At 46.5% G+C, this 70,273-nt stretch overlaps 1 protein-coding gene across 4 annotated transcripts; it reads right to left on the bottom strand.

Annotated features, from left to right (window-relative positions):
- Positions 1-19,739: 19,739 nt before the first annotated feature.
- Positions 19,740-60,768, bottom strand: LOC108939475 (carbohydrate sulfotransferase 15-like). 4 transcript variants are annotated; one of them, XM_018760844.2, is made up of 8 exons: positions 60,367-60,768; positions 34,300-34,948; positions 32,841-33,180; positions 27,055-27,198; positions 23,792-23,948; positions 22,914-23,070; positions 21,684-21,831; positions 19,740-20,512 (listed from the first exon to the last, which is right to left on the bottom strand). In XM_018760844.2, the coding sequence occupies exons 2-8, from the start codon at positions 34,762-34,764 to the stop codon at positions 20,310-20,312; spliced, it is 1,614 nt and encodes a 537-aa protein (XP_018616360.2). In that variant the 5' UTR covers positions 34,765-34,948; positions 60,367-60,768; the 3' UTR covers positions 19,740-20,309. The 4 variants fall into 4 exon arrangements, with proteins under 4 accessions (XP_018616360.2, XP_018616363.2, XP_018616362.2 ...); XM_018760847.2 differs by having other exon boundaries at positions 32,841-33,156; XM_018760846.2 differs by lacking the exon at positions 60,367-60,768 and adding an exon at positions 51,427-51,786.
- Positions 60,769-70,273: the final 9,505 nt, after the last annotated feature.

Below are 70,273 nucleotides of genomic sequence, written 5' to 3'. Positions count from 1 at the left end.
GGCTGGAGCTGGTGCCACTGGAATATGAGGAAAGTTTGTTTTCCCTGCAAGGTTTTTTTCTTTTTTTTTTTCCAAGGCATCAGACCCAATTACCATCCAGAACTGCATCATAACGGCTGTTCCTCCAGGTTCAGAAAAAAAAAAAAAAAAAATGTATATGCTGTATGTTTTCCGAAACTTTTCACCGTTGGACATCCCGCTAGATGAGCGTTAGCAGAACATTCCTCCGCGTCACTCGGAAAGCAACGTAGGTGCGGTTCCGCACAAACACCAATTCGCACGTTAAACATCTTGTCTTAAATCAGGGACTTTTCAAAAGTGTCATCTAAACCATAAAATTTGCAAGAAATGTCAGCATGTTTCATCTCTATTTGTCTCTCGTCTCTTTAATCTCAACTTTCCGCTCCTTCCGGAAAGTTCTTTATTCGCTCTAACTTTAGTCCTCAGCTTTCCCCTACAGGTAGACCTGTTTGGACATAACACTACCTTGCGGGTGAGCACATCACCGCGGTAATGCGGACCCCCATGCTGCGCTGTATCCAGGCGTGTCTGAACAGAGAGAGGGAGCCCTGACCTCACTGTCTGAACCAATCTCATCACTGGCGTCTGTGACCCGCTGCTGTTCAAACATCCCCCCGCACCCCATGACGCCGGCACACACCCGCAGACACACACAGACACAGACGCACACACCCTTACAAGCGCCTGTGTGGGTGTATGAAGCCAGCACTTCGCCACCAGCATGACATTCGATCACCACCCACCTACTTTGCAAAACTGCATTCACTTTGCACGGCGGAATCCCTCCAAACACGGAATATTCCTAACTGAACCGTTAATAGACTAATAATGCATTAATAGACCCCCCTTTTCGCTGTACATTTCGAATATTTCTACTATCCGTCATCTCCAAGATCCTCCCGGTATTTGCGTTGCGAACCTTTGGGTCCGCACACCTTGAAACGGAGCCGTGACCCAGTGCTGCATCGCAGAACATGGCAAAGGAGAGAATGTCTCCTGGCTCGTGCCAAGTCGCCGTGGCGATGACACGCGCTAATAAAACCATCACTTGACATTTAATCAGGATCTGTAGTAACCCCTCGGGGCCTAATGCCCAATATCTTACTTGACAAATGAGTAAAAGGGAGTCTGGCTTCCCCGTCTGGGGCCACATGCTCCGAGCACAATTTAAAGTTATTCGCTGCGCTCGCGAAAGGTCAGGCCAAGATTGCTCTTCCGCCCACTTGCTTCGGGCTTTGGCTGCAGGAGGAGGCGGAGGGACGATCAAAGTACAGGACTGAGCGGGCTGGCAGGGCTGTGGGTGGACAGTTGCGAGAGCGGACATCGGCATTGGGGACAGGGATGGGGACGCGCGGCACCGAATGTATCCGAGCGCCTAATCCCTCGCCGTTCTCGGGCGTCACGTTTACGTTCAGTCATTTAGCTGATGCTTTTCTCCAAAGCGACTTACAATGTTTTGCTACTTTACGACTATTTCCCCACTTATACATCTGGGTAATTTTAGTGCAGCAATTTCAGAAGTACCTCGCTCAAGGGCACTACGGCCAGAGGTGAGACTCAAACCTGCGACCTGCAGGTCCGAAGTCGGTGGCTCTAACCACTGCACTTCCAGACCGTTCCGGAACGCCTGCATCGGTTGCTTTAAGGTGGCGACTGCGATTTTGAGCGCGCCGTCGAGTCCCTTTAAAGGCTCTGATTCCAGTTTAGAACGACTTTCTTGCCTTCGAATGAACTCGCCTGCACGTACGCGGAGGCCCCCGGGAACCGAGAGGCACCGCCTGGAGGGATTCACAGTTTTACCGGGCTACAAACAGCGAGGCCATCCCCCGGAGAGTCAGAGCGCAGATTCTCATCTACTGACACCCAGCACATCCTGGTCTTCAATTATAACACTTATAGCAGCTGTGTTCAAAGCCCGCAGGGAACGTGGCGGATAAAGTGTGACACTCGGGCTGGGAAGCTGGAAGCTCTCGAAATCAACACCCACGTCTGGCAGAAGGTGTCTCCTCCGGCTCGTGTTTGTGGCCCGTTGTACCCTTGGCTACGGAGATGGATAGAGCCTCATCTCCCAAGGAGCTGAATTATTCCCCATTAAAACCAACAACAGCTCTGTTTCCACTCTGAATCAAATGTTGAGCTGAAGCTTAAATTTCATGCATGTTCCCAATTGTTCCCGCGAGGGCAATGACGGATTTTTTAAGAAACGCTCACGCAAGGCCGTCATTCGCTGGCGTGAGGGAACCACATCTGAGGACCACAACAGAGCAGCTTTCGGGAAAATGGAGACGTATGAGTCCGCTGCGTCGCCCGTGTCACTCGCGGGAAGAGTTATTTCTCTTTCCATCCGCCTGCGGAGCGATAAATAAGCCGAAGATGATCTGTTAAATCAGCACGTTTTCACAGTCGATGTGTCCCCTTTCTTGGCGCGCGGCGTGCATTTCGGTGCCTTGGCTGGGAAACACAGAGCAGCTCGCGAACGGGGTCCCGACGACGGGCCGTCTCCTCCCGGGGGAGGGTTCGCAGAGATGGAATGACCCCCCCCCCCTTGGCCGAGCAGACTTACGTTAACGTGACGTTGCCAGGTGTCTCGGCAAGTCGCGGGAAAGCGCCCCCTCAAAATTTCAGCTCATCCCTCAAGCCGCTGAGGTGCTGCGAGGAGGTTACTGGGAAGGTGGAAGTCGACACGGGCTGCTCCATGTCAAAAGGGAAGGGGGTTCACCTTCACCACCGCAGTGAAATTACGACCATTACGAAATTGCAAGATTAAAACAGAAATCCTGCAAAATGGGGAAATACGGGTGGGGGGGTCCCGTCTTAAACCCAGCTAACGTTACAATCACAGCATCTGTGTGCATGTATTTATTTATTTATTTAGGGGCCGCCTAGCGGGGCCATCAGCGACGCCTGCGCTAACTACCACCTGCAAGTGGCCGAAACGTGGTGTTTCTACGGAAATACTGTAATCCTTGGGTAATACTTGTGAACCGGCAATAATGAGGAACCGATTCGGAAACGCAGATGTTTCCAAACGTTGGGTGCCACTGTGGTTACAGCTGTCACTGCAATCAAAGGTCCAGGTTCAAATCCGTGCTACTGCTCCAGGACCCCTGAATACGGTACTTACCCTCAAGTGATCCGGTAAAAAAAAATTGCCCAGCTGTATAAATGGCTAAATCATTGTGAGTGCTTAGTATACCAACATACCGTAGCACCGAAAGTTACCTTGGACAAAGGCATCACATCAACAGTGGTTAAAACTCTACACAGCGAACCCTAACTCTAACCCCAAGGTAAAAAAAAAATACTAATAACCCCATGGATACTGTGGCTTCACAAAGCTCTCTATTGTCAAATAGCCATGTGCGTCCCTTCACTGGATATTTTTTCTCTTTTCTCTTCTCATGATGGGAAAGGGTCTCTCCTAAGACTCCAGCTGCACAAGAAAACACACATTCCCGTATTCCCGAAACGTTTTCTCCTGGCGAGGCTCGGCACAACGTTTCGTGCTTCAAAGAACTGCTTCGGCATCAAGGACGACAGCAGAGGAACAACCGCGATGCTGAGCAAAACACACAAGCACGAAAGACCGACTGTTTGCTTCACGCATTGATGTGGCTCCGCGCTGCAAAATGCTTCTTCGATTGCGGAGAACGAGCCGCGCGTTCCACCATCCCCCCCTTTTGACCGTCACGCACTGGCAGGTAGAACAGCGTGATGAGAAAGCTGGGAATTTTAAATGCAAGAACAGCGCCTTTGAGCTTTTCTCCAGCGTCTTCAGCGGGACTCTCTGGAGTTGTTGCAAACAAACGCAAAAGATGCAGATGCCATAAAACGAGAATACGCTATGCGCCGAGTGCCGGCCGCGGACGCGTTGCCAAACTCGGCGCTTTCGAAATGAAGGGGAAAGCCCTTCTCGGCGCTTTGCTTTTCTTTTCTTGGAAATAAGACGCAAATTCACAAACGCGGAACGCGTCGAGAGATCAGAGGAAATCCCATCTTTACAAGTCCCCCGCGGCTCAGCAGATGTTGCGTTTGCTCGGTTTGGAAAGGCAGATGGGCATGAAAATGTCTCCTGCCTACATTCACAATGAAGGGGCCTTGGTGTAAAAGAGCATGTCGGCTCCTGGAGCCCAACGGAGTCTCATCGTTGTTCTGGCGCTGGCCGCAAAGGACCGAGATTCAGGTTTCGACAAACTGTAAGAGTCTGAAAACCAAAATGCAGACAGCATGAAGTGTGAGTGGCGCTGAGCTTCCTCCGCACCATCTCAATACACCTAACGCCACTCGATCCTGTTCTCCCTAGTGTAAAATTATCTATCCATCTATCCATCCATCCATCCATCCATCCATCCATCAAACCTTTTGCTTTACCAGACTCTTTTATCTCTCTTTCTTTCATGTGTGCATGTATTTATATGCGTGTTGTGCATTATATGCTGCTACGGCCGAGCTGAATTTCCCTCTGGGATTGACAAAGATTAATTCGTTCATTTGTTCATTCATAGTGACTGTTTTTAGTAGAGGGGGGTGCGGTGGCGCAGTGGGTTGGACCACGGTCCTGCTGTCCGGTGGGTCTGGGGTTCGAGTCCCGCTTGGGGTGCCTTGCGACGGACTGGCGTCCCGTCCTGGGTGTGTCTCCTCCCCCTCCGGCCTTACGCCCTGTGTTACCGGGTAGGCTCCGGTTCCCCCGTGACCCCGTATGGGACAAGCGGTTCTGAAAATGTGTGTGTGTGTGTGTGTGTGTGTGTTTTTAGTAGAAAAAAGCTGATCACTGAAATTCCAGCTCACCTGCTGTTGGGCCTTTAGTGTGACATTTTTATCTGCTTCACGGACTCTTAGTCTCACGATGAAATGTTCTCGCCTACGGTTAGATAAAGTCAGAGTGCCATGAAAAGGGTCCTGTTGCAGTTTCGATCAGACTGGATTTGTCAGCTGTAAAATATGAAAATAAGTATATTGCCTTGTTGAGCCAAAAGAGCCAACAAAAAATGTTTCCATGTTTCATCTTAACAGTTTCTTTTCACCGTCCGAACTTCAGTTGCTTCCGACAGATATAAGAACATTTCTTCAAAATGCTACAGATATTTCTATATCCCTAGTGACTCTAAAATTGGCTGTAGTGAGAGACTCTGTGTGTGTGTGGCTACACTGTAATGGACTGGAACCCCATCCAGGGTGTCCACGTAAGGTGTAAATGTTCATGCGCCATAACTTTATGATCATGCTTTACGCAGCTACTCCGGTAATGTAACATAAATGTTTGTGCATCTTAAAAAAAAAATTAATTAGTACAATATAAAGGTGTCCAGGAATCGTCGATATTCGGAGTTTTATGCAGCTACTGGTGTGATGAACGTTGGTTCACGTGGTGGAAAGAAAAACTAAGCGCACTTAAGAATCACACGTCTGCATCTATGTCTCTCTTTCTCCTAATGTAACGCAGCCATTGCATTTTCTACGAGATGTACGTCGCTTTGGGAGAAAAGCATCTGCTAAATGAATAAACGCACATGTAAATGTACCCTGCCTTGCCTTGCGCCCTGTGCTTCTGGGATAGGCTCCAGACTGCTGCGACCCACACTTCTAACTATTCGCCTCTATATTGGACGCAATACACATGTTTTTACAAGAATCAGTTAAGACAATGGGAAGCAAGCTGGGTCAAATAATATAATGACAAATATTTGCAAAGGGGCAGGGGGGATGCGGTGGCGCAGTGGGTTGGACCGCAGTCCTGCTCTTCGGTGGGTCTGGGGTTCGGGTCCCGCTTGGGGTGCCTTGCGACGGACTGGCGTCCCGTCCTGGGTGTGTCCCCTTCCCCCTCCGGCCTTACGCCCTGTGTTGCCGGGTAGGCTCCGGTTTCCCGTGACCCCGTGAGGGACAAGCGGTTCTGAAAATGTGTGTGTGTGTGTGTATTTGCAAAGGGACTTAGAGCTGTTGCGTTTAGGTGCCGAGTTCATTTAAACGGTGCAGCTGGTTTCCCCCTCCTTCGGAGAGCCGTTGAGGCAGTTAGAGGGGGACCTCTTCATGTCGTGCCATATGAGGCTGGCAAGTCAGCTCCAGCAAGGAGGGATGGATGACTCACGGCCACCGGTGCCAAACAAATAACAGCAGATCTCGACAAAGTAAGAGTCATTTTTAGCTTTTTTCTTCCACTTTTTTACGGTGGTTACTGTGAACTGCATTTGGACGTCAGACAAACGGCAGGCGTAAATCAGGCCTCTGCCAAAATACGGTGAATCAGACTAGCAAGGAGGTGCTGCAGCTGAGAGGTCCTCCAGCTGCTAATAGGGCCTGATCCTCTTTATTTGGATTACATAGGAGCTAATATGAGGCTAATCTAGCTGTTGCACCTCCGACCTAACCTTCTCGCCGGGCCCTTCTACACCCGTCACAAATGGAGCAAATCATTAATACCTATAAAACCGAATGAGCTTGATAGGCCTCGGTTTGGAAAAGCAAAAACGGAACTGTGAATTAATTAAGTCCCGTGAATTTCAATAGTTGGGTTAAAAAAAAAAAAAAATTGCAGCATAACTGGAGCTGCCCGCTTAAATTTTATGAGCAAAGCTCCAAGATTTTAAAATGTTTCAGGAAGAAAGTGGACCAGCAGTTTTAAAGAGGTGAGATGAAAGGTGGCCTAGAATTTCAGCCAATTCAGCGTGGATTGCCTTTAATGAAAAAGTACCGTTGCGTATTAGCGTTTTTCAGTGCCGTAGCCTTCTGAGGGTCAAGGGTACGAACCTGATTTGTGGCAATAGCCAACAAAAGCCTTTTAGCATCCAGCGGACAATGTGCCCCAGACATATTATAAACACAGAGATTTATTGGAAAGGCCACGAAGAGCCGCACCAGGGGTACAGACAAACCTCGGTCAGAAGTCTACTTGAGGAGCAGCATCTGCAGTTCTACTCAAGTCATCGCTTTCTTATCTGCTCTTCCCATTAAGGCCATTTTCATCACATAAGGTTCAAAGAATGACATTTGTCAGCCCTTGCCATAATGCCCCAGAAATGTGCAAATATATCATATTTATAACGCAAACAAAATGTTTAATCGCGTTATGAAATCACAATGACAGCGGATGCCAGCAGTGGCAATTCCAGGTTTCTGTTATGAGTGTGCTCTCCAGTTTATAGCTCGACTTACTTTATACAGCCGGCCATATGCTCGAGTGATTCTGGTGAAATGCTTGGCTGAAGGACTCCTCCTGGGAATGGAAGCAGTCGTCTCCTGGCCTCCTGTTTACACCGGAGCCCACCCCATTACCTGCCATGCACTCTTGAGCAGAGAGATGAACGGAGAAAAAATGCTGGTAATGGCAGGTAACCTGTCCGTCGATGCGTCCCAGGTACTGTGCGTACGGTAATGCAATGTGTGAATGCAATAGTCCGTACTGAACATGTTAAGTGTGATGTTGGTGTGTGAGTGACGGAGAGAGTGTGTTCCTCTGATGTATGGATGAGTGACCCAGTGTAAGTCGTGTACCTAGCAGTTTAAGTCACGGCGGTGAATAAGGTGTGTGGGTTGATAACACTACATAGAGTTCATTGGAAGTCGCTTTGGAGAAAAGCATCTGCTAAATAAATAGATGTAAATGGAAAGATGCAAACATTTGTCCTCTTCTCAGTGAAGGACATTTACAGGAACTCATAACCCACAGGGACTTCAGAGAAAGCACTTCAGAATAACAATAATCCAAGGAAGTTTTGTCCGGAGTCTTATTTATCGAATATGGGCTCTTCTGCTTCTTGAAAATGTCTCATGTTGTACTAAGCAACATTCTTGGCATTAGTGTCGTGAAATATAGCATATTTGCGGCGTAAAATATACGAGTACATCAGTCTTGCGACGATATGCTTAATCAGCAAGGGACAGGAGGAATTACACTATGACATCACTGTTTTCCAGTTGCTCAACATCTGAGCGAAAATGAAGTCATGAGGGAGCACGCATAAATAAAGCGAATGAAGCCTGCTACCCAACAGCGCGGTAGAGAATTTGGTTGACCCAGGTGAAAATCTCTGATTGACCTGCTTTTTGAGGGTCTGCAGGGCTGCTGAAGATTGACTTCAGAAGTTCCTATTCTTAGACCGTGTGTCCAAAATGCGCAGGTCTTTCGGACAGAGGAAACAAAGGATCGAAGCACCCCAATGCTAGAAGAAGAGCAAATGAGAGAGACTGTTAATAGCCTCCGAAAAGCCTTTAAATCCATTGAAGGACTCTACGTAGCAACTGGTACAAGATGTTCTTCTGCTAGAACCTTCTCATTACTCCCATTTACCCAAGGACGTGTTTCACAATCGCTGGCTGCAGCTGAGAAGCAGAACGCAGCCGATGAGACTTGACAACAGGGTCGTTGCGAGAAGGAGGAACGGAAAGAGAGAGCAGCTGGACGAAATGGCCAAGAAAGACATCTATCGGGAGCAAAGCTCACAACTGGTTCGAACATACAGTAAAATCTTTTTCTGCTTTAAAGAATGACTGGGCTTGAAAGAACCAGGTTTTTGTATTGTGGAGAAATCAGGGAAACTGTCCATGATACCTCACTGTACCCAGAATTGTACCCATACAATCAGAAATGCATCTTCCTGGCTGTAAGGCCAGTCAACCATAGGCAGGTTTTGACTTTCCGCTAAACACTGTTTCGACCTGAAATGTTGGGTGGTATTTGACGTTTCCATTTCGATTTTTGTGTTTGAGCGTGTGTGTACGACTAAGGAAATAAAAAATGTTCCACTTATTCACGCTGGTAGCGAGTGATGTAGTGGTTACAACCGCCACTTCTGCACTTGAAGGTGACAGGTTCAAACCCTGCCTCCTGCTGCAGGGCCCTTGAGCAAGAAACTTACAATGAAATTACCCAGCTGTATAAATGTGTATATTGCTTTAAATATTTTACCTTGCTTTGGGGAAAAGCATCAGCCAAATGAACAGATTCTGCTTGCTGGCTCACATGGTACCTAAGGTACAGTGTACGGTACAGTGTACAGTGTCGAGTGCTACGGCAAATTGCTTCCGGAAGGGTACTGCTTTATTAAATAGTGTGAAATCCTAATTGCTTTGAATACGTGCATGTAGTAAGAAAACAGCAAATGCCAGAGGGGTATTTCTAAATTATCGGACCACCACATAGGTTCTTTTGAGGTAAGACGTAGAACTAACCGGGACATGACCAATATGACAACTACAAATGGAACGGAGTCTATGATCTGAGAAAGGAGGGTCATCTGACAACAAATATTCCAACATCCAAACACTCCTGACAAATTCGAATGACGGGCACAACTCCACCTGGAGTATGGAACTCATGATCAAACGTTTCACCTCCTGTGAAAACTATTCAGAATCTTTTAATGACACATGGAGGACATTTCTGAAATCCATAGTCGGTTCAGATCATAAAACAAGTCTGGACTGAGAAGAAATATTACTTATTGTAAGAAATCCATCAGGACCTCTTTCGCTGATCAAGAACAATATAAATCCCTTGAACTTCAGTCAGATTTTCCCCGCTTGAGACGCCACCTTGTAACAGACTACAGCGGCCGTTTCGACCATTTCAAATAAACGTAATTGTAAAATTAAAATCGAAAATTGTATTATCTCCTCACATCCCTGATCATTATAATCTACCAGAAGAACAAAAAAGGCAGAAAAGAGGAGCGTCTGAGCAGTGGGGATTATCCTGAGAGCTCAGGGTGCAGCTGTAAGGGAAGAGGAAACAGTAAGAGAAGAAACAACATAAAGCCATTTATCGAACACCTTGTAACAAATAATACGAGAGAAATGATTTTGTTTAGTCGATCATCTCATCCACTCCTGGGAATTTCTAAAGAAGCCTTCAAGAATATTCTATAATGAGGGCAACGTTTTGGGGACAGTAATTGAGGGGAAAGGAACCAGCTTTGACTTTTCCATTCAAAACCTCAACCACACACACAAAAAACCATTCATCATCCTGTGTTGAAAAATGGCAACAACCAATTACACCATTCATTTCATAACTTTTTTGTGTTGAACTTCCAAGATGTTACCTTCTCGCTGCAGCTAACCGCCATGTACAGTTGCGCCCACACGCACACACACATTGACCGAAACCACTTGTTCCAAGCGGGGTCACGGGGAGCCGGAGCCTAACCCGGCAACACAGGGCGCAAGGCCGGAGGGGGAGGGGACACACCCAGGACGGGACGCCAGTCCATCATAAGGCGCCCCAAGCGGGACTCGAACCCAACACCCACCAGAGAGCAGGCACAGGCCAAACCCGCTGCGCTGTAAAATCTACTACTGCATAAAAGTCTCCCTTCCACGGAGGTCTACAGCTCATCATTCAACGCCAAGTGTTCCCAATGTAAAACTCGCAATCTACTCATTGTTGCGGACAAATACAGCACGTTCAAGCATTACTCACTTAGGGAATCAGCATATAATAATACCCACAGAGCGACGATAGCATTTCACGTCCTACGTAGGAATTGTATTGCAAACCTTATTTTGCAGATCACGTCCATGCATCCGCAATAAATACCTCGGCAGTGACTTTTACTCCGTGTGGTTCCGTCCTCCTGGAAAGCACTAGGAAGAAATTTCTGTCTCAAGCAAACTTTAGCTCTTTGACTCCGCGTTTCCAGATGACTCCATTTAGAATAAGCTTTGCCGTCGGCTATTTATTGGCTACTTTCTAAAACAAGTGCTTCTTGCACATTCCTTGCACATTTCGATGTTCCCTGTGCAATGAAATCATCTACTGATGAGAAAAAATCTTCCAGATGTCAATACGTCCTTTGGCGTGCGTTACAGCGCGATGGCTTGTGTTAGAAGACACATCCTCTCCCCTTCGAGTGTGACACAGATCATCTGAGAATAAGCTAATTCCAATATAACTCGCTCTAATTATAACTAAAAGTGAGTAAATGTGTAAGAAATTATTCTATGAAAGGAGACTGAAGAGCACTTATCTTTGGAGAGAATTTATCTTCTCCTCGGGACCTAATTTAATAAGAACAAGGATCGAAAGGAAAATAGAAGCCATTAGTGAGCATAATGGGAAAACGATGGACTTAGAACTGGGCCACCGGGGTAGAGTATGGAATAAAGCAAAGCTTCATAAAGTCAGATTGCATCTGTTTCGCCTTTCACGTAGCGACGATGTCATCTTTGCGTCATGGAGAACATTGCACCGGTCTGCACGCTGAAGCTCTTAACTGCCTCTCTCTGCATGCCTTGCAGAGACACACACACACACACACACACACACAGATACCTACGAAATAAACTTCCAGATGTTGCCAGCAGAGTTAGGGGTGCTGCCATGCAATCCGAATTTTTGGGGCGTAACTTTGTCAGGTCACTTTGCGCAATCCAAATGCCTTTGACCATACATTACTCTGGGTCACAAAGTTGACCCTGTAACAATTTACTCAAAAAGCCAGAGGGCAACATGTGTCCCCATTGAGGTCTAGTCTCTGTACGGGGCCTGTAGTGTGTTACGTGTCACAGGCAGCCAGAGGAGGGTGGCTGCGGAAGCTGTTCTGCTGAGGCTGCGGAAAGGGCATCGAGATGGTCGTGGATCATTGAGCAGCGGGTTCGAGGGAGCCCTACTTGGATGCGAGCTGGGCTCTGATCAACCCTGAGTGGCCTGTCTGATGTTGAAAGATCAGCACCATGGTCCTGGAGGAACACTGTTTCACTTCACTGTGCTATACTGCACCAGCTATATATGACTGAAAAGACAATAAAGCCGCTTTGACTTTTGACTTGAAAGATTCGAAACACCCAGCGACCCCACATTAGATCACTGATGATGCGTGCAGATGCATCAGAAAATATGTGATATACTGTAAATGTAGAACATGTTTCCATTGCCATGAGGTGTTTGACAGACACCAGATAGATAGATAGATAGATAGATAGATAAAACCTTCAAAGGTATGGTAAACCCAAGAAACCCCTGGCACCCACTTGCACCACAGGGGCGGTTTGTGCTGCGGATGAGGTTTAGTTGGGGTGACAGGTGAGCTAAGGGACTGTCGCGGTGGGCCGGAACCAGGGCGAGCGTGGCTGATACACACTGACAAGGGATGCTGGGAGAGAGTACTGGGGGACTGTGAGCAAACCCAGAACTGCTGATCTCTGGGAGAAAAGGCACCAAGGGGTTCAAAGAAGCTCCGCCTCCTCACCCCTGTTAAGGAGCCCTGTAAAGAAATGAAAAAGTGAATGACATTTATCTGGTCCTGTGAGGAGTGCTGTCAGCAGTTAGCGCTGGGAAGGTGGGGGGCCTGTGGTGTGAAATACCTCTAATTTACCCCAAAAAAGCTTTTGCCAAAGGCGACATCCACCGCAGTAGCACTTCTTAGCACCAAGGCCAACTTGTCCTGCCCTGATGGAGGAAGCATCCGCCACCTGCACTTGGCATGACCTGGGTTTCCTTCCAGGGTTTTGGGAACAAAACCTAGGGCCTCTTTCCCCATGAGGGTCCCCTCTGGGTGTCAGAGAAGTGCTGCACGTTTGCTCTTTCCGGTGTGTTCCGCGCACCGTGTCCAATTAGTCCGACGGAGTTGCGCTGCAAAGTATGCGGCTCGCCAAAGTGCCAGAAATGATGAATGTTCTGCCGGGGCTTCCCTCTTCCCAGGGTGGTGGCTCTTTGACAGCTCAGTGAAGTGGAGGTGGTCCCAGGCGTGGCCCCTAAAAGGAGCCTCCACTTCTTTCCCATAGCCTCTCATTAATCGTTCGCGCCCCTCAAAAAACATCACCGGACTCTTCTGTCACTGCTCTAACTCATTACATTTATTCATTTAGCTGAAACTTTTGCCAAAGCTACTTACAATGTTAATCAACCTACAATTATTTACTCATTTATACAGCGGGGTAATTCTACTGGAGAAATTTAGGGTAAGTACCTTGATCAAGAGCACTACAGCTGGAGATAGGGATCAAACCTATGACCTTCGGGTCCAAAGGCAGCAGCTCTAATCACTACGCTACCAGCTGTTCCTATTGATGTCAAAAGTGGTCACAATGAGACTGAAAACATGTCCATGTCCCAAGTACCAGCAGTATCTTTCCGGTTAAGTAAATACAGCGAAACCCCGCCACGACTCGATAAGTGGGGTCCAAACAAATCAGTCACGTAAAACGCAGTCTCATTATTGCGAGGTTAATACGAACTTGTCACGATCACGCCCACAACACAAGCAACAACACCTGACTCCGCACTAGCTCATGAGTAATCACTCACCCTATAAAGACCCTCTTCAGCTCCCGTACCATTGCGGAATCTCATTTGGGACAACTGTCCTTCCTCGTGTTACTACACTCTCGCTCTGTCCACGATCTCCGGTTTTTTTTGACTCCTTGCTTTGTTCTCCGACCACGTCCATGGATCCTCGTTCCTGTCCTGTCCTGTTCGCCGATCGACCGACCCTTCGCCTGTCCCTGGTTTTGAGACCTTGCCTCTTCCCTCAACGTCTAACGAACAACGCTACACTTGGGTAGCGTGACAGAACTACACATTCAGTCGGTTATTACAAACAGAACGTAGCAGATATGATACTAATGATAGTGCTAATTATACTGAAAGACCCTTTTGGTGGAGGAAGGGAGCCAATCATGTTATAGCCAAATTCGTGTTGTCGCAGGACATATTATAGGGTTCAGCTGTGTATATATATATATATATATATATATATATATATATATGTATGTAAAAACATATATAAACATAGATATTGTGCCCTCCCAAAGGGGGGTGCAATGGCATAGTGGGTTGGATGGGGTCCTGCTCTCCGGTGGGACTGGGGCTCGAGTCCCACCTGGGGTGCCTTGCGACGGACTGGCGTCCCGTCCTGGGTGCGTCCCCTCCCCCTCCGGCCTTACGCCCTGTGTTGCCGGGTTAGGCTCCGGCTCCCCGCGACCCCGTATGGGAAAAGCGGTTTCAGATGACGTGTGTGTGTGTCCTCCCACAGTCCAAAGCCATGTGTTCACCGTGGCGAACCAGTTCTGTTCTCTCCCTCGTTCTGAAAACCAGTCAAGTGCTTGAATGAACAACCCTATCCCAGGAACCTAGTGTATTCATTATTAGGAATGTCTAAGCTGACATTTTTTTAAGGTCACTTGCAATGTGAGGCATGTACACCAGGCTGCTTACAATTATTTACCCTTTTACACAGCATTACCATTTTACCGTATCGATTCAGGGCGAGGGAACCACACCCGGAGGTGGGATTCTGAGCCTGTAGAGTTCAAGGCAGCAGCTCCGACCACTAAGCCACCATCGGTCGGAAATTTCTTTCTTTTTCAACACAGGTTCATTCTAAGGGGGGCTACATTAGTTTGAAGAGTTTTTAACGTTGTCTGGAGAACCGGAAAAGAAGGCATAAATATTTCACTTGCTTTTGAATGGTAAATATTGTAAAATGTAAATAATGCATTTGTAAAAGTGCATTCTCATATACAGCTACTGTTCTGTAGTACTTTTCCCAGCTGCTCTGATACGGAGTCCGGATCTCAACAAAAGCACTCGGATTAATAGCAAACGTAGATGATATAAGCCTCGTGACCGTAAAGCTGTTTTGCGTTACAATCGCCAGACGTAGGATTGCAGCGTCTTAAAGAAAGAGGAGCGACATCGCTGTAATATTAAGTGTTGCAGTTGCATCCGTTGCCAAAATATCACGCGCTCTCGCCAAAGTTCTGGAACCTTCATTAGGTTTTTTCTACCTCTATTGACAAGTCATAAATAACCAACTGGAATGTAAAACATACTGACAGTCATTTAGGGCTAAAGGAAGAGTTATTACTATTGCGTTTGTGGGTAATGAATGGATTTCCTTAACAAATAAAATCTCGGGCTAAAAATGAAAACAATCCTGTAGTTTAGTTTATCATTCTTGGTTTTCCTTGGCTTCAAACAGAGCGAAGGATTTTAAAATTATTGCAAAAATTCTGACTGTTTTACGGCAGGTAGGAGACGCATCCATTTATGTGCCGATTACCCCAGAAGCTCTTTCGTGATGGTTCCTATAAATTCAACTCCATTCATACCTGTCAGCAGAAAAAGAAAAAGTCTTGAGTCTTTGATTTGGCCCAAACTACAATATGAAATGCAGCGAACTCGTGTCGGATAATGCAATATTTGTCGAACGTGCGTTTCTGTCTCTTGTGGCGCTCTACATTTTTGTTCATGTATCTGATGCGCGTGTGCGCGTGATTGTGCATACAGACGTGCACATACAAGGTGCTGTGTGTAAGGTCTGGAGTGCATCACGAGGTTGGTTTCCACACCCACCCACCCCGCAGTGGGTCACTATGCCGCTATCAGCATCATCACGCATCCTTTGTCTGTACACCGGCGCACAGAGGGTCGATTATGCTCCGTTATTTGTTTTGCGTGCAAATTAAATACTTAAATACATCAGACAGCCGGCTGGAACGGAAGGAGTGGACAAGGGGGTCCCGTCGTGGGAGGCCTCACCTGGGAACATCCTGCAAGCCAGTGGGAGTTTACCTGGAATCTGGATTCTACTTCCACAGAGCGCACTCTGACTTCTGATTTCTAGTGCCTTTCAGCATTATTGCCACTTCTTCAAATAGCTGGAGCTTTTCTCCAAAGTGACTAGCAGTGTTAGATGTGTATCACAAGCAACTTACAATTATTTAGCCATTTATACACGTGAGCAACTTTTTGCTCTATCAATTGAGGGTTAGTACAGCAAGAGCAGGAATTCAAATTTGGGTCTTTTGATAGCAAGGCAACGACTCCAGTCGCCACGCCACCTGCCGCCACTTGTGTGAAGTTGGCATGTCTTCCTCCTCTATCTGTTGCTGTGTTGGCCACACCATGCGGGAACCGCAGATGAGATGTGAACCTAAGGGACCTGGTGCAACTGGATGCCACTGAATCTGTATCCCTTTCAATCACTAATTCTGACGAGCTTGTTTTGAGCAAGGAAAGCATAAATTAAAAAGCATGTATACAGACTACTGCCGCATTACGCATCATCTGCGTATGAGCGTAGGCTGCGCTATGCAACGTATTCGCTGTTGCATATCGGAATATCTAAGTGTGAACAATTCCTCTCCAGGAAATTCAGTCTTTCACTGATGTTTTGCCCAACGAAACATATGAGTAAATAACTGTTTGCAACATCAAGTGTTAAATTACCAGAGAACTACCGTTACTGCTTAAACAATTTGAATGATTAACAGATTGTTTCACTCAGAACAAATTATGCGGCTTTTATTTTTATGCTTTACTCCGCTGTACTATTCAAACGGATAAATATTTTACCGGAACAATGTCAGTATATTCTGTTCAATGGTAGCTTAGCAGATGAACTTGTTGACCATATTACAGATCATTATGGGAACTGCAAATTGCAATTCTATCCTTTTTTAAAATAATTTTAAAATATTAATAATGTGTATTATAGTTAAATTTGGCTGGTGTAACTAATACTAATACACTTTGACTAAGGAAGGGATTAACGTTTTTTTTTTTATTATTCTGTAAGGAAAGCAGTCCATGTTTTAAATAAGTCCAAACACACACACACATTTTCAGAACCGCTTGTCCCATACGGGGTCACGGGGAACCGGAGCCTAACCCGGTAACACAGAGCGTAAGGCCGGAGGGGGAGGGGACACACCCAGGACGGGACGCCAGCCCGCCGCAAGGCACCCCAAGCGGGACTCGAACCCCAGACCCACCGGAGAGCAGGACTGTGGTCCAACCCACTGCGCCACCGTGCGCCCCTAAGTCCAAACATCCCATTTCAAAAACTACTTTATCCTGAGAAGGGTCATGATGATCTGGAGCCTATCCTGGAGGCATTGGGTGCAAAGCTGACAGGGGTACACCCTGGATGGGATGCCAGTCCACTACAGGGTAGCCACTCACACACACATAGACACTCAGGCATTCACACACTAAGGGCAGTTTAGAGTCACCAGTTCACCTGAACAGCATGTCTTTTGACTGTATGAGGAAACCAGAGCGCCCAGAGCATACCTGCACAGACACAGGGAGAACAGGCAAACTCCATAGAGCCTGAGCGGGGATCGAATCCACATTTTCTTGCACCACCGAGGTGCTGCGCCACTGTTCCACCCCCTTTCAGTAAGTCATGACAAGTACATTTCAAATACATAAAATGACATTTAAATTCATCCAGTCATTAACAGGAAATAAAGTTCAGGTGTGCAGTGGTCCAGAGCGTATCGTGTAAGGACAAGGCATTAGGCAGGGTACAGCCCGGACAGAACATCAATCCATCAAAAGGCCATCTCTCACACACACACACACACACACACACACACACACACACACACACACACACACACACACACACACACACAGCAGAGTGAGTAATTTGCCTGAAAGACATCTGTGGGAGGAAACAGGAGCACCCAATAGACACCCACATGAACACGGTGAGAACATGAGAACTGTGCACAGACCGAGCTGGATTTGACCTCACCAGCACTACCTGGGTACCCTGTACATCATGTGCTCAAGCTCAGTTCCTCACTGTGAGTTTCCTTCTTTTACCTGATGTGTTTCTCTGCCCTCTGCTGGAAGAAGAAGGTGAAATATTTGAACTAGAAGAAACTCCCTTTCAGTGAGACTGCAATGTGCTTACTGCCCTTCCGGAAGTTGTTTGGGAGACAATCATATCACACGTGCAAATGCATCTCCACAGTTTGTAGTTTAGTGTTTTGACCCGTACGCTTGTTAGACAGTATTTTTATTTACCCACTGGTATTTCATTAATTTGGCAGTTTCGGGAGTTACCCAGTTACTTTTCTTTTAAAATTTGTGTTTTTAAATCTCACAGCACCTGGGTTGTGCAAGAGGACGTGGGTTCAATCCCCGCTCAGTCTGTGTGGAGTTTGCATGTTCTTCCCGTGTCTGCGTGGGGTTCCTGAGGGTGCTCTGGTTTCCTCCCATACTACAAAGACATGCTGTTCAGGTTCCCCATAGTGTGTGAGTGACACAGAGAATGTGCTCCACTGATGTATGGATGAATGACCCATTGTAAGTAGTGGAAGTCTTTGGGTGCTCTGGTTTCCTCCCACACTCCAAAGACATGCTGTTCAGGTTCCCCATAGTGTGTGAGTGACACAGAGAATGTGTTCCACTGATGTATGGATGAGTGACCCAGTGTAAGTAGTGTATCTAGTAGTGTAAATCACCTTGGTGAATAAGGTGTGTGGACCCTTAACACTACATAGAGTTTGTTGGAAGTTGCTTTGGAGAAAAGTGTCTGCTCAATGAATAAATGTAAATGATTCTGGCTAAAAATTGTATTTACTATATTCCTGTTTTTTGATACACTGCACTAAATGCACAAATGAGCAGAAAGTCAAGTTCTTTTTTCATCACTGAGAAATATAAACTTTTTTTCATAACATTCAATTCATCACCTTTTCGTTATTCACTGTGCTGTAGATGCGATTAGTTTCCAAGTGGATATTACAGTTTTTTCTTTTAATTATTTCTAATTATTCCAAGAACAAACCCCAACTTATGCGTTCAATATTTAATTTATTGTGCTTTTACACAGTCTGCCCTGCTTCCTCCTGAGGGGAATTATAACACTGGGTAGAAAAAATAAGCATGCTGGCCTAATTAGTCCAATTACACACCTAATTTCCAATGATTGCTCACTATGGTAATTTTATTTTTTTCTGCCATGAGGGCATTTATGATGGCAGGCCCTTCACATTCTGGGAATGGTTAGGGTAAAATTTCTCTTTTGACTGACATCCATGTCAAAAGCCTTTATTCTTTACTCCTTTATTCTTATTAAAATCCCTTTAAAGCTTTACCACGTAACTCACAACAGGCTGGAGTACAGTATCTCTTTGTCTCTTGTAGCTCCACACTGCACCTCCTTCAACATGGTGAGAGCATCGTGAACAACTGCTTGCCTCAGGTGGAGTCACAGTGATCTAGAGCCTAATCCGGCAACACGGGGCACAAGGCTGAGGAAGGGGGTGGTCACCTAGGATGGGACGCCACTCCTTCGCAAGGCACCCCAAGCAGGACTCAAGCCCCAGACCCGCCAAATAGCAGGCACTAGCTGAACCTGCAGTGCCACCACATTTACATTTATTTACTTAGCAGACGCTTTTCTCCAAAGCGACATACAATCAATACTATGTGGTGTTATCAGCCCACACACCTTATCCATCAAGGTTATTTACACTGCTAGATACACTACTTACGCTGGGTCACTCATCCATACATCAGTGGAACACACTCTCTCTCTGTCACTCACACATTATGGGGGAACTGAACAGCTTGTCTTTGGACTGTGGGAGGAAACCAGAGCACTCAGAGGAAACCCACACAGACACGGGGAGAACATGCAAACTCCACACAGACTGAGCGGGGATCGAACCCACGTCCTCAGCAGCACTACTTGCTGCGCCACCCAAAATTAAGTTCAGGCTTGAGTTTGGATAAACAGCAGCAATGACTTCCCAGAGAATGACCCTATCAGACAAACAACCTGTGCTTAGATAACTGTCTGTATCTAAAACTCTTCCTCGGTTGTCCAGCGCACTTGTGTTCACGCTGATTTGTGTATCATTTTGGAGAAAGGCGTCTGCAAGATGAACACCTATGAAGAACAAGGATAAAGCTACGTAGAGAAATGTAAGAATACATAAAAAGGTTTGCAAATAAAAGCACTTTATTTTAAAAGCATCTGTACCATGTACCTTTAGAATCCACAGGACCTGCAGCTGAGCTCATGAAAAAGTCTTTTCTTGTGTCTCTTCTCCTCCTATCTGTCAGTAGGGGGCACACTTGCAGCAAATCATGTGCAAATGGTGCACGTATGAGAGCAAAAAGTGAGCAGTGATCTATTTTCCGAGTGCGTGACCTTTGAAAACCATCGAACCGAGTTGTGCGTCTTATTAAAGGAATGTAGGACCGGCGCACTACTTCTGGAACTGGAACATCCTTGAGAGCAAGATCGTCATGGGGAGGGAAAAAGAAAAAAAAAAAAAGCGGTTCCAAAGTCCTCGGTCTTCGCGTAGCATCTCGTTTAACGCAGAGCCGTTAAAAACGATTCGGGAGGGACGCGGGAAAAATACTTCTGCGTGAAACGTATAAAACGAGATCTTAACGCATCAGATAATAGGTGTTGTGCCATTGTGTGCGAGAGGTCACTCTCTCCTTTATAATTTATTTGGAATAATTTAAAGAAAAGCACGAGGGATCCCACTGGCGTCGCTCTCATTCGAGGGACGTCCGATGCGCGCCGTGCGGGATTTCTCTATGCCCACCTCGTGTGGCTTCTCCATAAGAAGGAGTCATTGCGGAGCACTTTGGCCAGTTTCTCGTTGAACGGGGAGTAGAACTCCTGCAGGATCTCCCTGGTGATGGGAAGCATGGGCCCCAGGCTCCTGTCCGCCGGCCTCCTCATGTTGGACGCCGGGCTTTTGGTGATTTCCGCCTCCTTCTGCTCCGTCAGGCCTCCTGGGGGAGGAATACAGGAATAGGAATGAAGGAAACGGGGGCCTTTTTCGGTACATCCGTCGTACGAAAAACACCCGGTGTGCTCTCAGCTTAGCGAAGCCCTCTGCAAGGGCGATGGTGGGAACGACTGTGTGACGCAGCACGACTTACACGCAGGAATCAGTCTGCCCCCAAGCACTTGTTTGCTAGAAGTTGCGAGCGACCTCACACGCATCAGGGAACCATAGGAGGCCCAGGGCAGGCGTTGATGTCCTCATGCATTTCTCATCGAGAAGAGCCACATTGAATCAACGGTCCACCTTCCTTTTGCGGGAGGAAACAAGCCTCTGGAGGAATCCCACCCAAATGCGGAGAGACGATGCAAGATCCACACCGACAGAGCTGGGGCTGGGTTCAAACCCACAGCCCTGGAGTTGTGAGGTGGAGGTGACGCGTTCTCCCGCCGAGCCGCCGTTCTACCCTTTCCTGAACTTCCCGATCTAATTCCAGTTGCAAAGAAACTCCTAGGGATGTAGCTGAACATTCAGACCTCTGCCGCTTGATACAGGGACCCGTGAAAGGAGCCAAAGAGGGTCGTGGGCAACGGCGCCCTCTCCGGGTCACGTGTCAAAGCACGTTTAAGCAGACGAAGGTGTGACGGGGATGAAGTGGCACACAGATAGCTTCTCCAGCTGCCATCACCCCCAGACCAACCATCCAGACCCCGGTGGTGCCCGAGGGGAACGGCACAAATATTGCACCTGCCCGGTGACACATTTTCTCAACAAAAGAAGCCATTCTTATTTGTAGCACTTGTGTACGTTTGGCGACTGTGCAAGTTAACCTCTAAGAGAAAGGTGATGCGGTCATTCCATTACATAAAGGGGTAAAATCACCAATGCGGCTGTCAAAGACCGTCTTCCTGGTTTTCAACATGTGTACAGTGATGTACGCGTTCTCAGTTAAGTCTGTGCACTAAAAAAAAACATCAACCACGTCACTCAAGAGTTCCTCTTTTCATGGCTCAGCTAAATTAAAAGGTTTTTTTACTGATGGCTCCCTGCAAAGGTTCACGGAGTAATACTGTTGTCCGGACAACAGCGGTAGTTCGAGGATCTTTAACCGTTTAGCTCGTATGTATTGCCCAGGTGCACGAATGTCACAAAGCAAAATTGGACCTACGCTAACATACCGAGGCTGAGGAAATCGAATACTCTGTGCATGGTGTATTTCCGGTTCGAGGCGTGATCCTCCAGGCGAAGCACGAGGATCTGGTCTTTACGGAAGACGGTCAGCCAGTCGAGGATGTACACTATGTAGAGCCCCACTTGCAGTCTGACCTGTGGGCAGAATAACAGACCATGCATTACGAAATGGAGCGAGTGTTGCATTTTAACTATACTATTACACCTTAATTGTTAATACCTTAACTATTAATATTTTAATTATACTTTAACACACTCATTCCGCCAATGTGGGCTGATGAAGGCTCCACGTGACCCCGTCCCTCCGATTATCTTCCGCACGTAGATCAGTAATTAGATACGGGTACGAAAGATGTTCAGCCGTCCTTGGGTCAGCCTTGAAGAGACTGAGATGTCGGCTATCGAAAAGCGATTTATTCAAATTGCCGCCGCCTCGTCCCGCTCGCAGATCCAATACGACCAACATCGCCGGTTCAGTCGACCAACCCAGCGCCCTTCGCTGGGATGAACCTCTGGGTCGTGGTGGTCACAGGGGAGTAGTGTGATCTCAAGTGCTGGTGCCACGGAATGACTGTCTGGGCTCTGGCAGCTCTAACGGTGGAATTCCAGTCCGTTCGCCAAACGCGGCCAGTTTACATCACGAAACACCCCCTTCCCCATGTAGCCAACTTGACACTTTAAATAACTTGATTATATTTGCCTGAGGCTCTCTTAGCCAGATAACCAATTTGTTCCAACTAATTCACTGTGGTGCGCTTTATGCGCACGCGGTTACGCCTGAGCAAACACAATAGGTGCGTCTTGGATTGCAGGCAGATATGAGAGGCACTTCTCCGGGAGCCTCGGCGTGACCCACAGACCAGGAGCATACAGTAAATCCCCCAGTGATGAAAGGTTTATTAGGAAAACAGAGACACCCCTGTGATGGGGATGAATTGCAAGGAGGTACCAGGTCTGGTGTATCTCGCACACCCATCAATATGAGTGTTCGGGGCCCGGTGACCTGATACATGGATCTCCGGAGATCTGCTCGGTCTGTCCGGCAAGTATGGATCTAATACCTTCCACAGCCCTTCCACCGAGGGGCAGGAGTTGCTCATTTTTTACAAAGCCCAGGCTTCCCGTTTCATTTTGGAACCGTTGAGCGGTTTGCTTTCCGTTACCGAGCATTTCACGGTTCCCCCGTGATCTGTTGCTCGGTGGCGGGCGGCACTCACAGGCATGGCATTGTTGAGGGTGGTGTTGTACACACATGCGCGCATGGGAAACTCCGCCAAGCAGCCTTCAAACAGCTGCAGAGACTCAGAGACGCGCTCGTGGAAGTCCTCCGTCGACTTGTTGGCAATGCCAAAGTAGAGGTAATCGGAGTACAACCTGCACAACAGCCAGAGGCAAAATAAATATCAGGTACCATTTCATCAGCCTTGCATGCCAGAGAAGTGTCTTTTTAAAATATATACTAATTTTCTGAAAAGTATTTAGTCATTAACTGGATGTGACCGCTTCCATTTAACCGTTATCCGACTACTTTTATTCAAAGTTTAAAAAAAAAAAAAAAGAACGACAGTCATTGTTAATCACGTAGAGTACAAGCAAATTCAAAACTTTGCAAGGCCATCATTATTCATTTATATAGCTTTTTTTTTTTCTTATTTAATGGAATTTCAGAAAAATGTTCAGAGAACATAAGTTTTGGGGAAGTTATTAAAAGGATTTGCTGGCACTTGCTGAAGAAAAACTTAAGAAACACATCGTGACTGCTAGGCAGAATAAGGGCCAGGGGGAGGTTTTTTATAGGAAAATCATACTTCAGAAGGCCTACTTTACAGAGACATAAAACCTTCATGACATTCTTTAACACTAAAAATAAGCTCTAGTGGGATACAATGAACACCTACGGGCTTTTCATTGTGTGTATGGAAATGGCAGAAGCCATGAAAAAAATGTTAAAAGTAGAAAAAAAAATTAGAAAGAATTGTGATCATACCGTAGTACAGTGGAGAAGAATACGGAGATTTAAAACAAAAAGGTTTAAAGAGAAGTGGGAGGAAAGCAGGTAAAGGAGGCAAAAACGGTAAGAAGTGGCAGGTCACACCTCTCCACGGGGTCTCTCAGCATGACGATGAACTTGGCGTTCGGCTGAACAGCATGGATGAAGTCCTGCACCAGGAATGGGGGCTCCCTGTCTGTGGCATTGTCATAGAAATAGACCCAGGCATTGTTGTCCCACATGGTGGAGGCACTGGCTTCACCTGTCAGACAAGGAGCGATCGCAGGCCATCCGCTTAAAACATTTACCCAAAGATTTTCTCCAAAGCACCCAACAACATGAAGCTCCTACAAATACAGGTATTTACCCATTTAGACAGCTGGGAAACATAGGGAAAATACTACTTATAGCAGCAGGCAGGATTTGAACCTGCTACCTTCTGAGCCAAAGGGAGGAGCACTATCCACTTTACTAAGAGCTGCCTGGACAAAGCAAGCGCCAATCACAATCTATACACTACACACTAACACCGATTCTATTTCTACTATAACACGCAAAGCAATCACAGTCCGCCTCTCACATAAACACCAATCACAGTCCCCGTCCAAAGCGAAAACCACTCACAGTCAACCACGCTCACAAACACCAATCACAGCCTACCTCCCACACAAACACCAATCACAGTCCCCCGTCCAAAACGAAAACCACTCACAGTCCACTGCCCTCACAAACACCAATCACAGACCACCTCGAAAACAAACACCAATCACAGTCCCCCACCCACACAAACACCAATCACGGTTCCCATCCAAAACGAAAATCATTCGGTCGACCACGCTCACAAAAACCGATCATAGACCACCTCCCATACAAACACCAATCACAGTTCACCTGCAACACAAACACCAATCACAGCATACCTACAACACGAACACCCAATCACAATCCACCTCCCTCATAAACACCAATCACAGTCCGCCTGTCACACGAGCACCAATCACAGTCCGCCTACCAAAAAACACCATCATAGCACACCAATCACATAAGCACCAACGACAGACCACGAACCTGAGACAAACCCCAGCCACAGTCTATTTACTGCACTCCTCCTGCAGACAAAGCTGCTGTACTCTAGCTAGAATTAAACATCAAATTAGCCTGTCAGTTTAAAACAGACAGCACAGTGTAAGATACCTGGGATCAAAGTGAAACAGTAAAAAGGAGAAAACATTTTTGCCGGATTACTGCTTTTAAGCCCTTGAACATTATTCACTGAGAAAATGCTTTTCTTTTGCTCAAGAATGGCTGGTTGCATAGATCCTTGCAAAAAGCCTTACACAACAGACTGGGATTTAATTCTCTCATGAGGCCTGGCTTTGGACGCCCCTCTGAAAGGGTAATTAATGGTACAGAACTACGGAGCTGTGAAGAAACTTTACTTCAGTTCGAAAGACCAAGGCGTTTAACAGGAAGAAGGCTCCTGTTTAGCAAAGTCGCATATCCTGAATGCGTGGGCAGGGCTCGAGTCATGCGTAAACCGCAGATCACGATCACCATTGTTTAACCACGACCAGCCGGAGCGACTGCTATAGGCACCTCGTGCAGACCCGCCAGCGGGAGATGTGCCGCTCCACCGACCGTGTCCAGCACCTCCTGCAGTGCCATCATTCGATTTGCGACAAGAGAAGAAAATACGTTGGCAGAGGAACGGGATAAAGGACCGCATGGCAGCTGCCCTAGGCCTTCTGGGGCCAAGCCAAAGCGCTTATTACTCATAACAATAGGACTTAGGAGAGGGCCGTTTTGCCTGGACAGGCGCTTAGGTTCAAAATAAATACATAAACAGAAAAGGATGAACATTAAAAAAACATTAACATTAAAAAAACATCCAGACTGGGACATTGAGTTCTCCAGAAATGAAACAGATGGGCAGTTTGCACGTTGCCCGTTCTTTCTTAGTGGCTGATTGCTAAGTTCTCTGAAAGTATAAATGGACATACCGCGTGAGATGGGGGAGACAATCCAGACAGCACTGTGATCGGATCCCACAGCAAAATCACCCCTGATGTGCAAAAGCCTGGCCGCTGTTGGACCGCTACCAGCGCTTCTGTTATGCGTGATCTTAGGGCGGCAATGCTGAACATTTCGGGGTTGAAAGGTGTGGAGTTGGGGGACCGGGTGCCGGCACTGAACAGGAGTACAGTACAGGAGGCGGCAGAGAAACCAGGCCTTGAAAGGAGAGGCAGGGGCTGGACCGAGGAGTGTCACTTTACACACGTCCACCCTAAAGTGAATTTTAGCGGAAAGCAAAATAATAAATAAAGCCACCATGTGTCAGACAGTAGCCGGCTGGTTGTGCTTGAAGGGCATAGGGGAGCATTTAGGAAGTCGTTTAGCAGCGATATTGCAGCAGTATTACAGTAAATTAATACACAGGAGTGCATTATTCCAGAAATAAATTTCTTTGGCGGAAAGTTATGCACAAAAGCTAGTAACAAGGTATCTTGCATAAGACTGGAACCCACAGAGACTAATGTACTCACAGGATTATAATACTTTATAGGCTTATTCCTCTCATCTATTCTCATTCTGAGAAACAGGAGAATGGATAACCCAAAAAAAACAAACATTTTCTATATCAGATCAAGCGAGAGACTATCTGAACGGTGAATATTTATTGAAAAGTTTTATGTTCGTAAAGAAAAATATGAGCAACAGCTTAAATCCTGCTGTGTAAATGAAAGTGCAAAGCAGGTTCTGACCGAGTAAACAAGGTGAGAACAGCATGTAGCCGTTTGATTCAAAAGTGCTAATCATGAACGCTAACGCTAATGTGAATGCTAATCCAGGGGGCCTGGTTATCAAGTCGTCAAAGCGAGGTGTCACAGGGGGGAGCTGAGTCCCATGGAACTGGTGTAAAAGTAAAAATATCCTCTAAACAGTAACAGTAACCCTAATGCCGACATGATTCGCTGTACAAACACAAGCTATGTCCAGACATATGGGAGCCATGAATTTGGTTTACGTAGTTGACTTGCTACCTTCCAGCTGACTTGTTGACTCCAACAGAGCTGACAAAGAGAAGCCCGAAAACATAGAAAATGAACAGTGAAACAACCGGTCACAAAGAGGTTTGTGCTATAAGCCTGTAGTAGTACTAACCACTTAGGACTAGGTTCAAATATCTTCTCCTGCTGTAGAACCCTTGATGAAGGTAGTTACCCTCAACTGCTCCAACATATTTCCCAGCTTTATAAATGGGTGAATAATTGTAGGTGAATTTAGATGTAAATTTACAAACTTATCAGTGTAAGTCTCCTTGGAGAAAAGCGTTAAGTACCAAAATAAAGGTTGATAAAAACGGTTACCTATGATAATGTTGCGCTGCTCGTGGCTTCCAGAAGCGTTTCCCAGCATATGATCCTGGATCTGATAGGCTGCCAGGTCGAAGAGGTCCAAGTAATCTTCGACAGGGTAGCGGTCGTGGAAACCCTCGCTCAGCCGGATGATTCCTGAGAGGTGGCCCAGAGGTGGGGTAGGGGGTGCCATTAACGTCAGTCAATGCTTAGCCGCAGTTACAGCTGCAGGATCTCTTCACAATCGTAATGAAACATTGAGCTGCCTGCGGTCTGGCTAAACACACTGAGCTCTATGTGATTACAAGACTTTACAGTTGTAATTGTAAGTGTTTTACCCATCTTGATTAATAGCTGAACTAGACGATAATGGGTGAAGAAGCTATTGTTTTGACTTTGCCTGATGTAAGACCTTGTAAGGACTTGTTCTCCTGTACCTGTGCCTCCACGTCACAGATGAAGGTGCAGAAGATAGAAAAACAAGCTAAATTGCCTGGAGAAATTGTCACAAGGATTGTCGTAGGCTATGGCACGTGGCTGCAAGACCAGTCGACAACCTTCGTTTTCGAGATTCTCTTCTAGAAGCTTTTGACACAGAACAATAAGAACTTTGTACACATGGATGACAAGACATCATCTTTAGTTTCTTTTTCAAGCCTTCATCCTCACCCCTTGCTGTATCACATGATATACATAATGGATCTGTATGTCTCCAGTCTTTCAGTTTCATGAAATTCATCTAATACATAAATTTCACCCTAGCAGTTTCACAACCACTAACCGCCAACATGAAAATGATGAAAAGTTATAAAAAACTTCTCAGTTTAGCCGTCAACTTTAAGGGAGGGAACATCTACAATGAAATATTGGCCAAGTCATCGTGAGAGAGGAGATTAAAGGAGTTGGAACTGAAGGCTTGCAGAGCATTGAAGAAGAAATCTTTTCCACTCAGGGTTGACTCATGCAATTAGTGTATTGTAGGTATCTCGATCTTTATTCATCAGCACCAGAAAGACTTTCTTGGCTGTTAGCCAGCAGATTTGTTGTACATAATCTTATACCTCATAGAGGAATCCGAACTTTCTCATTTATCATGTTCAGTTCATATTCCATATGGAGAACGTAGACATTTGTTGTTAGCTATATCCTGAGGATTTATTCATGAGTGAGGTCATCTTCTAGTCTGTCTTCTCGGCAGTATTTTTTGGCATGAGTCACAGGTTATCTTGCATCCTCAGACTTGGTACAGACAGTCATGCCTTCCTGTTTAGACACAAGACAAGGGCAAGACATGCCTTTCACCAGCAACCCAGACAAATCCATCTGGAAGGACCCCAGGCATAATCCAAAAGCAATCTTGAATGAATTTGTCTCCCCTCAATCCAGTTTCCCCTTCATCACTTCACTGTACCTCGTGGGTAGACCTGCTCTTGCAAGGTACTTTATGAATACTCCTCCACTTAATAATACAGAACAACCAAAAAAAAAATCCTTTACTCTTAGAAATCACTGAAAGCGTTTCATCAGTTTTAAAAATCGTAGTCATTTTCCATTTAATTTTTCACCGAAGGATTTAGTCGGGACTGATTTGTTAATTTCATTGAAAGTAAAAGATAACAGCGGTTAAATATAATAGCAAGAGTTTTCTTTGATTCAGTTTTGCTTCTTAACCTCTGCTCTGGTTCAAACAGACTGCTTTTCTCCTGGGGGAATATCTGGAATATCTTTGTTTTGGTGCCGTCTGATAGTCTGACCCCCATCCCCCTCCCTTCCCATCTCCTTGCTCCTCTCTGCTGCAGTTTTCTTTCAAGCCGAGACTGACGCAGACCCAGCTTAAGTCTTTCTTCTTTCGAGAAAATCATTATTAGGAGAGTCGCTGGGCATTAAAATCATAAAAAACCTAATAAAAACTGTTTTTTAAGATCACTGCAGGTATGATCAATATGTACAATATGGGATGAGCCAGTGAGGTTGTGCATATGGGTAGTGTGTGAATCAGTGAATGAGTGTGTGTGTGTGTGTGTGTGTACGTGCGTGTGTGTGCAATGGTCCAGTGTCTCCAAAGAAGCCAAAACTGATAAAAATGTGTACACGTCTGGGTTGCTGCAAGGCTTGCTGGTGCCTGGAGAGACCTTTATCAGTTAGTCGGTGCCCTCCTGTTCCGTGTTGTCTCCTCCATCCTCCCTTCCCCCCTCTCGTGACCTCAGAAAAAGCGTGATTCCTCAGAGACTGAGATCCAGCCCCTCCACACACACACTCCCACACCCCGGATGTCATGCCTGAGCTGACCTTGATCCGTCCAGCAGAACACGCTGCGACGGAGTGTGGCGGAACACTGCGTCCCGAGCAGAAGCTCCACTCTTCGGAGGAACAGTTCCTTGAGCATCCAAAGAATAATAAAGTGTCTCTCTAACATTTACTTGTTTACTTGAATGCAAGCCGAGCAGGAAAGAACGGCAACAAAGGCTCTACGCTTCCTTTCAGCCTGCTTTTCTCCTCTAAACACCGAACAGAAGCAATGTTAAAGAAAGCAAGAGATTTCTCAACTTGTCTTGTCTTTACTTTCTGTAGACTTTCATGTAATTGTGCATGACTGCCAACATTCTTTTGACATTCTTTGAAATGTGAGAAAAATCATAACCTGAGCTGACGCAAAGTTGTCGTAGCCTTGGTTGTCATTAATTAGGCCTTCAGTTCTTTGGTGCAACTTATGTTTTGGTGCAGCTTAACAATGTTAAGCTGCTAACAACGATTTACCCATTTACAAAGCTGGGTCATTTTAACCAGAGCAGGTTAGGGTAAGTACCTTGCTCAAGGGCACTACAGCAGCAGATGGGATTTGAACCTGGCTTCTTCATGCAGAACATGGCAGCTCCAACCACTACGCCATCCCCTGGCAGAGTGATGTCCGTTATGTATACAAATACATGTGTGGATGAGTGACCCGGTGTAAGTAGTGTATCTAGTGGTGTAAGTTGCCTTGGTGAATAAGGTGCGTGGGCTGATAACACTACACAGAGTTCACTAGAAGTTGCTTTAAAGAAAAGTGAAATGTAATTGGTTAATTTATTTCTACTGTATTGGTTTGGGGTGAGTACCCTAATCAAAAGTGCTAGAGCGGGATCAGCGCTTGAAACCCCAGTCCTTTGCATGTTAGGCACCTACTCAAACTATGACTTTATCTGCTGTCTCTAAATATTTAAAAATGGACACGCTTCGATTGACTTAATTTGCACAGAGGAGCAGTAAGCCTGGGTAGATCTAGCGCAAAGTGCACAGCGGCTAGAGACGCGACCCTTCATCTGCAGCCCTGCTACATCCAGTCTCCATAGTTTGAGGAAATTCCATCCTGACACTGGCGTGAACACATTAATTTGTTATAGATGAGCAGGATATTCCTCAATTACTCGAGTCAGCATCTGGGTTCTCTCTTTTTATGTCCCTTTTATTCACAGCACCCACCGAAACGGTCCACATTTTCATGACCAGCGGAGATCCTCAATTATTCATAAATCTGAATAATTGCCTCCGAAAAGTGAGACGTAACGTTCTATAAATAAAAAGCCTTACTGGTGGATTGAAGTGCTTATTTATTCCCTGTTTAGGGTTCACGGCAAGATTGATTAAGGAATCAAAAATGTAAAACGGCGGTAAACAACTCGCATTTCAATTCAGACCCAGGGGAATAAGTGAACAGAAGAAACTAAACATCAGTTTCAAGCAACGCAAAATGACATATTTCACAAACCGCTATACATTTATAATGAATTTCATGACCCTGCAGAAAATTTTTCCAAACCCTGTCCTTGCAGAGCAGGTTTGACATACACATCAGAAATTTTTATATCATATTTTATTGCCAGTGCTATTTCTGATCTTATTGCATAACAGGGATATCGGTGATGAAGTCATAGAGACATCACCAACTTTCAGCGCTATCTCACACTTAAAAAAATTTCTTGGATCATTTTTTTTAAATAGATTGTTTCCCATTACAGTAAGCCTCATGAAAAGCCTATAAATGTCTCTGCAGGCCGCGAGCCACAGACCGCCCAGCCTGGAATTTAGCCTTAAAAGAGCCATGGGTGTTTATGATTTCCCCTTATTGCAGTTCACCACCAGACTCGGGTTCCATCGCCCAAACACTCTAAACGCCGTAGTCAATCGAGCACGCTCCATAAAGAATTTAACACCACGGCAAACAGAGGCCTTGGAGTCAAGGTAATGACCCCCTCTGAAGAGGAAGAACTTATCAGTGGTCAGAGCAGCGCTCACTGAAACTGCCCGCTCAAGTTCCCACAGCCTATAAATATGTACAGTCGAGAAAATTAATATTTGACTCTTATCGATAAGTGGCAGAGGCCTTGAGCGAGTTCTGTTTTTGAAGTTCCCTAATTACCGTTTTAACGAATGCACGGATTAGTACGAATCTTCCTCTCCCCTTGAAAGGACACCGGCTTCGGTCATCATCGGCCATTAATTTTTCACGGATGTGTGGTTCCGTTGGGCGTCTTCAGTCCGTTTTCTCACTCGAAGTGACAAACACAAAGCAGGCTGCTTCAACATGATCAGACTGAAGCAAATTCCGATCTGACAGCGATGCTCGTGCGGTTACCCTGCAAAGTCTGAGTCATTGGCTGTGTGTAGGAGTGCTCACTTTCAACGTCTGATAAGGTTTCAAAGGTAGCGAGACCCAGGTGTCTCAGCTCTGCTCCGGAGCACAAACAAAACAGCTGAAATACCAGTGCTGATGGCGCACTTGTACTCCACAGCACCTTTTCTTATCCGAAATTGCAGCTTTTACACTGAAGAAGCATCTGTAACATGGACTGGATGTATAACCTCACATGGCAGGTTAAGCGCTTGTGCACTGGAGCCTGTGTTTTGTGATTAGTTGAATATATTGTTGAATCTGCAGCACATTATACAAAAACCCACACACATACACCGAAACAGCTTGTCCCGGGGGGGGAATCACGACGAGCCAGAGCCTAACCCGGCAACACAGGACACAGGGCTGGGGACACGCCCAAGACAGGACGCCACCCCAAGCATGGCTCAAACCCCAGACCCACCAGAGAGCAGGCACAGGCCAAACCCGCTGCGCCACCACGCCCCCATCCTATATATGGAAACCAGCAGGGCACTTTCATGGTCTGCTGCCATTCTAAACTATAGGAAGTATTAGGTTTGATTACTGCAATGCTAAAACCACTGGTGTCCAGTGCAAAAAAAGAAAGATGAAGATTGTATACAGCACCAATGAGTACCTGCGCTTCACCACAATTGCCTGAGCCAAAAAGCACAGAATCTGGGTGACTGAGAAACGAAAGCTGGTCTTCAATTAATCAAAATTGTCTGACCTGAAAGTGTTTGTAAGTTGTGCCTGTGTGGTTCCCACTCTCCAGCATAGAGGAGGCAGTGTCATGGTCTGGGGTTGCTTTGTCGGTCATAGATGTTGATCTATACCAAAGTCTTGGCAATTTCATCCAGCAATTGTATCATTGTATGCATGAGAGGCATGCCACTCCACTTCATCCCATTATGGCAAGTCGGGCAATCTTTCTTCAGCAAGACAACAACCCTAAACACACCTCAATGTTGTGCAAGAACTATCTAGTGAAGAAGGAAAATGAAGAGGAACTCAAACTAAGCGTGCTCAGACCTTCGACTGCTACTGCATTTATGATAAATTATAACACGTCCTATTCTCTCTCAATAGCATCACCAAATCACGTCTTAAATCTGTCCAAAACCACTGTAGGTGAGAAGTGAACGGAGGAGGTATAGACTCTCACCAAAACGTTTCCGGGTCCACCAGTGCGGCTCCTTGAACGTAGTGAAACGCACGTCTGGGTGCAGCCGCAGCCGATCGTACAGGTCAGTGGTGCCACACTTGGGCTGTCCAATGATGTAGAAGTAGGGCAAGCAGCGCATGCGGTAGTGCCTCTCGCCAAGGTGATGAAGGTGCTCCCGGAAAGCGCTCCTCAGGTAGTCAAAGACAGTCCGGAAACGCCTGGAGTACCGCGCATACAGGTTGGACCCATACGGGTCAGAGGACAAGTTCCCCAAATGCTCCTCATACCAACATGGGTTCTTGACGTTTGGCAAGAACTGGCGAGGGATGACAGAGAACAGCTGCAACACGAACAAGAGCACGCAAAGTTTAAAAATATTAAATTAACGTATAACTCGTGAGTAAATAACAGCAATCTGCAAAACACACAGCTGTGTATAGTGTGAAATAAAACAGAAAACATAGTATTCGTACGTAAATAATGGTATTCTGCAAATCTTACAGGTTCTAACACAAAATATATTACACATCAGCTCAGTTTTTTACGGTGTCATATGTTTATTATATAACAGGATTTTTGAATTTCCGCATTGCATTAATAAATGAGAGCTCACATAGAGGTTTATTTATACTGTTTATCCCCAGCAGAAAACATATACACTATATTGATTTTATGAAGACAAATCCGGTTAAAGTCAAGTAGTCCTTTGGTTTGTGTTTTTCAGCCATAACTGGAGATGTGTCTCCTACCACTGAACCAGGTCACCTGTTTCACACCAGGCATTCCATGCAAGTGCTCGGCGTGTGAAACACACAACCCGGGACGTGCCATATGGGACAGGGGGAACGAACTCAGCCGCAACACAGCTGAGAGGAATTCACGTCGTTGACCCCTGTAGAGGTGCGAAGGTGATTCATTCTCACATTTCTGCAGGCGCGAGATGAACTCGCAAAGCGGCAGAGTCCTCGAGGTCCTGTCGCTTCACAGTTACCGGGTTGAAAAGGCGGGCTTTTCCTGTTAAAAAGGTGCCTCCGCCTCTAAGTTTCAGCCATACCTTCCACGTCTCTGACCTTTGGTTTACTTAATGTTATTTGCAGACTCACAAATTCGAAGCAAAAAAACACTGGCTTCTCTGAAACTCATTTCTTTTTCATTTCCACGTTTGACAGAAAATTTAAGAGGACATAAAAACCCTTATATTTGTCATATATCATCGGTATTCTGCTGAAACCAACCTGGATAATTTAAAGGGCAGTGGATTTCGGAACATGAGGTTTGAATTCCGCAATGAGAGGATATATACATGAAAATGATACCTGCACCACTCAAGTGCACACTTTACAGATGTCCTCTAAATGGCTGACAGGTGACTTCACTGAAACTGTTGGCAATCTAGGTTTGTAATTACAGGTGTTTAGTTAGCAGTGTTTAGTTCTGACGCCCTCAGTTTGCTACTCACATGTGGCTCGCTCTGGATCAAGTCCTTCAGGTCTGGAACTTGTCTGGAGCTGAACTCCACCTTGGAAACTATGGTCTTCACAACCAGTTTGATACTGGCATAGTCCTTGGCAACAGAGAGGTTCAAAGTGAAGGGTCCCTGGTCAACCAAGGAGGTGAAATGGTATGGGGAAGGTGTCAAGAGCAGCCCTTTCTTATCACCCGTCAGAATATAGGAGGCCATGACCAGAAAGCATGCGGCCAGCCCGAGGACAAAGCTGTAGAGCTTAGCCTTACGCAGGCAGCCTAGGGTGGTCCATCGGCGATGGGGCTGTGGTGAGGTCGACCGGCCTTTTTGCCTCTGCCGAGCTTCCAACACAGCAAACAGGCTTGGGAGGCCATCCTCTACTTGGAGCAGAAGGGGCCGACGCCGGTACTCTTCGACCGCAGGGCCCAGCAGGCTGCCCGCATGGTCCGTGTGGTTCATGGTATCAGTGCTTGGATCTTGCCCGAGCAGCCTTTCAAACACAGGGAGGGGCTTCGAGTGTGGCGGGTGTATTGCGGAGGGGACGCCGGGGACAACCGTAACCTTCGTCCATTCTGGTACTGGCGGCGAACGTTATGAAGAATGCATCCAGTTGGTTCCTTGTTTCACAGTGTTGCTTTTTCCTCTGTAAACATAAAATGAGAGATAGTGTTACAAAAGCAGGTTCCTGTTTTTCAGACAGATGGAACATGTCTGGAAGACAGCTATACAAAGAAATTTAATATTAATAGCTAGATGCCGACTAACAGGATAGTCACACACTCTTATCTTCACTTATTACTTCTGCTCAGGAGGGCTAACAACATCAGCGACTTCTCAATAGAGCTGTTTTCCTCTACTTTTTAGAATACAACACCGCATATCCATAATGCCTATTTATAAAAAGAAGTTGTAGCAACGCTATGGATACAGAAGAATAAGTAAACAGACAAGCCCTACTCATAGCTCAGTGCCCAGGACAGGAGCTTGAGCAGAACCAAACGACAAAGTCCAGGATCTTGACTGAAGGCTTTGAACTGGAATCATATTATGTTGCGGTGAAATCCTTTTTGACACGGAAGAAAATTGTTTTGTTGAAGGGAAACTGATGGTATATTACTCTTTGAAGTGACATGTTGTAGGAAGTGTTAGACAAGTTTCAGTACGTTGAGGAGTGCGTTTGAAAAGTCTGCCTTTTATAATGGCGCTTGTTCAAACAGCGGCCAGGTATCGACGGGAAGCGTTCGTATAAAATTGCAGTTTTTTTAGCGAAACACTTCGGCGTCTGACATGATCAGCCAAGCTATTCACAGTAAAGCCCTTCTTGTCGAAAATCTCAAGTGAATTACCTCAGTGTTTTGACAATGACTCACTCGAAATCTTTGTACTGTTACGTGTGAATAGATTCGCTCGGAATACAAACAAGTGCTGACTTTCTCCAACCGTTAGAATGAAACAAGTACAAGTAATTCGCATTAAACCGAAGCACTCAAACATAATAAACAGATATCATCTTTTCTCTTTGGCTCTAGTCACGCGGATATCGGTCACCGAGAAATTTTCCGAGTCCCAGTCACGTCGGGTCTCGCACGGGTCAAAAGACAAGTCGCGACAGGTCACAACGCGAGCAAGTTTGGGTGTGACGCCAAATTCTGTTACAGTTCTTTAAGAATCACACCAATGGTTCACAAATGGTTCTATGACAGCTTTCTTGCTAATCCAGGGATTCACTTCAGCCTCCACGCCTCAGGGATTATGGGAGTTAATTGGGCCGATTGTCTCCGTGTTTATTATTAGGCCGAACTGCTCAGGCTAGGGTTAAACTAATTTTCCCATAGACTGATCGACCCCCACCTCCCGTTTTAATCGCTGATATCCTTGCACCCCCCACCGCCTAATCCTCAAACCTTGGTTTGGAGTTCACCTTCCTACCACCGTGTCACAATCTGGAGCAGGCGATAAGGTGAGGTGCTGTTTGCTGGCTGCTGGGTGAAGCGTGCTGGTTTGTGTTTCTGCCTCCCCCCCAAGAAACATGGATATGGATGGGGAGGGAAGAGCAGGGGGAGAACTGGATGATGCTGAGTAGGGGGATGATTCCATTATTGGGAAATGACATCCCTTGCTGACCCGATAAAGCAGGAGAAGACCGCCAGCCTTAGAAAACATACTCCTCTCTTTCTGACTTCGCCTTCTCCCAGGCTCTCACTAGCCAGTTTCCACACCACACCCTTCTAGACTCACACATCATATCAGGAGAAAGAGCACAGTCCTGTTTTTGCTGTATTTAAGCCATTATATCCTAGAGTTCTGTCCTGCAAGAGCCAGATTTCAGCTACCTACTGCAAAACCAAGCTCTTCGATCATTCAAGGACTGGGGTTTTTGGGGAGCCATCGGAGCTTACTGGTGTATCACCCAAAGGGGCAAAGGCAGAAAGCAGGGAGCCACAGAGCTCACCTCAAGCTAGACCATTAACGGCGGTAACAGCATCACAGGTTTTCAAGGGTGACATGAACCTCTGTGATGTCTCTTCTGACTTACCACGACTCCAAAACTTTCCAGCGAGTAACAGTAAAGATCCCACACACAGAATTTACATATATAATTTTTAACAGCACTTTGAGTTGAAAGCTATTAAGCATGTAAAAAGTAAAGTGGCTTTTTTTCTGAAAGTTTTATGTTGGGACCTGATATTGGGATGTTGAGAAGCTACCGGGCAACCACCATTCTTTTATATTTCATGTCATTTCCTTTCAAAAGTCTGTAAGTGCTGTTTTGATGGCTGCAGAAAAGAGCGACAGAGCGATGACTCTCTCATCGAGCTGATGGTAGGAGAAACCGAGTGCGGGACGTCAACAGCCGCTCATCACTGTGACGCGGCAAGGGTTTTGTCACCATGCCTCCAGTAGTTATTTAGTGTCTCCTTTTACAATGCTTCTGTCCTGCAGAACAGAGAGGGAGGCAGGAAAACCAGGCTGGGAGGTCTGCAGGCTGAAGATCAATTAGTCACAAAATTCTGGAAGCCATAGAGGTAGCAGGTCGCACTGTAAACCTAACCCACACATCCAGTAAAAATGGAGTGTCGCAGCTCAACACCACAAGATATCCTTAGTCTGGGAATTCCACAGATAAATGTTGCGATGTCACTTGTAGGACAGTGAATCACAATGACGGAGACAAATCTCCTGTCTTTGCAGCAGATGTAAAAACAACCCAAATTAGAATATTCCGGAAATCCATAATCTTGTTGGTTATTTGTGGGTGTCAGCACGAGCCATTGTCGGCTGGGAAGTCGCATTCCACGTATCTTTTTTTAACCTCAGCCTGCATGTGCCAACTATAAGACGTAGAGAACTTGAGGGATTACTGAATCCAGGTCAAGAACCAGAGCCCCAGTGAAAAGGAGCCGCTGTAAGAGCTGTATATTTGCGGAAGCTCAGTGTGTAGGGTCTTGTGTTCTGCCTTTGACGGGACAGGATCCATTTCTGAAAATACTTCATATTTGCATTTCCGTTGTGCTTTGCTTTATGGGTAGATAAATGTGGAATCGTGACTTGGCTGGAAGGTACAGTAGGTGTGGATGAGGACACTCATTCAGTTAGAAGTAACGTAATGCAGGAAATCTCTGCCCCACGTGTTTCTCTGCTGTTTTTATTTCTCTGGAATGCCAAACACACACACACACACACACACACACATTTTCAGAACCGCTTGTCCCTTACGGGGTCACGGGGAACCAGAGCCTACCCGGCAACACAGGGCGTAAGGCCAGAGGGGGAAGGGGACACACCCAGGACGGGATGCCAAACACAACGTAATACTATAGTCCCCAAATATGAAATTTCCAGAGATGGGGAAACCCCGAAACAAGACACACATCGTAAAAGACCCCTCCTTCACAAAGTATTTTTATTCGGACTGAAGGTTTGTTTTGTAACCGAGCAGTTTTTCGGTGCCTTTCCTTCAGTTTGCATTAGTTTGTCATGTTTAAAAAAGTAAGTTAATATTGATATATCGGATATTGTTTGTAGAACTGTTTTTGCTGTACACTGAGAATTGTTTGTACAAATAAAAACATTCAGCTTCCTAAACTGAGCTCTTTAAGGTTTTCAGCCAGTTATTGCTTAATTCTTTTCTCAGAAGAACATCTAAAAACATTAAAGGTGTTTTAAAAGTGGATTTTTTGATGTTATCCGATACCACCCTTTCCAGATGATTCGGAAGACTTTGAGAAATACCGCAGAGTTGTTCGTAGAAAGAACACCTGACCCCCTCTAGAGATAACAACTCAGCCCTGCGACTGGAGGATTACAGCATGGTGATTTTCTAAGAAGTTAAAGCATGCTCTCCAGCTCCGAAATGCAAGGTGCCCAAGAACCTGGCAATGAAGCAAAGGACCAAAAGGCCAATTCGCAGACAAGCACTTCCTCTATTCCTCTAGCAGTTAACAAGAGGTGGACACTCAAGGCTGCTGTTTTTCCAAGAAGTGACAGCGCCCTTTGCTCACAGAAACATCAGAGATATATCACACTCACCCTGGCAGTTCCTCATTTTTCATAGCTCATCTGACATGAGAAACCTTTTTTATTCTTGATTTGACCTATTTTTGGGAAGACTTGTACATTGTGCTTTATCTACCCTCTGCTCCTGGCCTGGTGAGAAGAAATTGTCACAACTGATGCTTTTTTCTTTCTTTTGTTTATGCACGTGCAAGATTAAACATTATTTATCCCGAAGGAGTGACTGGGAGATTAAAGCATGTTTTGATGGCTGAAATGGAACAGAAAACTAAGGTTTTTACACAGCCAACTCGATAAGCTCCAGAAGCCACCGCACATACCCCTGGAAAGTCCCAAAAGGAAAAAAAGTCTAGACAGTTTACCCTGGTGTTTAATGAAGCGGGTTCAGTGGTTACCACACTGGCTTGACTAATTCTACCAATGGTGAAACCACCCCAGCCACATGGCTCGGAGAAATTAGTTTTCTTGATGCTTTGGCACATCCAAGGAGGGTAGTCAAGAGAAAACTTTATATGGGCGGAGAAACCCTTAACCGTAGCTAGATTCAGCAGCCATGGAAACATTTGAACGGTCCGTCACTTTTGGCTGAGTCTAGCTGCAAGCGGGTCCTTTGTGGGGTAATATAGGGATGAATACGCTTTGAAGTGTGTGGAAATCCCAGCAATCAACAGTCCATTGCATATCTAGTCCCTTTCAACAAAGCACTGCCGGCAGCAGAGCGCATAAGCAGTTATTACGAGACTCAGAGAAGGTGTCTTGGCTGAGACATCAATATAGAGACGCAGAGACAGAAGCCACCTGTGGGGCAGGCCTGTTTATGGTGCTTCTCTCAAGGAAAGATCAATGAGGGACAGTGAGACATAGCAAGGAAGCACAGTGTGTATGGTCTTACATAACTCTTTTGACCGGGGGTCCATCTGTTCTCAACGTGAAAACTCAAGATCTGTCTATACTTCTCTTTTTGTAACCCTAAACATGAAAACTAGTACATGTGCCTGACAAGGCACATAACTCCCACTAATGTAAGTCATCAGTGAGGTTGAAGTATAAATGCTACTACTGTGGCTGTGGCACAGTGAGAAGATGGGTGACCTGAACAGACTGGATAGACTATGTGCTGTCCCCAATCTACCATGGGATCTCAACTCTCTCGCTTGTAAATTCTTTCCTCTACACTCAAAACAAGCACAAGTGGTAAAAAATATATAAATAAAATTATGCATTTATGTGCATACAGGTGGTCCGCGATTTATGATGGGGTTACGTTCTGTGAAACCCATCAAAAGTCAAAAATACCATAAGTCGAAAATGCATTTAATTTAATATACCTAACACACACCACTGCGTGACAGGATGGGAGATGCGAATCACTGCTGCTGCCCAACATAGCACCGCATATCGCTTACCTGGGGGGGAATCAAAATTCAAAAGTTGAGGTACAGCTTCTACAGAACGTCTATCGCCAGCTCACCATCGCAAAGTCAAAAAAATCGTAAGTCAAACTATCATAAAATCGGGGACCACCTGTAAATGTGTTTTGCATGTATCACTGGGTACATAGTCTCAAATACTTCACTAAGTATCTATGTTCATAGGAACGCAGGCCTAGTGTAGCATAATTATAGAAAAATCTGAAAATAGTAGGCGGATGAAGAACCAAACTGCTTTGTAACAGTGTTTATATCTCCATGCGTAATATTGCTAAGAGGCTTAGTAAGCAGTAAGGAAAAGGTCAACTGTAGGAGAAACTTCTGAAGACACCATTAAAATGACAAATAGTTACAGATGCCCTTAAACATGCACTATTATTCATGCAACAGTCTGAGGTTATTAGAACCAGGCCTGAATATCAATAGATGCAATTAAAAATGAAATTGCCAGTTCCACTCAGAACATCACAATGCTTACTGTACCTGTCAGATGGGATCAATACTAAGCTTATCTTTACCGAATGTATGACCTCCTCATTCACACATCTAATCCATCATGTCTGGCACAGCAACAGCATGGTCACCTCGACAAAATGAATGGTCTCTGGTGACCCCCCCTTGCTCCGATCTGCCAACTTTTTAGTTGTGAAGGAAGTGTACAACTGGGTCGGGAGGAGAGGGAGGGACATCCCTGTCCTTGAACCCACTCTGGCACAGAGAATCGGAAGTAATGGCATCACCGTAGGCCTGGAAACCGTCCCGTACCGAGATTATGTCAACGTCCCGAATGATGCCTGGCAGAAGAAAACCTCATCAGCACTTTTTTTTGCTCTTATCTTTTATTCATTATTATAATTGTGTGGGAAGACTCCCAAAAGCCAGGGCTAATCTACAGCAGATAAGTGCTCATGATGGTGTCATAAAAAAGTGAGAGGAAAAAACAAAAGTGGAATATTAAATTACTCACAGTAATGGACATGCACTCATTAGAGCGTGTAACAGGGCAGAAAGCTGACAGTGTAAATAAATAAATAAAACAAAAATAAATCTTCACAGCCCACTAAGTTTTAGGTTACCCCAGGTTACCACAAGTTGAAATGCAATAAGTGAGTGTGACTGAATTGTTGCGGGAACGGTGCTAATTGATATTCAGCTCAAGGGAAGCCTCTTTCTCATTCTTCAGATTCTGTCTCTGAAAAAAAAAAATTCAAGAATATTACAAATTCAGAAGGTATCAAACAATTGTATTCAAATAACACCTTTCTGAAGTTAAATATCTATATTCACATATAAATAAGACATATTTCTTATGTTTTTATATTAACCAGAAAGCTCTAAATTATAAAAAAAATATATATATTTTTTATTGGAATATTTATGTTTCATTTTTATTATAGTTATTAATTACTATACATTTTTTCTTTTCCCTCATTCAACATCTTTCATATTTCAGCCTCTATTTTTGTGACTTTCCCAAAAATGACTGCCATCTCTACGGCTTCTTAAAATTTGGAATTCACTCCGTCATCTTCCTGTCTTACTGCCTGTCTGCTCAAGCTAGCCGATGCCTGTTGCGAGCGTTTTTCTAACGTTGTACCATCTCCCGTCTCCACATTTCTGCCAAAAGCAGGTACGGTTCGCTGAACGTGCTGTTCCAAAAACACTTTCCGTACAGCTCATTGTCTGGCCTCTTGTTATTTCTTTTCTTGATCACCATTACTCTTTCTCCGCCAGCCTATTTTCCTGTTCTACACGTCCGTCTTAAATAATGAAGAAATCCGCAGCTCATCTTGTTTTTGCCCTTCCTCGCCTTTCTCATTTTCGGAAAACCTCATTGTTATTCATTTGTTTTTGGGGCTCGGCATTTCCAGTTTAGGGTGAGAAGCTCATAAAATGAGAAGCACTTTAGAGAAGGGAGCACCGGTGACAGCGACGGGAAGGAGGCCCACCTAGCACTGCTGACTAGTACCAGCTGCCAAAAAGGCAGCCTGCAATCTCAGCGTGGCACTTTAAACAAACCACAGTCAAGTCCCTCTTGCAGTATAAAGGACCTGCAGGTGCTTTCCAAGGTCACTAAAATGACTTCAGTTGTACGAGTACAAAAGAAAAGTGTTCTTTCCAAAGCGGGAGCACTTCATCTCGCAGGACCATTGATTTGCCCCTTTTGAATGCTGCATAATTGCCCTATAAGAAGAACTTCCAATGGATGGTGACCAGTTGTCATTGATCCAGCATAAACTGCCTCTAAATGGTAAATGTCTGGTAAATGGTAATGTCTATGATATTGATGCATATTGACTAAAATGCTAATGTTTCAACCGTTAACGGGTTACCATTACTGCCTGTACTGCTCCCATCACGGAGTGCAGCAAAGAAAAAAAAAAAAAAGCAACCTATTCAATGTAGCCAGACCCCATTGGTACCAGATCTGTGATTTATAACAAATCTGGGACAACAGCAGCAATGCCACTAATTGTATGTTCAAAATCTATTTATAAATAAAAACTCGAGTTATCTGTCTATTGGACGGGTTTGGGGATCGAGTCCTGCTTGGGGTGCCTTGCAACAGACTGGCATTCTATCTGAGGTGTCTCCCCCTCCCCCTCCCCCCTTGCGCCTTGTGTTGCCAGGTTAGGCTCCGGTCCACCATAACCCCGCTCAGGACAAGCGGTTTCCGTGTGTGTGTGTGTGTGTGTGTGTGTGTATTTGTCTATGTTGCACCTAAGGCACCTCAGATGCCAGGCTCCATATTTTACTTTCATTCATGTAAATAACATTTTAAAAACATTGCAGTGTAAAAATCACTAAATACAGGTGGTCCCCGACTTACGATGGGGTTACGTTCTGCGACACCCATCATAAGTCAAAAATGCATTTTATACACACCTCCGCGTTACAGACTGGGAGATGAGGATCGTTGTCAGTGCCCAGCATCGCAAGAGAGTACACGTACACACACACACACACACACATACTTTCAGAACCGCTTGTCCCATACGGGGTCACAGGGAACCGGAGCCAACCCAGTAACACAGGGTGTAAGGCTGGAGGGGGAAGGGGACACACCCAGGACGGGACGCCAGTCCGTCACAAGGCACCCCCAGTGGGACTCGAACCCCAGACCCACTGGAGAGCAGGACTGTGGTCCAACCCACTGCGCCCCCCCCCCCCCCGCAAGAGGGAATCGCTCCACATATCACTTACCCAGGAAAAAAAATTTAAATTCAAAATTCAAAGTACAGTTTGTACCGAATGCCTATCACCAGCTCACCATCGTAAAGTAAAAAAAAACATAAGTTGAACCATCGTAAATCAGGGACCACCTGTATCCCAATTCACTAATGTCCCACCCAGGGTGTTTCTCACACAGTTTTTGGGAAAGGCTCCGGACCACCAAAACCCTCCATTGCACAAGCAGTTATTGATAATGCCTGTATGGATGGAAATATAGCAAAACAAAAATGGAAACTGATGCTTTTGTGCTTTACAAGGGCAGAAACCGTGCTACAGTCACTCACAAAGACACGTGGATCTAGAAAACGCAGAGCTACGCGATCCCGAATAAAAGGGAACATTGTAAGCGGGTACTCGGGGGGGGGGAGACGGTTCACACTCTTGCTCCGGTAAGCCACATTGACTGCATTGCTCAGTTTCCCTTAACCATCCAGACGGCGCGAACTCCGCCGTCGTCCCACGTGTGACTGATCAGTCAGGACGCCATATCACAGAGACGCCTCTCTTCCAGTCACACCCGCTTTCATCTCTGCTTTTACTCTGAGGATGAGGAAAAAAGCTGCTGGTACAAAGTCAGGATAACAGGCAAGGTACGGGAAGAGAGTTCCGACACGGAGCATTTACTGTTTCTAAGGTAAAAGTACAAAGGACAGACATTTTTTTATTCTCTCCAGAAATCACAGTAACTCCCTCTATGCCTACCTATCTTTCATTTCTCCTTTATTTACACCTTGTAAGGTATATTTTGCTCAATCTCCTATCCTCCCGTGTTGTTGTTTGTTTGTAGCATACTGTATGTTGGTTATAAATTCCTCCACAACTAAGCGAGAACTTCTTCCCTATTCCCTTAGACACAATACCACCTGTTACTGTAAAAAATACTAAATGCAGCTGATACCAGAGAATAATTCCAGATGAGGAAATGCAGAACGATTCTTACTGAGACATTACAAGTAACCTTGGTGGTCTGGTTTAGTAATTGGCTCTGAGACCAAAGGGTTGCAAACTCAAATCCCAGGAAGTTCTGCTAATGTTCCCTCGAATAAGGAACTTAATAGTCTTAGCTTTGTGAAAAGCTGTATAAATAAAACTGTAAGCTAAGGGTCTGCTGAAAAAATATCTAGAGTAAATAATCCAGAACATCCGAAAAATAAATCTTTTAACTTCAAAGAAGTCAAATGCCTTAGAAAACCACCAAGGTCACCTGCATGCATTGACACAAACACCCATAACACCAGTCAGGTCCATTTTTGCATGAAATGTATTGTGTTCATTGTCGAACCAGGCAGACATGTCTTCGACAAGCCTGAACACTAGGAAGACATCCAAGAGGATCAGATGGAATTAAGTTATGGATAAGTACAACGCTGACATGAGCCTTCAAAGAGGCATCAGCCAAGAAATTTCTGAAAGGTGTGTGTGTATGTCATTGCGCCGAAATGATTTAGGTGGCTATTGTGTCTGGAAAACTGGAAATCCTGAGTTTAAGTGCAGTTCCTCAGATCTCTGTACATTTATGCATGTAGCTGACATTTTTTCCCAAAGCAACTTATAATGTCAAGTTTTTTTCCCCCAGTTATACGGGTAGATAGTTTTACTGGAGCAGTTTAGGGTAGGTACCTTGCTCAAGGGTACTACAGGTGGAGGTGGGACTCAAACCTGTAATCTTTGGGTCCAAAGTCAGTAGCTCCAACCACTAGACTACCAGCTGCTTCCATTTATACTTTTGGACAGTGCTATGCAACAAAAATAGGTAAAAACTACTCTGGCCCCACAGCTACATGTGAAAATGCATGGCTTTTGGGAATTCATTTGAGATCCGTGGCACCCAGATATCATGCCCTTTAGGGTTCCAGAACACAACAGGGTCAGCCCTGGTTGGTGGAGAGACAAAGGAGACCCAAATCTCATCTGAAGAAGTTCATTTTTACTTTTCTCCAAAGCCACTTAAAATTATTTACCTTAAGTGAGTACCTTGTTCAAGGGTACTAAAGGAGAAGGTGGGATTGGAACCAGGGTTCTTAAGGTAAAAGGCAGCAGCTCTAACCACCCGGGTACCTGCTGCATCACCACGTTCATCTTACACTAGTTTTAGACTTTGTGATCCTTGTACCATCCTTGTCTCTGTTAAGCACATATTTAAGATCAAAGGGGGTGTTTCACAAGGAGACTTGCACCTAGAACACTAACCAACCAACCAATGTCCACAACCGCTTGTGCCGAGTGGGGTAGCGGTAAACCAGCTCCTAACTGGCAAAGTAGGGCGCAAGCCCAAAGAGGGAGGGGACACACCCTGGACAGGACACCAGTCCATTGCATGGCACCCCAAGCAGGGCTCAAACCCTAGGCCTGCCACACAGCGGTCACTGGCCAAACCCACCACACCACCACGCGTCCATGCCCCCTCCCAAGAACACCTTCACCTGTAACATTCACCTTCCCTAGAATATCTTCCCCTGTACAGTCCTTATAAACCTCATCTGTAATACCCTCCTTGTTCACATTTACATTTATTTAGCAGATGCTTTTCTCCAAAGCAACTTCCAATGAACTCTATGTAGTGTTATCAGCCCACACACCTTATTCACCAAGGTAACTTACACTGCTAGATACACTACTTACACTGGGTCACTCATCCATATGTCAGTGGAACACACACACTCTGTCTGTCACTCACACACTATGTGTGAACCTGAACAGCATGTCTTCAGACTTGTATTTCATCCTCACCTGTAACATCAGCACCTGAAAGACCCTCTCTTGGATCACCCTCACATGTTCTCACCTTGCCGACAGCGAGCAAACACGTCCGGGCTCCGATCCATTCTCACCCCCTTCAATGGACAATCTCCGTGATCCAACCGCGTCCAATAAAACAGTGCCTCGGACACAGAAATGAAAGAGCAGATGAAGAAGAGCATTTGAGAAGGATAAGAATGCTTTGAAAGCCAAAGTACAGAAGGGCGAGAAGAGAGGTGGACAATCTCGCATTTTCACACTTTACACGAGGCCGCGGCTCAGCGGAAAATTCACTTATTCCGCTTTTTTGTCTCCTCCCCTCCATGTTTCATAAGCTACTACACCCGCTCTCCCTCATGCCCCCGCAAGCCCCCTTCAAAGTCCATTCCTTCTTTAATCTTTTGTCTTGCCTGCGATCTGTATCCATCCAAGACCGAAGGAACCGCTCTACGGTTAATCCACTCTGCCCGTTCACGGTTTCCACCCCGACCGTCTCAGAACTGACTGCGGCCCAGAAAGGCATATTCAAATTCAAGGATTAATAAGGGAAAGAAACTTGCGACAAGTACACAAAGGGACTTCAGCGTTGTTTTGTTGTTGCTCGTGGGAAGCCATTCATTATGAGAACACCAGTTCTATTCTGCGGAGGCTTTTTCTCGACATTTTTCCCCCCTCCTTAATTGAAAAGGTTTTCGCCTCAAAGTACAAGTGCTTGATAGACACCGACACATGCGCGTCTACCGTTTCCATCCATCCAAAAACAAAAAATGACACGAACCGTTCTGAACGTTCTGCTTTCTCGAAGGCCAGGAAGAGGAGCGCAATAAATGAGATTATCGCAGAACAAATGGTGGCACAAAAAAGAAATCACGCGCGTTTAAACGAATTTCGAAGTGACATTCTCCAATCAAAATGACGATTAGTCTTGCAGGGGATAATTCGGAATTCTTCCTTTGTTCTCGCCTCGTCGCTGTCACAGAACTTCGCGCGCGTGTGACAAATTCATTCATCTTCGCTCGAACGTAAGTGGCGGGGAGGGAAAAAAAAAAAAAAAAAAAACAAACAAAAATTGCTGGTCTGATGGGTTTCACTGTCGTAAAAGTCAACTGGATGCCAGACTGGATCTTCATGCTTCAGTTCTGGAGAAGTCTCTTATTGTGTGTATATATAGATGTTGTTGTTTTGGACAAAACTGCTGGCATGTGGGTTCGCACAGCCACTCTGCGGCTAACCCCAGGCACAGCCGTCTCCCACTGCCCTCAATTCCCGCTTCCAAGAAAAGGAGCTTGTTTGTCTTCTGAAACTTACCGCTGTGCCGCGGGAATCTAGGGCCAAACCGCCACGCTCTTCCTACAGATGCTAAGCCAGGGGGAGGACAAACATGGCTCTTCCTACATCTCCATGCTGCTGCACCAATGACTGGGTTGGAAACGATCCCTGCGGACTCATCGCATCTAACTCTGCCTTTCCATCCTTTCTATTTCTCGAAAACTACCTTTGCTCAACGTGCAGTGTATTACCACAATAAAACCATCAGCCATCAAACATTTCCTAACAAAAAAAAAACTACCCAACAACCAAAGTTTTTAAAATGTGCATTGATTGCTCTTCCAAAATGCCTCTTTTACGTCACCAATTCCTGAGCAAAAGACAAAACTGCACGTTCCAGTTCCATTCACTATTAATCTGGACAGATCTGAGATTCTCTTCCATATTTCAATGCAGCCTCATTTATTTTTGTGCTTGTTTTTCTTGAAAGCAGCGCAGAAATTCGTTTCCTTTTACTTGTTGATTAACAAGGAGAAGTGGATATGGAAAGTAAATCTCACTGCATGATAAAAACGCAATAGACCATCGCAATTACATCCTCTTTTCGTTCCATTTGCGGATCTCAGAAAAAACCCCCTCAGCTGACACTGGTAACACGATCACCTCTGGACAGCAGGCGGTGAGGCGTAGGGGGGTGGACAGCTGTGAAAGACCACAATAAACAGCTGAAGGCTGCAAAGTGGGTGGCTGCCCTTTGGGCACAATGTCGAGGGCCACATCACCTCTCAGTGCTGGAGCCCCAGGAGAATGAAGAGGAGCCCTTTCCAGACCCCTTTGTCCCCCAGCCGTTCCCCCTCCCTTTGCCTGGCCCCGCACGGTGGCAGATGTGCTCCGATAGGTATGCGGTGACCCATGACCAGGAGTGTGAAATCATCACCAACAGGTGTGGCTCCTGTTGGATGGAAAGCAGAAGCAAGCAGCTGGAGAAGAAAGCAAGGCGAGAAGGAGTTGCTCTGAAAGACCCAACCAAGCAGTTGACCAGGACAGGAGGCTTTGGGTACTTCATATTTCTTCTAGCTTTATCTTCACTCCAACTATTGCCTTTGAAATTATTAAAGGAAAAAAAAAAAAAAAAAAAAATCTCCTGAGCCAGAGTGGCGAAACACTGCTTGAGCCAACGGCAAAATCAGTTTAATGAGGGCAAACCCCTTACTACCATTTCTAAATGTGACCATTTGTATTTGTCTGCCAATATTCTCCTTTTCGAAATATCAAACAAGCACTCACCATAAGCAGTGCACAAAATGCATAATGTGACAGGTGCTTCATTGAGAATAAATCACCATAATTCTTCCTTCCTTTCGGTGCAGAATAAAAGGAGATTGTAGAAGAGGCAATTTAATCACTGCTGAATCCTCCAAGTCCAGTTGTGATAAATGGGGATGGGAACAGATTAGTCCAATGGAACTGAATTCATCTTCTTCATCTGAACTCCACATTCATGTTCCCTTACAATGGGTCACACTGTTTTACATCCTTTGTACCAATAAATAGCCCTGGATGTATACAGGTGGTAACCCAACCTTGAGAGTTACATTTCTACATGGCTAGACCTTGCTGGTCATGAGTAATAATTGTACAAATACTGCTACAGGATTCGGGTCATGATGTGGACTGTAACTCCACAGCGGTGACCCTACCTGAGCGCTGAGAAGAGCTGCCAAATCTCTTACCCCAGGGTAGGAGGAGATGTTATCACAGCTTGGCTGGGAGAAACGTCCCTTGCTTTGGAAATGAAGAGTCTTTACGAGGAACAGATCAAGAGGTGACCTTTCACCTTCGCCGGAGATGAAGGCAAAGGACACGACGAACAGGAGCCGATGGTGACGGGCGTTTTGAGTCAAGCAGACCAAGGATAGTCTCTTGGATAGCAGGAGGCAAGCAGAGCGTTGAGTGAAGGCCTTGCTGCTGAAATACCCGAAGCACCGATGCGCGTCCTGTCTAAACAGTGTGTTGAAATACACTTCAGATCTACAAACGTGAACATAAAGCAAGAGAGCTTAGGACAGAAGTACAGAGTACAGCTTTTAGAAACTTGGGAGAAAACCATGGCAGCTACAGGACAAAAGAGCAGAGCTCACTGAAAGCTATGGGTAGAACACACACCTACTAAGGCTTTGGAAGGCAACAGTCACACACGGGTCCAGGTTGTGGCAGCCTATTATTGGGGCATCTCGAGCACCCGTGTTACGGCTTTAAGGTTTCCATGAATGCCGGGACACCTGCTTGGCTTTTCTAGGTCCCTTACTTCCAGTGAAAGGCTAAGCCGAAAGCTTTTGCCATTGTTTTTCAGGTAAAGAAAAAAATATATATTTTTTGTTACCCAGGGAGTATTTTTCCCCCCCCACATATCCCATTGATGGGAAACTCGGGTAAAACGGCAGCCTGCGTGAGCTGCAGTGCTGGAAGGACTTCTGAGCTTGTACTGTGAAAGAAGGCATTACCGGTTCCAAGGGAGGTGTGACAAATCAGAATTAGCAGCAGACTTCAGCGTACAAAGCGAAGGGCTGTCGCCTGAGGACTCATTTATATTCTCTTTAATTCAGTCAACAGGAAGCACCTACCGTAAATTTTAAAAATCGCGCATCGAATCGCCGTGCGCCGAAAGCGAAGTCAGGTGTTTCGGAAAACATGCAGCATAAAATATTTATTTACAACTCTTTCCCCCCAAGTGAATCACGTTAGGTTTGCACACATATCTACTACTAGCAATCATTTATATATATATATATATATATATATATATATATATATATATATACACACACACACACACACACACACACACACACACACACACACACACACACACCTGTTCATGCAGAAGGGTCATTTGAAGCGATACAGTAAAGGCAAGTGAACTGCAGGGGAGATGGGATCAAAATTAAGGTCTTTTCATGGATCTCTGACTTTCCTTTGGAGGGGGGATCTAACCACTACAATCCCCACATATTGCTTTGAACCACAGTATGGAATTTAATTCTGAGAAAAATTATTCATTCTATTTTTTGGAACTTCTTCCGAGTTCGCAGTTGCACAATATTAACATATTTAGCAGAAGCTTTTCTCCAAAGCTGGGGTGCGGTGGCGCAGCAGGTTTGGCCTGTGCCTGCTCTTCGGTGGGTTGGGGGTTCCAGCCCTACTTGGGGTGCCTTGTGACAGACTGACATCCCCTTTTGGATGTGTCCCCTCCCCCTCCAGCCTTGCGCCCTGTGTTGCCATGCTAGGCTCTGGCTCACCGCGACCCCCCCAGGACAAGTGGTTTCAGTCACTGTGTACGTGTGTTCTCCAAAGCGACTTCCAATGAAATCTAACTAGTGTTCTCAGCCCACCCACCTTATTCACCAAGGTGACTTACACTACTTACAATGGGTTACTCATCCATATGTGGGTGGAACACACACTATGGGTGAACCTCAACAGCATGTCTTTGGAGTGGGGGAGGAAACCAGAGCACCCCAAGGAAACCTACACAGACACAGGGAGAACATGCAAACTCCACACAGACTGAGTGGGGATCGAACCCAGGCGCTGTGAGACAGCAACGCTACTCGCTGCCCAACCTCTTGTCAGTTTATATTGATTTAAACTGACGAGGTTCACCTTCTGCCTTCCCGTATGTTCGAACTCTCCGATTAAATGCCAATTTTACTCCTCACTTCAGTAAAATAATATCCAGCACCTCTTACTTGCTTCCTACTGAGACACCAATCAGCACAAATGCGAAGAAGGTGAAAAAACAGTCGCACTCAGCCAGTTGACTTTATAGACGCTATTAAAATTGCCAAAGATCAAGAACTTGGCAGAAGAGAGAGGAGAAGAGGAGGCACTGAGATCAGACTCTCAGCAGTCCCTCTTTAGAGTTCTGCTTTACCTCCACCTTGGTTTATGTTTTCTCGCCTCGCACTGACAGGCCGGAGGGGACTCTTGGCCGGCACGGCCGATGGTCCGGGAGGGGGGGCAGAAGTGTCGACGGGGCGAGGCTTCATCTTCGCGACGATCGCTCAGGGAGACAGGTGGGAGGCGCGGGCCAGCCTGCTGCACTCCGGAGCATTTCGGGGCGGCAGGGCAGTCGGCTCCCCATCGATATTAGCTGCCAAGAGCATCTTCGGTTCCTAGAAGTCCTGACAGCCAGCCCGGATGCACCCAAGCAGAACATGCTGCAGATTCCCCAGTGTTCTGAACCGCGCCTCTTCCGCAGCACTAGAAAACGCTTGTCGTGTTTCGCAGCTACAAACCCAGGGCCGGGAGACACCGGGACCAAACACCTCGCGGCAATTATTTCACTTTCACCTCCTCCTGTCACGTCTGATTTGATCGCCCCCACTAATCACAAAATTAGTTTTAAATCACCGCTTATTCCACGCAGTGGTAAGCCAGCTGGGTCTTGGACCAGATAACTTTGCCACCCTCCCCCCCCACCCCGCTTCAAACACCCTGCTTCTTGAGATTAAAGAGAAAGTGTAACGTTTCTCGCAGGACTCTCAATTGCCAGGCAACCTTTTTCCATAAAAACGAACAGCATGAACTTCGCAGTGGAGCAGAATCCTGGGGAGATTTCACATGCCTCATGTAACTTGGCTTAAATGCATTTTTCATCTAATATTATGTATATTTTTCTTCAAGGGAACTACAGCAGAACGTGGGATTTGAACCTCGGTCACTCGGGTACAAGGCGGCAGCTCCGAGCGCTACACCATCTGCTGTCCCCTTGCGCCCCTTTTATGTCATATCGCACTTTCTACTGTGCGTTTTCCACGGAGGCACTTCTCGCTCTGACGGAGAACCCGAAAGGAAGACGAGGAAGGCACGCTACGGAACGGGGAGACGTTCCCCCGGGACGAAGCGGTAGCACGGCGTGATCTTCTCCATGATCATCCCGCAAGGAGAAGCGAAACCAGAGGCCCTGTCATACAGCGCGCTGAGCACGTCCCTGGCTGACAGCTTAATCACAGAAACTTCCGGTCCCCCAACCCGCCTCCCCTCCCCCACGCCGGGAGCTTGCCGTTCGACAGCGTACACGATGACTGATAAATGGAGTATGAATATCACGCAGATTGCTGGAAACTGCCGGAAGCGGAAATTTACCGAGGAACATCTGTGCAGGTCAGAAACGTCGTTACGGAGGGGGTGGTAACTCATAATAAACTCTGAGTAACATCTGAGCAGCGATGAAATGAGGCTGAATTTATGATGACAAGGCACCGCGTGAGTCCAGCTCAGTAAGGTCCTCAATGCGAACGCAACTCCCCCCCCCTCCCCGAAGGTGTCGGCGCAGGAAACCCCTTCCGCTGTTCTAAGAAACAGATAGCGCATCTCTACTCTGGAATGGTAAACATCTGACTTCGCATAAACATCAATTTTAAATAACCTACTTAGCATTCCACAAACACATCTGCCACCAATTTTTATAACCTGCTACTCAAGAAGAACAACATGGCAAAAGGGTTTAACTAATACCGTGTTTGCCGTGAGCCCAAGTACCTCTTCTTTTGAAATTTGGGGACAGTTTGTAATGTAATGATCAGAGCTGCTGACTTTGGATCCAAAGGTCACAGGTTCAAATCCCACCTCTGCCTATAGTACCCTGGAACAAGGTACACACACACACACATTTTCAGAACCGCTTGTCCCTTACGGGGTCACGGGGAACCGGAGCCTAACCCGGCAACACAGGGCGTAAGGCCGGAGGGGGAGGGGACACACCCAGGACGGGACGCCAGTCCGCCGCAAGGCACCCCAAGCGGGACTCGAACCCCAGACCCACTGGAGAGTAGGACTGTGGTCCAACCCACTGCGCCACCGCACCCCCTTGGAACAAGGTACTAACCCTAAAATACCCAGGTGTACAAATGAGTAAATGATTGTAAATTGCTTTGGAGAAAAGCATCAATGGATAAATGTGAATTTCTGAAAATTAAATACGATTATTATGCAGAGCGAGTATATGCTAATAATGTCTGAAGATGCACAAAAACAAGCAGCCGCACAGAAGCAGAAAAGCCAAGATCTGGATGTGCCAAATTAAAGAAGAGAATAACAGTGAGAATATTTAAGAGAGGACTTGAGCGTCGTCTTTGTGATCAGTCCGACAGATGATGCCGTATTTATAAGGCGCTTCTTGCGGACCGGAAGATGCTACGGACCGCGGTTGAGAACAACGGAACGATGAAGAGCAATGAAGGGAAGGACGTGAAAATAAGCAGCGTTAAAAGATTAATCTTTCGACTCGACGGGAATAGGTCCTCGAGTGACCCCTCGCTGTGGCCCGTTAGAGGAGCAGCAGGAGACGGAGCGCAGATGAGACCCGAGTATTTCATCTCGTCGCCCATCAATCAACCGCCAGCGATGGCAGCTGCGGTCAGAAGAGCAGGAGCTGGACCTTGAGATAGGCTGTCGCCGGAACCTTTCTCCCGGGCGCCGTGAGATCTCCGCTCCTTCGACACCTGCGCCCCGCTTGCAGCCACCATTAAATTCAACTCGAGTTTACCGTGGTAAGGCTTTCCAGGGAACGCAACACGGAGGGGCTTCGGTGTTGACCTTTCGGGACGAACGCTAAACTCCACGGTGAGGCATCGAGTGCCAAGTTGCTCAGTAAACAAGGGCGCGCGCTTTGCTTTTCTCTCCGACCCTTTTCTCCGCTCGGTTTCACGCAACAAAGTATTGATAAACGTGCCCCGACACACTCGATAAAAGCGCTGAAGCCGATCGGCGACAAAAACGGTCACGGGGAATTGAACTGCTTTAAAAAAGCTGACAAGTTCTTCATTTCCAGGGGTTGACATCTTTGTGTCCGGGTAGCACGGGCCGCGAGGCGGGACGCCGCTTCCCGGATAGGCTCCGGACCCCCACTACCCTGCACGGGACCATCGGTTGATGAAAACGCAAGGCAACACAACGTCTACAACTGCTTGGCCCAAGCAGGGTTGTGGCAAGCTAGGGCCTAACCCGGCAGCGCAGGACCAAGGGGACACACCCCGGACGAGACGCCAGTCCACTGCAAGGCACGCCAGCAAGGACTCGAACCTCAAACCTACCACACGGGGGGCACAGGCTAAACCCGCCGTGCCCCTGCGCCCCCCTTGATGAAAATGATGAAAAAAGAATAATTTGTGGAGCTCTTTAAGAAACTGCCCTCGATGATGGGACTACACACACCCACACACACTCCCACTATGAAACATCAGCAGCGAGAAACTGTGCTTTAGATCCAGGAAGCTGAGGACTGTACTACGGTATTTCAGCGGTCAGAGTGCTGGCCTGGCTGCTGTTATGCAACCCCCAGAGAGGTGTGATGTCAGCCTTTTGTTTAAGAAGAAGACCGACGCGAACATCGAGAGCAGCGCCGGCCGATACCGGCGCTGCAGGTTCGCCCCGAGAAAACGGAAAGGGAATCAAAATGCATTTCGAAAACACGACGGTCATTTCGCGACGATGATTTCGACTCCAAGGGCCGTTACGTTTCCGTGTTTATTCACGTCGTTATTCCAAGCCAAACGGCGTCGATAACTCAGCCCAAGGTCGCGAACGCCAGTCTCGAAACGCAGACCCTGTGAAACTTTACAACGGACGTGTCCCCCAACACGTGTCTCCTCCCTCAGTCCCGCCGTTCAGCTGCAATAATTCATCCGGAAAACGAGGAGCGGAGACGCGGCCAACGACACTGCCAGGGAAATCTCATCAGCTTAAATACATCTTGTTGATGATCAAGCACCCTGTTACTGTCAAAAAACATTAGGAAATAACTGTTGCTGAAGTTCAGCAGTTCAAGGGCTGAGGCTCCGCAGTCCGCCTATGGTATTCGTGGTACTCGGCAGGAAATCTGCGTTCCTCCGCTTTCGCAACCCTCATCAAAGTGTCTTGTACGGCATTTCCTGCAAATAAGGCAGCGGAGCTGCACCGCGATGATGATAGCCTGGATTCCCTTCTTAATTCACTTTTTACCAATTCCTGTCATATTTGTGAGATTTTTTTTTCTCGTCCGGCTGAAAGCAGCGCTTGGAGATTAGGGAGACCGGCTAGATGGTCAAGGGGTTCAGAGCTGGCAGGCGAATCCCACCCTAATCGGAACCTCTGCAAAGCCACATATGTAAGTTAAAAAGCCCCTTGCAGCCATTTCATTTATATATATTCATAAGGATATATATAGAGTCAACATGCATAAATGGGCTTTCATATATTTTTTTCAATTTCCCACATTTCCCATCTTCAAATGGTACTAGTATAGAATAATGCACAAAACAGCGTTATAATTATTTTCATGCCGCACTATTATTTTCAGTTCCATTTCTAAATCTGTTCTCTTCTGCACCACCAGAGCAAACGCTTTTTCGCTCGACAGCCCCCGTGAATAAAGGAAGTCACTTGAATGGAATGGAATCACAAACGAAGTTTTGTAAAGGAAACGCAGCCACTGCCGAAACACCCAAACAATAACAGGCGCGGCGGTGCGTGTCCGAGTGTGTGAGGGCCCAGCGACGGACTGGCGTGAAACACGGGACGTACCCTGCTTCGGGCCCAGAGTTTCTGGCATAGGCTCCAGCCCCCTGCGACTGCGCAGCAGACATTTACACTTATTTCTTTAGCGGATGCTTTTCTCCAAAGCGACTTCCAATGAACTCTATGTAGTGTTATCAGCCCACACATACCTTATTTACCGCAGTAACACTGCTAGATACACTACTGACAATGGGTCACTCATCCATGCATCAATGGAACACACTCTCTCTGTCACTTACACTACAGGTGAACCGCAACAGCATGTCTTTGGAGTGTGGGAGGAAACCAGAGCACCCGAAGACCTTTACTGCTACATACACTACTTATGCTGGGTCACTCATCCATACACCAGTGGAACACACACACACTCTCTCTCTGTCACTTCATCGTTTTGCATTTGCAGGGACCGTTTGAGGTCTGAGGTCCAAACGGACGTCCGGGGGTCCCCGAGGGTAGCTGGCCAGGGACACGGAGGAGCTCTGCAGCAGCCGGTCTATGAAAAACAAGGTCGTCCCAGGAGGCGAGCTCTCGCACCAGTAACCAGGCTTCTCCTCGCAGCCCCACCCCTCAGTCTGTTCACAAAACCCCGAAACCCAACCCCTCTCCCCACATCCCCGCCAATTCCCATCCTTTTCCTCACAACTGCCCTCCCAATTCCAGCCATTTTCCACCACCAACCCCCACTGTTGTCAAAACCTCCGTCAATTCCCACCCTTGTTCTCGCACCCCACCAACTCCCACCCTACGCTTCGTAACTGCCCCCCCCCCACCCCCACCCCCAACCAAGCTGTCTGCTCAGCGGAAAACACCGCCGGATCATATTTGCTGGACATCAAAATGAGGGAATGAAGAGGAATGGAGTTTGGCAGCCATTACCCAGATAATGGTATGGAACACAATGGATTTAATTGGTTTTAATTTCTAACAAGCGGCAGAGCGGCCAATCAAAGGGCTTCGGGAGCAAGACGACATTCGAAATAAGGCTGGAATTCAAAAAAAAAGCAGCTGGGGAAGAAAAAAAAAAAAGAACAGGCCGGCAGAATAACTCTGAACTGAGCCCCACTTCTTATGACAAGGCTTTGTTTAATCCTGTCCCCCCCCCCCCCCCCCCCCCCCCCGCTTCATTCCTGTAAAATAAGCAATCTTTAGTCAGACTCCATATCTGTCACGACTCCGGCCTGAGCTTATCAGCTGTCTGCCACAGATACTGTATATATTTTCCGTTCAAAGCAACATGTAACAATTGTGTTCTTAAGGATTCGTTTCACGCAAAAAAAAAAAAAACCCAAAACGTGACGGCCTTGTTAATTTGTTAAATTACAAAAATTGACACCAAATTTTCATTTTGAAGAAACTGCAATAACCATTTAGGATTTCCACGACCAGTAACACGACAGCATTTTCTGTCTAATATGTTATTTATTAGTCTTCATTCTAACCATTACAGGTTTACTCCGTTTCACGTATTTATTTCTCAGACTTGCGCACGCGGCCATTTCGCAATAAATAAGCGCGCTTCTTATTTTACAATAAATAACAGGCAGCTCAGCTGAAAGAGAAGAACAAATAGTGTAAACATGTTACAGAACTGCCAAGAGACGTGCTGTTTTCACGCAAAAGGCCCTGCGTCCTTTGCGTGCAGCTCCCCAGTCCCTGCTGCTCGCAGCACTGCCTCCTCAAATGTTTAAGAAATAATTCCATTATTAATTGTTATCAATATTATTAGAATTGCGCAATCATTGCATCATTTTTTCCATTTCCAGAAGTCAATGCAAAACGTGCGCGTACGTTCCCGACCCTCGGCTCTTTCAACCACTGCCACGTAAACGCTGGATTTTTCCTTGAAACACTTCTGTTGTACCGTCGTACCTTTCAGAGTAATGTACTACGAAATGTACTACAGCACATGTGCATAGGAATGTACGAGGGGAAAGGTAATAAGAATGAAGTCTTACAAGGTCTGACTGATGAGGGAATCCTGTCTAAAAAAAAATCAATAGCAGGTGTCAAATGTGAAATGGCAAATTGTCTTTTATAAATCAATCTCCTTGCTCAACCCGCTCGCTTCCTAACAGCGCACTTCATAATACAGCTCGGGACATATTATTCCACAGCATAATGAGGCTGACTGTAGTAATTTGTTTTCTGAACGTGTTCTCTTCATTACAGCTGCTAGACAGAGAACGATGTATCGAGAGTCAGAGCGAGAGAGCGAGAGAGAGGGGGAAGGTCTACATTTACATACCATCTTAAATATAAGCTCAAAGGCATTTGGTTAAAATGCTAAATTATGACATCTATATGTATATTACAGCATATATAGAATTAGGGGGCAGCTGGTAACAGTGGTTAGAGCTGCAACCTTTGGAGACAAAAAAGTGAACAGGTTCAAATCCCACCTCCAGCTGTAGTACCCTTGAGCAAGGTACTTACCCTAAATTACTCCAGTAAAATCATCCAGCTGCGTAAACGGGTAAATGACTGTAGGTAGTTTAACGGCGAGTCGCTTTGGAGAAAAGCATCAGTTAAAAGAAGAAATGTATATATCCTGTAGGGAGTACATATAGAAATTCTTGTACCGAGTTCTTCCTCAAAAAAAAGAGAATGAGGTGCAACCAAATGGTTGGACTCAATCCCACGCCAATGGACACACACATCTTCCAAGCCTAAAGAGGTATGCTGAGGACGGAACATTCCGGAAGCACAAGCCGCCAAGATTAATCGTGACCTCAGCAGCGCTCAACAACATTGTTTTTTGCCCTGTGAGGGTAAAGTTTACACTGCGCTCCGCGGACGACCTCCACGGCTTGTCAGGCGGTTTCCTTTTCCCGAAGGGCATCACCTAGAGATATTCCAGCACTATCGCACAGCACGTTCGAGCTAAAACACGTTAAGCCTGTTGCATAAACGCTGCCGAGCGCAGAGAGGAAGGCCGCGCTCCGAAATCCAAGCGGAGGGGATCGGCCCCTGGCACTTGGACCCCCGGGTTTTTTTTCTTTTGCCCTCCCTTGACTTTCAGTTGGGAGCTTTTTGGTTCCTTTCCTCTGGGGCCTGTAGACATACTTATATAGCTTTATAAATACATTAGTAATTACACTAGTCTGCAATCAACAGTTGTTTTGGTTTATTTGCCAGATGTGTTTGTTTCTGTGCCCTTTTGCCTTTGTTCAGCGCTGTCCCACTGGGAAGAGGCTCCATGAAGTGTTTGAATTGCATTGACCAAAGTTACAATGTGATTCAGACAATGAAACCGAAGCAGTGCGAAGAAGTGCGGTGAAGTAACGCGCTCAAAATGATCGCGCTCACTCTTTACGTACTTGCGCTCGTCGGGGTCACGGTGGTCCGGAGCCTATCAGAGCATCACTGGGCGCAGGGTTCGGATGTAAGACCCTGGATGGGACGGCGGTCCTTCGCAGCGATCACGTTCATTTCTTGAGAAATTAATGTAGCCCTCGCGCAAATTCAAACCCGGGTTCTTCTGAAATGACAGACCGGTACCTTCAATGGAGGCACTCAGGTGAGCTGTTATTCCTGCACAGTGATTCCTGCATCCACCCCCCCGACCCAAATGAATACAGTTCGACGCAGCCGTCCCGCACTTCCACCGCGAGACCCTCGGAAGCAGCGGCTCCCGGCAGGCACGTGGCGACCGGCGCGAGCTCACTTGTGACAGTTTGTTACGTTTAATCCTAACTGCGTCTCGAGGTGAGCAGATCAGACCGCTCGTACGTCCCACAATTCCACATGTCGCGTCTCATCTCTTCTCACGGCACTGTTACGAGTTTAAAAACCTTTCCTAAGTGATGCTGTATGTACTAATAACACAAATAATGACGAACGCCGCGTGGCCCAACTTGTAAATCTGGACCATTGATCCTTGCAATATTTCCCCTTCCGAGCTCTCACTATACCAAGTGGGGACATCGACAAGGACGCGACCCCACAACCCTCCCGATCGCTGCCGAACCGGACCCGGTTTAAAAAAAAAAAAGTGCACGTGCAGTGACTCTGCCTTCAATACAGTGACGAACCGGCGATTCGCAGCAGAACTGGAGCTGTCTGGGAGTTACTGCAGATACGCGGACACACACACACACACACACACAGTGAGACATACATAGCGAGCCATTCATCGTTCCTCTGAAAGGAGCCCGTTATAGGCGGCGGCGCGCGCTCCTCCGGCGGACTGCTGGACCGAGCGCGCGGCTCGGAATGCGACAGGAACATCACTTAGGACAACATTAGCACTAACCCCCGTGACTGTCCCACTGCGAAGGGGACGAAACACGTAAAGGTCCCAAGGAGGCGAACTCACAGCACACGGGCGCATCCTCACGTGTCGGTCGCCCGAAAGATGCGCGAGAACTCCTGGGGGGCGATCAGCAGCTTTTTGCCCCCCCTCCTCCTCCTCGTCAAGAGAGAGCGGCACCTCGAGCGCGGGCAGTTTCGTCTGTAAATCCCGCCGATGATCAGAGGGCGAATTTGACAAGTTTCCTCCTCGTGGGGGGCATTAAATCCGCGAGCGGCAGCAGGAGGAGCGGACAGCGCGCCGCGCGTCTCCCCCTCCAACTTTGTGCGCGTTCGCGCGGCTTTCCGTGTCCCTCCGTGTCCAGATCGATGTCGGCGGGAGGTGGATGAGCGTCCGGCTCCCTTGTCTGGTCTCTCCGGTCTCTCTGGTCTCCACCAGAGCGCAGCTGCTCAGTCAGTCCGCGCGCCGCCTTTCTTCTGCTGATTGTGGAAACTGCGCTGGAGGAGTGAGAGGGTGGAGGAGGAGGAGGAGGAGGAGGGGGGACAGGGGAGATACAGAACAGAGGGAAGAGATACAAGAGGGATGCAGGACTGGACAGGCACGGGACAGACAGGAGAGATACCGGACAGAACAGACGCAGGACACGTTGGGTACAGGTCAGATACAGGAGAGAAACAAAAGGGATACAGGACTGGACAGACAGATGTATAAGAGATACAGGACAGATTAGATACCAGAGTGACAAAAGAGAGACACAGCAGAGATACTGGACAGGCCAAGTACAGGAAAGATGCCAGACGGGGCAGATATGGTAAAGGCACATAAGAAATCTAGACAGGACAGTCCAAGTAGAGGAGACATACAGAACAGACAGAGGACATGCCAGGTGCAGGACAGATATGGGATAAATACAGTACATACGAGATATAGGACAGAAGAGACCAGGAAACGTACAGGACAGATGTGGGACAGACAGAGGACAAACCAGGTATGGGACAGGGCAAAATCTGGACACATGGACATACCCTGAAGCTACAGGACAGTTACACTTAGCACAAGGCTTCGTCGTCACCAATATGCCAAAAGAATTGAATTAAGACCTCAGTTTTGTCCGGTTTCGCACCTCCGTCCGCATGCCGCAACAAGCTGACCTCCCCGACCGGTAACGCGGTTAAACTGTGCAGCAGAACGATTAAAGTAATTAGAGAAAATGGACTTGGGGTTTGCGCAGGAAGCACAATCATTTATCTCAGCAAACGTGTAGGTGGGAACACAGAATCCCAACCAAAGTGCTACTCAGACTCGTGTATCATTTCACCATGATAGAATGTAAATTAACTTTATTCCTCTGCTCTTAATAGAAGCATCATTCGTTATGTTTCATTTCAGGTCAAGTTGAGTGGGAAACAGCACAACACTCAGCATTATAAAAAGAGCAGGTTCACCTATAAATCCGCATCAATGCGGATAAAGAACTTGTTTCGTTGTATCCATATTTCTCAGGGAAGTCCACCTAGATGTTTACTTCAAAACATCTACACTTTGATTTAAAATCCTCTCATTAAAGAATTAAGTTAAAAGAAAATTAGCCATATTTTACAGAGCTGCAAAGAACATTCTGGTCATCTAGTTCTAACACACACACACTTTCTGAACCGCTTGTCCCAGACAGTGTCGCGGGGAGCCGGAGCCTAACCCGGCAACACAGGGCGTAAGGCCGGAGGGGGAGGGGACACACCCAGGACGGGACGCCAGTCCATTGCAAGGCACCTCAAGTGGGACTTGAGGCCCAGACCCACCGGAGAGTAGGACCCGGTCCAACCCACTGCGCCACTGCGCCCCCCTAGTTCTAACAGGATCTAGAAAAATATTTAGAAGCTTTTAAGTAGAAGGACAATAGAACACCATAAAATCAAATATTAATGTCCCTTTTTCTCTGAAATTCATTAAGATCTCCTGATACCAGTTATTTCTTTCCAGCTTCACTAAAGTTCACGTATCACTGGAAAAGCAGAGCATCACAAATTACAGGTGTAACTGGCCAGCCTTTGAGCAATCTGTTACACTGTGGCCAAATGTGAGTGATTCCTCAATCGAGCAGCATTTTCAGAGTATCGCTCAAATTCGAGGGGTGGGGGTCCAATAACTGAGGCCCAGGAGCAGAGCACGGAGAGCAGATATCAGATGATTAATTAAAGTCATCATTTGCATAGTAAGTGGCATCACCTGAATTCTGAGGGTGGAAAATCAGTTGCTGAGCGGGAAGTGGCATCGTCTGCAAAATTCATGCCTGAATTAGAAGGTGTGGTGAGTGGGGGGTGCGCTTCGGTTTGCCGATGATCACCTGATTTGGTTGCTTGACCGGTAAACATCGCCAGGAAAAGGACAGGTTATGTGGCACTTGTATATTCAGTTTTAATTCACTATTGAAGAAAGCATCTGTTAAATAAATTAATTAATTCTGTTTCTTTCCAGGGGGTGCGGTGGCGCAGTGGGTTGGACCACAGTCCTGCTGTCCAGTGGGTCTGGGGTTCAAGTCCCGCTTGGGGTACCTTGCGACGGACTGGCATCCCGTCCTGGGTGTGTCCCCTCCCCCTCCGGCCTTACGCCCTGTGTTGCCGGGTAGGCTCCGGTTCCCCGTGACCCCATATGGGATGAGCGGCTCTGAAGATGTGTGTGTGTGTGTTTCTTTCCAGTCCTCTAATTGTGGTGACTGAACACACACACACACACACAGGCCAAAACCACTTGTCCTGAGCAGGGTCGCGGTGAACCAAAGCCTAACTGGGCAACACAGGGCACAAGGCTGGAGGGGGAGGGGACACACCCAGGACGGGATGCCACTCCATTGCAAGGCACCCCAAGCAGAACTCAAACCCCAGACCCACCAGAGAGCAGGACCAGCCAAACCTGCTGCACTTCCACTGACTGAACAGTCCTATTTTATTATTATTACCTGTTACATTTATTTATTTATCAGACACTTTTCTCCAAAGCAACTTCCAATAAACTCTGTTAGTGTTACCAGCACACACACCTTATTCACCGCAGTGACTTACACTGCTAGATACACTACTTACAATGGGTCATTCATCCATGCATCAGTGGAACACACTCTCTCTGTCACTCACACGCTATGGGTGAACCTGAACAGCATGTCTGTGGAGTGTGGGAGGAAACCAGAGTGCCCAGAGGAAACCCACACGGACACAGGGAGAACACACAAACTGAGCGGGGATCGAACCCATGTTCTTTTGCTCACTGTGCAACTCTACCGCCCAAAATCAAGTGTGTTCCAGCTGGAGGTAGGATTCAAAGCTGCAGCCTCTGGGTCTAAAGGCCAGAGCTCTAACCACTGTACCACCAGCTGTCCTGTTGTTCCTGTTCCTCCTATTTACCCGACACCTTTAGCCAATGTAATTTTCAACTTGTATACGGAGCTACTGACAATTAATTGCACATTTCTGCAGGATGGTAATATTTACTGTATTAGTTCACGGTAAGTACCTTGATCAAGGGTACTACAGCATGAGGTGGGATTCAACCCCAGGTCTTTTGATTGCAAGAATATGCCTTCATCCCCTACACTACCATGCTTGTGTCATCAGTGATATTGCACTTAATCTGAAGTATGTGTCTGGACTTCGTGGTTACTTTTTCTGTGTGTGATACAGTTACTGTTTCATTAATGTCTCACAAACATGAGCTTTTTTTCTTCCGTGATGTCAGTGATCCCTGTTCATCTTCAAGATGTTTACTTGTCTTTTGATTTGCTTGTTAAATGCAACGTAGTTTTTTTTTCCCCTTCTTCTTTTAAGCCTTTTGCAGCTGCCAGCGAATAGAATGTGAACGTGCATTCAATGGGCACGGAAAAAGAAAAAAAATTGACATTCTTCTCCCGAGAATGGAAAGTTGACAAGTGTCAAGCAGTCAGAAGTTATCGCACAAGCTTCGCCGGCCGCGGACTGAAAAGCGGGTGTGGAGAAGGGCCCGGCGCTTATTGCGCTGCCATCCAATTTTAGAACAGCCTTATTTGAAAAATAGTTCCAACCTGTTTCACTCGCTAAGCACTGATTTTTGTTTTTTTGGTTTAATGAAGAGCACAGGGTCACAGCAGCAAACAGGTAGGGCAACACCCACACACACACACACATACAGAGCGAGGGCTCAAGGTCAAAAGGGTACAATGTATTGCAGCTATGATCGCATAGCGCTTTCTAATAACTTCCGGAAGGGTCTCCAACATTCCAGAATTTATGAGGATTGTCATGCAAATCAAATGTCAGTTTTTCAAGTCAAAAGTAAACATTTCAGTCATCCACAAATTTATGGAGGGAGATTCTGGTGTTGAAAACAGCATTAAAATACATTTCCTTGCCAAACATGTAAGAGCCGTTAGTCCACATGCAATAACATCATCGAGAAAGGAGTTTGGGTCGTGATTTAACACAAGAATAATTTAACAAAATTTTTGTTAAAGGTTTCTTGGATTGTTGCGTGTTCCCTGGTCCAGTAAGCTTGCATTCAAGATACACGGGAAAAGATGTTATACCCCGTGCGTATTTTTCAATGGCTGTACACAAGGACCCAGTCCAACCACCAACCCGAAGCCACAGAGAACAACACCCAGCATAGCCAACAAACATCATCATGACCTGAGACCAAGAAGCTTAACTGACTGCTCCAACCCACCCACCAAACCAAAACTAATCCCACCAACCCAACCAACAAACCAAATCTAACCCAACCACAAATAACCAAATGAACCCTAACCCACCAACACAAAAACCAAACCTCACCTTCCAGCAATACCTAAACCAAGCCCAACCCAACAAAAAACCAGCCATCAAGCCATCCCATTAACAAAAAAATCTAACCATCAAACCATACCCACCAAAGCCAAACCAACACACCAAGTCTCAACTACCAAGAGAAACCAACCAAGCCTACTTGTATCTCATCGAATTCCCAGAATAAATGTACCAAAGTGCCCAGACAGGCTTTGCACTTAAAGCAGCGCCGAGACGTCCCTGGGAACATCCTAAGAAGACATCGATCTTGATCTTGAAACACTGATGCAGCTGTTGTGAAGGAAGAAACTGTAAATCATCAAAATGAAACCAGAATATACAATAATATTGTGGCACGCACCGCCATGGGTTTGGATGGGGCGAAGAAGGACAAGGAGGCAGCGTTCATAACAAACGATTTATTCGAACACCGGCACAAGGGAAATAACGTTCTCGGTCCGAGGACCCTGTTTCTTCCAGGATCTGCGCTTACAGCCAGCCTGCCTAGCACCCCTAGGTTTTCCCTCTACACTGGGAGACACGGTCACCCTGCCATTTTCCCCCTAAGTGCCTCCAGTGGTGACACACATTTAACATTATTTCCCATAATGCGACTATTTACATCGAATCAGTAATGCGGGTCATTACAATATTTTATAACTTTGCATTTACAAGATTAACTCCCCGCTCAGTGCAGTTGTATTGTAAGTCATTTTATTATACAAGACATAATAAGAGATACATTAAAGGTACTGTGAAGGACCAGTGCGCCGTCCAAGGTGTATGCGCCTCTAAACCTGCGTTGGACAAGCAGTGTGTGGACATGGAAAATTGGGCACTTAAGGTACTTTTCTCCATATTTATTTTATGCTGCATGTTTATCTGCACCATAAATAATTTTTATAAACACGAATATTGGAGTTTTTTAGAACAGCACGTCTATATGAAAGAATCGCCGTGTTCAGTTTCACCGCATCACGGTACGTGATGTTGTCGGCATCACATTCGAAACGTCATGAGCAGTCAAGAAAAAAAACTGCCGTCAGAATCAGTCGAAACAGGGGCGCGCGATAAGTGAGGCCATCGCTTAATTTGTCGTAAGGGGACAGCAGCTCTTACCAGTTGTGACGGCATGTGTTATGTCATAGCCAGGGGTACATAAAGCTGGCTCTGCAAAAAAAAAAATTGAGTGTCATGGGGGGGGAAATAAATACATGTTGGGGTGTCTTTCTTTGTTTTCGTTCACTTCTTCGGTGCTGCGTAGTATAAAATACTCTATTCATTTGTCAGAGTGCAAACTGCGAACCCAGAAGGGAAGATTACAATGCGAGAAGCAGGCAATTAAGGGTCTGAAAGGAGATAAAAAGTTCTGGCTCAGTCCAGCCGAGCCAAACTCCAGAGATGAGCACCGTACGAGAAGATTAATGTGAAGATAGGAGTTATTTGTCGAACCCTCGATGCTTTAAAGGAGACACGGCGGAGCTTTGCCGTCCCGACCGCTGCGACTCGCAGCCCTGGTTTTCCTTAATAAGGAGGCCACCTTTAGCTTAATGATCTGGGTCCTTCGAGCAAAAAAATATAATTGTCAGCTGGAGTGCAATTTGCGTTTTTAGCATTGGCAAAAATGACATTGGCGTAGCCCTCTGTTTATGTTTGGTCGCCTCTCTCGCGCCCGTAGACTCGGGGACGAGCGGCGCAATCCTATCATCCGAGTCGTGTCTCATTTGACCCCTCGAGCTCTTCGGATTACGTGGAGGTGAAGCGGAGGAAAAAGGAGAGCCCAAGGCCTGGCAAGCACCGCACATGCACTTGGTGCAATTATGATATTATCTGCGATAAGGCAAAGTTATTCCATTTAACGTGGGTTTCTGGAAGTTTCTCTGAGTTTTTTTGGAATCTTGCCAGGGAGCTATTAATTAGATCTTTCGCCAGCTCAAACGAACGCGTTTCCAGGCAGAACAGATGTCGAGGCCTTGCGTCTCGGATGACGCCTTGCGTTTGCGCGCAGCGGTAAACAAGGATTACGGTATTAATTAAATTAATGCGAGATTAAATTTTGCTCCGCTGAAGGGTGCAGTCGAGGGCTGGACAGAGGTGCCGCCTGAGGAGCTGCGATACTAATCCTGTCAAACGTGGCGTCCACATGTAAAAATGCGCTTCCCTTTGCTCTTTCACGCAGTCCTCTTCTCAACCGGCTGAACGAAATCAGATCACTAAAACCAAAGCTATGGGCAATTAAAAATAAATAAATAAAGAAAGAAAGAAATAAAGATGTGTGCATGTATATTATATATGTGTGTGTGCGTATACAGTTGGACCCCCGTATCCGCTGTTTCAGTTACCGCGGTTACGCTTAGCCCGCGGTCCGAAAAAATTAAATAGAAAATTCCATAAATACAGTAAATATTCATAATTCATCCTTTAAATTATGCACCGTTCTGAGTAACGTGAGGAAATCTCATGGGGTCCTGCCCGGGACGTTAATCATCCCCTTGTCCAGCGTATCCACGCTGTATACGCTACCCGGCAGTTAGTCGCTCTGTGTCCGTCTCAGTTATCAGAACAACTCTCGTGGTGTTGCAGTGCTGGTGTCCAAGTAACCCTTATTTTTCTTATGATGATGTCTTATTGTGCCTAATTTATAAATTAAACTTTATCATAGGTATGTACAGTATGTAGTATATGCTACTATCCACGGTTTCAGGCATCTGCTGGGGGGATTGGAACCCATCCCTTGGGGATACATGGGTCCTATTGTATATCATATCACACACACACACACATTGACTGAAACCACTTGTCCCAGCGGGGTTGCGGCAAGCTGGAGCTTAACCCGGCAACACAGGGAGCAGGGCTGGAGGGGGAGGGGACACACCCAGGACGGGACGCCAGTCCATTGCAAGGCACCCCAAGCGGGAATCGAACCCCAGACCCACCGGAGAGCAGGACCCGGCCAAACCCACCGTACCCACCCCCCTACTGCATATATAAAATGAAATTGAAGGAAATGAAGCAGAAATGCATACATTCAGCCAGGGGAGTTCTTTTTAAAACATACTCCTCATTACATGCGGTGCGAATGAAGCGTCATGAAGATCGCAAGGTGTTTCGGACCCCGATTTCAGCATCGCTCATAGAATCGTCGTCATCTCGGAGCGCACGAAGGAAGCAAAACCCACATTAACTATGTTCAGGTTACGGAAATGTGTGGTGGAATCATTGTGTCGATTTCATACCGAGCAAAGCCAACTTTTCACACTTGTTAAACTATGAAGTTTGCTCCCACTGCGGAGAATCAGTAAGCACTGCAGACCTTGGGCATCCTTCTGCCCTGTCAGTCATATTAGTTTCCCAACCAAGGTCAAGCAACGGCCAGCGCTGCAGGTCACGTGTACGAGAGCGCGTCCTGGTGCGCAGAGCGCAGCTGCATGATGCCCGTCGAGGTGAAAACGAAGACAGCAAGCGGCGCCGGAGCAGCACAAGAAATGATCGCAATAATTAATAAAGACAGAAACAAGGCACCGAGATGGGAAGAAACCATCTGTGTGGGACAATAGACTCGTTTGTACCATCTTCACGTCTGTGGAGCTTGCGCCAGTGCGCTGAGACTGATGGCTTTATTGATGTGTAAAATTCCCTCGGACTTTCAGCCTAGCAATTCCGCCCAAACTATTACTGTTGCAGCAAATTGCAGCATTTATGTTATAATTTTGTCTAGTTTCTGTTCTTTTTTTTTAATATATATAACACGGGGGGGCGCGGTGGTGCAATGGGTTGGACTGGGTCCTGCTCTCCGGTGGGTCTGGGGTTCAAGTCCCGCTTGGGGTGCCTTGCAATGGACTGGCGTCCCGTCCTGGGTGTGTCCCCTCCCCCTCCAGCCCTGCGCCCTGTGTTGCTGGATTAGGCTCCGGCTCCCCTGCGACCCCTGCATAAGACAAGTGGTTTCAGTCAATGTGTGTGTGTGTGTGTGTGTGTGTGTGTGTGTGTGTGTGTGTGTGGCACAAGAACTCGCCCTTGTTTGTATAGGCAAGGAATTCATCAAACCAAAAGCAACGTGAGAGATCCTTAACTGCAAATTTAACATTCAGTTCTACTGCAGGCAGCTGGAAGGTCTCACATTCTAGAAACCTGTGTCTGAGCTGGAGAGTCATAAGCAAAGAGCAGATTCTACGGATGGGCCGAAGTGTCACGGGAACGTGGGCTCTAATAACAGCTGTGTGGAAGAAGCGCACGCTTGCCGTCTCGGCCATTGAAGCGTCTTCCAGATGTTCACGTGTCGCACGGACACGTGGTCCGCACACCTTACGTGTAATTAGTCACTTACCAGACATATTCCATTATGGAATGAATATTACTGTTAATTCCACGCTTTTCTCCGATGGTAGGATTTGTACATCGACTACCTGCAATTGTTTGTTGTGGGTGTTTTTTTTGAGGGTGTGTGCTTTTCCCAGGGGCCCTGAAGCAAGAGCAAAGATTTGGATCTAGATCCTCCTAATTGCAAGGCATCCCTAACCACTGCGCCACCCACTGGTCCCGTGTGGAAGTGTGGAGGGGAGGGACGGATGGTGAGACGTACCGCAGCATATCAGCCGGTTCCGCCCTCCCGATAACTGGGGGGAGGGGGGGTTACGCACCCCGTGCAGCAGTTATGCACAAAGTGCAGCCGCACAATGCGTTCTGCATCACCTTCAGCGCGGAGCGTCGTGTCTCGCTTTAGGCAGGGCTGCTGTTTGTTCAGCTCTGTTTTCCTTCCATCTCCTCCCTCCTTCCCACTGCGAGGCCTGAGCCCTGTTTTTGTGGCCACTTTCTAATTCCGCGCATCGCTCTGCACCCGCCAGCGAGCGCGGTGTTGCTGTCGCCGCTGCAGACACGCTGGCCCAAAAGCAACCCCACGCTTCCCTCTGTTTTTTAAAGGACGTGCCTCTCTATCCGTGGCCTCGACGGCAGGAGGAAATCAGACTGAACCCCCGGGGGGCAGGGTTTGATCGTGGGCGGCTGGGCTGGGGCTGAGATTTCACATGTACTCCTCTGTTGGGGGAAATGACTCTTTCCATGTGCAGATAAGGAAACTTACCTTGTGAGATGTCCCAGATGACAGTGCACTTCCCCTACCGACTTCATACCCTTCTCGTACTGTCAGTAGTTCTGGTGCGCTATACACTGTAGTGCGGGCCCCTATT

The sequence above is a fragment of the Scleropages formosus genome, chromosome 24 (genome assembly GCF_900964775.1).
Source record: "Scleropages formosus chromosome 24, fSclFor1.1, whole genome shotgun sequence".
In the NCBI taxonomy this organism is placed as follows: Eukaryota; Metazoa; Chordata; class Actinopteri; order Osteoglossiformes; family Osteoglossidae; genus Scleropages; species Scleropages formosus.
This window is presented reverse-complemented; position numbering and strand designations above follow the sequence as displayed.

What these genes read in the sequence shown, in the direction of transcription:
- LOC108939475 (XM_018760844.2), bottom strand. Translation starts at nt 34,764, where the DNA reads ATGAACCACACGGACCATGCGGGCAGCCTGCTGGGCCCTGCGGTCGAA. An exon ending in TGATCCAGAGCGAGCCACAT is followed by an intron (nt 33,181 to 34,299) that starts GTGAGTAGCAAA and finishes TTCGTGTTGCAG; the next exon opens with CTGTTCTCTGTCATCCCTCG. An exon ending in ATTCGATTTCCTCAGCCTCG is followed by an intron (nt 20,513 to 21,683) that starts GTATGTTAGCGT and finishes TTCCTCCCCCAG; the next exon opens with GAGGCCTGACGGAGCAGAAG.